Consider the following 61,619-nt stretch of genomic DNA (forward strand, 5'->3'; position numbering starts at 1 on the left):
TAAGAACATAAATTAATATAGAGGAAATTAAAAATTCTTTTTTTGAGGTTTCAATGATTACTTTTTATGTAAAATGTTGGTAGCTGCATTCAAAAGACAGAAAGTCTAAAGAGACAGAGAACTTAGAACTCATCACATATCTATCAGTAAAATGGTGTTGGAATAGGATATATTCAAGCAAGTTTTTCTAAATGTAAACAAAGGAAAATTCTCACATTTCATAAACAATCTTAAGCTCTTAAAAAAAAAAGGCGTCAGATATCTTCTCAATTCATAGTAACTGGCCACAATAGCAGATTCCAAAAACTATTGTCCCATGTATGAATATAAATGTATAGAAAAATATTGTTTATGGAACAAATTCATGGGTCTGTTAGCCATTTGTATGTCTTCTTTGGAGACATGTCTGTTCATGCCTTCTGCCCATTTTTTGACATGTATCTGTTTTTTGAGTGTTGAGTTTGAGGAGTTCTTTATAGATCTTGGATATCAGCCCTTTGTCTGTAGTGTCATTTATGAATATCTTCTCCCATTCCGGGGGTTGCCTCTTGGTTTTGTTGACTGCTTCTTTTGCTGTGCAGAAGCTTTTTATCTTGATGAAGTCCCAACAGTTCATTTTCGCTTTTGTTTCCTTTGCCTTTGGAGACATGTCTTGAAAGAAGTTGCTGTGGCCAATGTCAAAGAGGTTACTGCCTATGTTCTCCTCTAGGATTTTGATAGATTCAGATCAAAAGCTTTTGCACAGCAAAGGAAACAGTTAACAAAACCAAAAGACAACTGACAGAATGGGAGAAGATATTTGCAAATGACATATCAGATAAAGGGCTAGTGTCCAAAATCTATAAAGAACTTATCAAACTCAACACCCAAAGAACAAATAATCCAATCAAGAAATGGGCAGAAGACATGAACAGACATTTCTGCAAAGAAGACATCCAGATGGCCAACAGACACATGAAAAAGTGCTCCACATCACTTGACATCAGGGAAATACAAATCAAAACCACAATGAGGAATCACCTCACACCAGTCAGAAAGGCTAAAATTAACAAGTCAGGAAATGACAGATGCTGGCGAGGATGCAGAGAAAGGGGAACCCTCCTACACTGTTGGTGGGAATGCAAGATTGTGCAACCACTCTGGAAAACAGCATGGAGGTTCCTCAAAAAGTTGAAAATAGAACTACCCTATGACCCAGCGATTGCACTACTGGGTATTTACCCTAAAGATACAAATGTAGTGATCCGAAGGGGCACGTGCACCCGAATGTTTATAGCAGCAATGTCCACAATAGCCAAGTTATGGAAAGAACCTAGATGTCCATCAACAGATGAATGGATAAACAGATGTGGTATATATACACGGTGGAATACTATGCAGCCATCAAAAGAAATGAAATCTTGCCATTTGCAACAACGTGGATGGAACTAGAGGGTATCATGCTTAATGAAATAAGTCAATCAGAGAAAGACAACTATCATATGATCTCCCTGATATGAGGAAATGGAGATGCAACATGGGGGGCTTGGGGGTTAGGAAAAGAATAAATGAAACAAGATGGGATCAGGAGGGAGACAAATCATCAGTGACTCTTAATCTCACAAAACAAACTGAAGGTTGCTGGGGGGAGGGGCAGAAGGAGAGGGTGGTGGGGTTATGGACATTGGGGAGGGTATGTGCTATGGTGAGTGCTGTGAAGTGTATAAACCTGGTGATTCACAGACCTGTACCCCTGGGGATAAAAATACATTATATGTTTATAAAAAAGTAAAAAAAAAACACAAAAAAAGAAATCTATAGTATTGGAACACTATGGTATTGAATCCAGCATCTTTAAAAATTATAATTCAGCATAATAATTTGAGAAGTCCTTTGGGAGTAACCAATACAGCAAACCTTCAGTTTTTTTCTTTTAGCACTTTGAATAGATCATCCCACTCTCTTCCAGCCTGTAATGTTTCCTTGGGAAACTGTATAAAACCTGAACTCACTGTGTTTAAGTTTGAGGCGAACATATGTACTTTTGTACACTATTTATGTTAGTTTTGTGTGTGTGTGTGTGTGTGTGTGTGTGTGTTTTGAGAGAGAGAGAGCATGAGCTGGAGGGGGAGGAGAAGAGGGAGGGAGAAAGAATCTTAGTTCTCAAGAACTGAGCCAGGCTCAGTCCCACAACCTGAGCCAAAATTGAGACTAGGATGCTCAAGAGACTGAGCCACTCAGGTGCCTCTACTTTGTTTTTATATGTATTTCTTGTACACTATTAACTTTGGCTTGACTGCTTACATTTGTTATCCCTTTTAATATTCACAATAAACTTACAAGGGAAATAATATTATTATACCTCCTTTTTACAGAGTGTGAATGTGAGCCTTAGCTTGTTTAACTTTCCCAAACTTGAATAAACAGAGAGTAGAGAAACTGATCTATGCTTCCAGAGGTTAAGCTCTTCAGTGGACTCATGCCTTCTGGAACAATACTAGATGCTTGCATTGGAATGATTTAAAATTACTTTTTAAAAAGATTTCATTTATTTATTTGAGAGATAGAGAGAGAGAAAAAAACATAAGCAGGGGGAAGGGCAGAGGGAGAAGCAGATTCCATGCTGAGCAGGGAGCCCAAGGCTCCATCCCAGGACCCTGAAATCATGACCTGAGTAGAATGCAGATACTTAATCGACTGAGCCACCCAGGCAGCCCTGGAATGATTTAAAAAGATAACTGTAAAGCTTATGAATTTTAGATCATAGAAATGTTAACATCAGGAGAAAGTAAAAAAAAAAGAAAAGAAAAGAAAATGAAAGACAAAAAAACAACATGTGGACTTGTCTCTGTCTTTCTTCAACACTCTTCCTTTTTGTAGTTGGTGTCTGGGTTCTCCCCACTTTCCAGATGCAAACAGAACACCATGTGGGTCTCAGCTTGAGAGATTTCCATGTCCCTGAAAGAAGGGGATGTTGGGAACAAAAGTCCTTTTCATGACACATAAAGAAGCCCTGTGCATATACTTATTTGATAGCAGATTGAGAATATAATTCAGTTGTCAAAAAAAACAATAATAGGCCTTCAGTTCAGATGCTTGGAATTTTATTTATTGTGAGCCTTGATCTCCAAGTTCACTTTAAAATTACAAGTCACATTCTTGTCACAACTGACATTTTTAGAAACTACAATAAAAACGCTTAGCTGGAACTTTTATTCCAACTGAATACTGGAATGAATATATCTATTATATACATAAATAATCATATACATGTGCATACACACACATACAAATGTATATATATTTATATACATATATACATATGCAAATAATTATATATACATATTCATATATATGTATACGTGTGTGTGTATACATACACACAAGGGCGAAAAATATATGACTATATATATATATATATATATATATAGTTCTCTCTTCTGAGAAATTTTCTCTTGTTCTCTTATAAGCATATACTTTTAAGGCTTGGTCTCACTAAAGTAACTAAAACATTATGGAAGAATCAACAAAGATGGATTTGTGGATTTACTTGATGCCAAGAAAGCTGGTTTTCTTTAGGTCCTTGTCTCCTCCTGGGGATGTTTATTTCTGGGCAAGTCACTTTGGTATCTCTGCTGCTGACTTCTTCCAGCCAAACCTGGAGAAAAAAGGAAAGAAATATCTCTTGATTTCACATATATATGTGAGTTAGGCTATTCTGCTTATTAGGACACCTGAAAAAAAAAAATCACCTAGCAGAAACAGGTTCCTACAATTTAGCGTTTATTGGAAGTGTTGTGGGCCATGCCAGCCTCCCAGGCCATCTCAACAGGCCTCAGGCAGACACCCTCATCAAACAGCACTTTTTGCCTGATATGCTTCCTAGAGATTCAGTGTTTGGGGAGTCTGGAGAATTGTAGATTTTAGGTGGTTGACACTGTGAGAGTGCCCCCAGGGGCTCTCTAAATCAGTAGGAAAATGAAGGCAGCTGAGAGTGGGATGACACACATATTCACTTAAGGCCGGCCCCTCTTCCTGTTTCCTGAGAAGTGCTGGCTGGGGGTCTGCTCAGATGAAGTTCTCTGTGGCTTTAGGGGTCTGGACGCTCCTTGCTGCCTTGACTTGGCCTTGCGCTGAGAGTATCTGTGGTAAATGGCCAGCTCTGGAGAACACTTCCTTGGAAGGGTTATGGTCACTTTCCCTGCAGGGACGCTTCTCTCAAAGAGATCGGACCTTACAATTAGATACAAGAGAAATACTTTTGGCAAAGAAGACTGGAGTCTATATACTGAGGCCATCTGCAGTGGAGGGGGCAGAGCAGAGCACTGGGACCATCTGTAGAGGGGGACTCAAGGCATTGGGACCATCTGGGGTTAGGGGGAGCAGGGCATCAGGGCCATCTGGGGTCAGGGTAGGAGGGCTTTGATACCTGGCTGTGATCCATGATCCTGGGGTTCAAGGAAGATTCTGTTTCACCCAATTTGTGTAGCAGCTACCCGTGCTCCTCAGGCTTTCCCTCAAATAATTTCTCAGTCACTTGAGACATGATCTCATGATGTCAGACTGAAATGACCCTAATATAGTATGAAAAAAAAAAAAATGAAGCCGGAGGCCCAGCCTTCCTGTATGTCCATGTCTACTTACCTTTCAAATCCATCTTTAATCAACTGTTGGAACTCTTTTCTTCCTTTGGGAAGGATCTTCCTGATAATCTTATCTAGGTGACGCTAGGATAATATTTCAAACACATGGAGCCATTTGGAGCTTACTATCACTGATGTAGATCACCTGCCTTCTCCAATGCTACTTTTTCCCTCAAAACATCTCCCTGAATTTTCTTACTTTCTTGATGATTTATCTGTAAAGACCAAGAACTTACAGGCTTAAATAATGTTGGAATCTCTTGCTTGTGACATAGGAATGTTTTTTCATGCTGGGAAGATTTAGATCCTAAAAGCATTTAAGAATATCGTGGATGTGTTCCAAGGTCTCCTATTACTCTTTTAGGAGATTTCCTAGTCAAGGTTTGAACCTCTAGCTATTCTTTTCTTTGTGAATTCTGGCTTTTTATTATTAATTTGTAATGGACATGTAAGTGAGCACCAATCCTATAGGAAAGAAGATATTAGACAATTAGTCCCTCTGACACATGAATGGCTTGCTCAGTGTCATGTTAGAAACTGTGGTTAATGTCCATCTGGCATACTTGGTCAGAATCCAGCACAATTTTACTTCCACAGGATACATTAATCCATTAGAAATAGTGATTATTCTTAAAGGACTGATTTTCTCTCTTCGGTGGACTTTCTCTCTTCAGAGTCTTTCCTCTATGGCTCTGATTGTCTCTGGTTCTGGTTTCTCCAGACATGGATCGTACTGTCCCACTCTTTTTCTACTTCCTCTCCAAAAAGCATTCCTGGGAATATGTCTCTTCTATTCAAATGCATTGCATTTTACTTCTGTCCCTATGTTTAGCCCTAGGTAGACCACCCTCTTTGGAATCTAATTTTTTTAAGAGGAGGCAGGGGGCTAGAAGATTGTCATTTTCTTATTCTTATGTGTCGATTTTCTTCCCTGTGAAATAACTGAAGTCTAGTTAGTTGAGGATATAATGATGCAGATATTTTGGAAACTAATGGTGATGTGAAAACTTTTATATGTTGTTCTTTAAGCCTTGATTATGTCAGAGAAAGAAATACCTTTTAGTTAATCACAGAGGGCATAGATGAATATTCTTTGAATTCTTCCCTGAGATAAATACATATCTGACATTTTCTCTTATGATTCTTTCTGCAGTGAAAGTAAGTTGTTCTATGGACTGGTTGATGATCTCGGTTAGCCCATGTGGGTATAGCAGCAATCTGTATATATTTGCTGATGAATTATATCTGGGATCAGGTTGCCCTGTGACTCGGATACAAACATATGCATATGATTTTATATACCCTGTATATGACTGTGGGATCAGGATAAAGGTGAGACTCGTGATTATTTATAAAAATAACTTCTAAATAGTTTTTTTTAGATCTTTATACCTTGCACTAAAATTATTGTCTTTCTTGTTTTAAAGAGCAAATTTTGCTTCTAATTATCATAATTTATGGGTGACAAAACCACAGTTCCTTACTTATCATTCACTGGACACTGGGACATCTGTGTGTGCATAGGACCTGACAACACGCAATTCCAGACTGGTTAGGAAACCGATTTTAAGTTGTCCCTAGGCTATGCTTGTATTTTACTAAAGCTTAGCAGACAATTTTAAATTCCTTTTGATGCTCCTAATGGGAAAGGTCACAGTTCCTGGAAAGGTATATCCTATTCATTGGATCATTTGAGTTGCCTGTGCTTTGAGGATGTGTGTCTATACAGCAAGTAGATTTTCACTGGGATAAAGTCTCTCACGTATTCTTCTAGGCATAAGTCTTCAACTCTATTATTATCCTGGAATATTATCTTTTCATAGATTCCCTTATTCGAACAGGTTATATTCATACTACAGAGATATTTTGTCCAGTGACTAACTGTAATAGTCACCTACAAATAAGGTGTTGGCTCTATTAGAAATGATAGAATGGAATGAAGCTTTAGAAGGCGCTTTTACCATGTTTCCAGGGTGCAAAGCTGGTTAATGGTAGTATAGACACCAAACCAGGATGATTACCCTTCAAAGCTTATACTTTAAACCACTCTGTTATTTGACTTCCAAATCCTCCTTTTTGAGAGAACTGTTGGAAATCTTTCCATTAATGAGTCATAAAGATGGCTCTCATTGGCAGTTTAGGTTTGCTCCTATGTACTATTAAGATTTCCCCCCCCGCCCCAGGCACTTTAAATACGCTCTTACAGATAGTACTCCTCTTCTGTCCTAGTGGGTTGTCAGACCATCGTGACAGTAGCCAACTTTGAGATTGTAAATGTTTTCTACCTCTTACTCAAATGTGTGTATGCCTCCCCTGTTACTAGAAGTACCTTCTATTTAACCTTTGTGCTCCCCTAGGTTGTTTCAGAGGATACTCTCCTTTTCCAAACTGAGATATACTTTAACCCTCGGAATCTACATTGTGACCCTCAGAAGATCCCTTTGGAGTGTTCTGCCTCTAGGTGAGTCCAATAGACCAGCCTCCTTTGAGATGTATCTGCTTCCCATTTAGTTAGGATACTTCTGCAGAAGCATGAACTTTAGACTTGATTCACCCATAACCATACGTCAAAATGTGAAAATAGCCTCCCTAAAAATACTTAATACTTTTATTTTTATATACATTCTAGTATAATGAGGTTATTTTGCAACAACTGAACCACAAAGAAGACTCATTACTCAGTTGCCTTAATAAATGGAAGAATCAAGCCTGATACTATTTTTCAGTGTCTCCTCCATCCTAATACTTTAATACATCTCATGGTTTAATTCCATGTTAATAGAAGGGAACATAAGTTCTTCATTTTAATACTAACTCATGGAATACACGAAAGGAAAGGTTTATCAACCTAATCATTAAAAGCATTTTGCTTGTAGTTCTGTGGAACTGAGACATTGAATTCCAAAGGGACCCCACATGAACTTTGAGACCAAGTAAAATGGTGTGTGGTGAAACACTTTAGTATTTACATTGAATGTCACAAGTTACAAATCTTGTCACTGTAATATTTACATTGAGTGTTATTAGTTATAAATCTTGGAAAAAATTTTATCCTTGTTTAATATGTGAAAATAGTTGACATAAAAAAGAAGGTAGAACTCAGAGCAAATGTGCAGTATTTTTTACAGGGGAGAATTTTTTTAAGTAGGCTCCATGCCCAATGTGGAGCCCAGTGCAGGGCTTGAACTCACAACCCTGAGATCAAGACCTGAGCTAAAATCAAGAGTCGGACGCTCAAAAGACTGAGCCACCCAGGCACCCCTGGTATTTTATTTTTTTATTGTGGTAAAATATATGTAAGCTGAAATTTATCATTTTAACCATTTTCAAATGTACAGCTCAGTGACATTATATACACTCATATTGTTACATCCTCTTGATACTCTTTTAACTTATTTCCATAAGGCACGTGTAAGGCTGAGGAACTTAGTGACACTCTGGGAAGTAGCTGACACTAACATTTGATTCTGTAGAGAAATACACATGCACACACGCGTTTTCATTCCTATATATTAGCCAATGCTTAGAGTAATATGAAATGTTGTGAAATAATGCTCTGGAGCTATTGCTTCTCCATAGGCTACATGATCAGTAATGATAACACCGGCATTTCTGCTTCAACAGTGATTTTTGTGTTGTTTGCAGCTCATCTTCCTTTGGAAGAAATGAAAACTAGGCCAAAAAAGATATACAGTTGGCTTACTGGTGTTATGGCATACTTTTTTACTGCTATACACACACACACACACACATACACACACACACACACACACACACACACACACACACACACACCCTGTGCCACTACTACACTAGTTCAGATTAAACTCTGGTTGCTTTTACTTACTATTCTTAGGATCTACTTGTCTGAATCCATTTTCCTGGGCATTTTGGTACTTGACTAAAGCAAGCAGTTCAAATAAATCACTATACTGAAAATGGCCACAGGAGTAAAAATAACTTAATAACTTGGACCCAAGTATAGACTCAGGGAGACCAGGTGCCAAGTATGCGAACAATATCTGCTCCTGGTTTTGTTTTGTTTTGTTTTGTTTTTCTTTTAGGAAATCAGTGTGGCTTACACCAGTTTCTACAGAAAATGAAATAAAATTGGACCCCAGTCCCTTTATTGCTGACTTGGAGACAACACCAGAAGAGCTAGGCTTACTAAGTCCTTAAGGGGGAATGGAGCATTGGAACTGACGTCATGAATTTTGTTGGAAAAACCTGTCTTTTTGTATTAAAAAAAGTTGGTATAAATCTTTTCTTAGATATCTTCTCCCTAGAAATCCCTGATTCAGGGAAGATATATATATATATATACATATATATATATATATATGCACACACACACACACAAATATATATATATATATTTCATCAGGGATATAGCTTATTAATTTAATGTTAACTATTGGTAATTTATACCACCCATTTAAATTTTATTTTCTATTCTATACAGTAGAACAAAATGTCCCCAATGACAATAATTTGATCCAGTTGATATGAACCTTCGAGAAATATGTTCTAAATGTTTTTTAGTAAAAGTAGAGAATGGAGATAGGTATCTAAATATGCCAGAGACTAACCTGGTGCAGAGTTTAAAATTTAATGTACTAACTCTCAGGACAAAGTGCTTTTGTGTGAAGACACTTTAACTCGTGTGGCTTTCCTAATTAATTGGTAAAATCAATTCCTAAAAATAATTCAATGTATGTCATATTTGATTGTTGCAGAAGGAAATTAGATTCATATTCTAGAATTGAAATAGCCACTTTCTTTTTTTAAAAAGATTTGTATTTATTTATTTGACAGAGAGAGACACAGCAAGAGAAGGAACACAAGCAGGGGGAGTGGGAGAGGGAGAAGCCCTGATGCGGGGCTCTATCCCAGGACCCCCTGGGATTATGCCCTGAGCCAAAGAAAGATGCTTAATGACTGAGCCACCCAGGTGCCCCTAAATAACCACTTTCTTAACTGAAATTTGATGTCAGGTTTTCTGTTCTTTCCCTGATGTGATTTTTCCATACTTGAAATAATCAATGGATTGAGGTGGTCAAGGGTAGTATCTTCCCACCATGCTATCGTCTTCATATAATCATGAATTCATATTCATAATTTATATATAAATGATATATTCATCATGATATATTCATCATGTAGCTGGTGATAAATAGAAAAAAGTGACTTTTTTGTATATTGCATGGGAAGACTCCTTCTTTAGACATCTTTTCCCTAAAAAGGGAGTCTTCCCATGTAATATACAAAAAGGTCACTCTTGACTTTTGGGATATTTCTTATATCAATTAGGAGAATGAAGTTGTGCCATTTGTTATTCAATCGCTTTGTAAATATATACTTTGGTGTCACATGAGCCTGGAGTCTGATTTTTGCCAAGGTATTTTTCATTAATATTTTCATTAAATTTTTTAAAAATTTAAAGTGCTACTATTATATCATTTTCAATAAAATGCTACTTAGAGTTGTTTACTCATCAGAGAATTTAAACATTGTCACAATAGGCATCTACCTTTTACAGTCAATATAAAACTAAGAGGTAACCCTTCTGTAAGGCCTAACATGTGTCAGGTGATATTACCAGCATCTAATGACAACTTACTTGATTCTAATAACCCCAAAGTTATGTGTGAATATTACACCAATTTTACAGAGAAGAAAAAAAATAAGTTAAATCATTTCCCAACTGCTTTTAAAATTGGTGATTTTCTCCTACTCTTAGAGGAAAAGCTTTCAGCTTTTCACCGTCAGGTGTGGTGTTCACTAAGGGCTTGCTTGCTTTATGCAGGCTTTACTATGTGAAGGTGTATTCTATCTCTATGTAATTGATTGACAGTTTATCATGAAAAGATGCTGAATTATTTTGGTGAAGGTGTCCCTTAAATAATCGCCAGTCCTTTTTTGGAAGTCAAAACTAGAAAGAAAATCACAAGAATGTCTCTGTTTTTAGATGTTCCTCTTTTAAGTTGTAGCAGGTAGCCTGCCTTGACTCTGTAGAGCCTTGTAAGTTTTTGTGTGTATGCTCATTTTGTTTCATTCTATGTAAGTGACTGAAGGGTGGACTCATCCAGAACATTTACAAAGACAATATAGTGATAGATACTTCATTTCTCAGTTTTAAGGGAAGCGAAGCAGGACTTGGGTGTAATCACAACTCATCAAAGACAAGGTATTGATCAGTTCACATGCTTAAACGCCACCTGTTTTCTTTTTGAAAATACATTCCTGTTTTCCTTGGGAAGTGCAGAAAGATGCAAGTGATAGTAGGAATCTTTTCCTTGAGAAGTAGTTTTCAGCGACACGATGGAGTTCCAGGTCAGCTGTAGGTGAGAAGAAAAGTTCGACGTGCTAAGAATTAGATGCGCAGCTGTTTTAGCTTGATTTATGGTAGAGTTTACACTTGAATGGATGTTGGCTAAATGTATAGGACTATACACCTGACAAAGGAAACTGATTGTTGTAAATTATATTTCAGAGAGCCTGACGAAAAAAATTATGCTAGCCTGATTACAAGGCATAATAGCTCATCTCATATGAACCTAACGGCATGGAAATACATTTAATAGTACATCAGTTAGACTTTTCAACTAGAATTTATTGTTCTATTAGAAAATGAAAGTTGTCCTATGAAATATATGCTCTTAAAAAGAAAAGTATTGAGAGGCCAATAGCGATTTTGGTGGAGAGATGGAAAGGAGATGGAATCAAGAAGCAGGGGGAGTGTGGAAGGGGGAAGCAGTAAGGATCTAAAGACATTTGGGCTGAGGCACCCAGGCAAGTTCTACTTGAGTAGCTCAACCACAGGCCAATACAGTAGTGAGTAACCCCTCCCCCCCAGTAGCCCATTAAAAGGCCCCCAAACTCCCTGCTAAAAACCTGTAGGCTGACTCTGAAAAGGAGGCAAGAGTGACTTGGTGGCTCCCTCAGGGAATGACTTACCAAGAAGCCACTGGAAATGCTTGAAAGGTTCACTTGGTCAAAGTTGGAGCAGGTCCATCGGGGCAGGATCCCTGTAGATGTACTTCCCCTATGGCTTGCTGCAAGCTCTGTCACTCTTTCCTGATGAGCCCCATGGCCACTTAGAAATCAGAAGTCTAATACCTTGGTGGGCTGAGGGGCGGAGTGGTAGCACAGAGCTGACAACATGTTTGGCAATGGTCAGGAAATGATCCAAGGGAATAGAGTGGACTTTGTGCCCTAAGTAAGGTTGATGAGATTTGGCAGATCAAAATACAAGATGCCCAGTTAAAGTTGGATTTCTCATAGTATTATTTTTGTTGTATTTCATGCAATATTCAGGACTTTATTTAAATAGTCAAATATCATATGTGGCATACTTAAACATTTTTTAAGTTGTTGTTTTCCTGAAATTCAAATTTAACTGGAACTTCTGAATTTTGTCTGGCAACCTTAGTCCCAATCCAGCCAGAGCAAAGCAGTGTTCTAGCAGCAGAGGCTAGAGGGAAGACACAGTCTGGAAGGAAGATGCTCACCAAGCTGTATCTACTCTAGGTCATTCTCACTGTAGAAAAAGAGCAGTGGAGATGAATTTAAGAACTTGTTCAAGGGCCAAAGGATTGGCCTGAACAATGTCCAGGGTAGCCTTACAGAACGTGTGCTGCTGACTGAGGGACCAAAGTAATCCCACTGATTTAGCCCTGGCAGGTGCCCAGTGTGAAGTCGACAGCTTCCCAAGTGTTGTATCCCCATGTGGACACTAGAGGGAGCAGCCTGGTCAGAAGGAGCCCAGACTGCTCTATTTCGGGTTCCAAGAAAGAGTAAAAGTCTAATTTCCATGCCAGTTGAATAGAGAGGGAACCCTAGGAGATACAAATGAAGGGGGCATTGAAGAGAAGATGCTGGTTTATGAGCCTCCTAAGCCAGAGGGAAGAGCTACCTTTGCCCAGACCAGGGGGTTAGCAGAAGACCATGTGAGCAAGAACCCCTAGTCATGTAACATAAGAGAGAGTTTCTCCTGAGAAATACAGTGGGTAAAAGATGAAGTGCTTTATACAGTGGCTTTATCCAAGGAAAGAAGATCTGTTGCAAAAATCCAAGCGAGCTTCAGTCCGTGCACAGAAACCAGGCACACTGGAAACCAGCCCTGTCTTCAAGGGCAGTGGAGACACTGAGATGCGGGTGGGCATGCCGGCTGTGAGCCTTGTCTTGAACAAGAACCTGGGTCTTCAAGGTGGACCTCTTACATGAGCAAAAAGTACCAGAAGGTTCCTATCCAGGCCTGGGTAGGAACCATGAGTGAGAGACTACAGGGCTTTGGTCCACCGTACTGTATCAGCAGACACATGTTCGATCAATGTTCAGGACTAATTGGAATACATATAAGCGCCCACTTCTATTTCTAATCAGGACATAAATTTAGTAAGATGTAGTGCTAGCAAGGGGATCACATGAAAAAAGAACCCATTTTGATTATAGAGCCTGTATTCCTCCTGTTCTTCTAAAATAGGAGCCAAAATATCAAAAGATCACACTGAATGAAACAGAATGACAAACAGTGATATTTATAAGTTTTCCCCATAAACAAGGAGAGACCCTAAACTACCTACAATTAAGAGGATTCTGTACTGTATATTGTTGGGTCCATGGTCAAAGGAGCGAGACTGATACAAAGCAAAGGTCAAGCAAAGCTTTATTTCTCGCCAAGCACCGAGAATCAAACTGACTGGCCAGGGCCGTCTCTTGCAAAGAGGCGACCCCTCCCAGCCTCACAGACTAACTTTTATAGAGTAAAGGCCATGTGGTTGAGCCTGGCCACACACAGGTGGCCAACTGAATTACAATTAACCCTATAGTAGCTATTTGAACTAGCCTATCACTCTGGTCAGAACTGGCACCCAAAAGGCAGGGCCCACATTCTTGGGCGGTTAGGGAGGTGCTTTCCTGATTGGATGTCTCCACCTGGCTTGGCTTATCCTTGTATTCTGGGCTCTTTTATCTCCCCCTGACCTGACACGTCCTGATATATGGGCTCTGTTATCAGGGGCTGGTCAGTCATATTTTTCTGGTTTCCCAGACTTGTTTCTAAGTAAGTTCCTTGTGGTGGGGCAGGGTCAATCTAAGTTTACTGCATAAACAACAAAATGGCTCGTTCTGGCTAAGCAGGCCCTTACATATATAAACATTAGAATTCCCTGGGGTCTACTGCTTTTCTTCTTTGGAGAAGAGTGAAAAGGCATTTTAGGATTGAAAGCTATTTCTGGAGGAAACAGACTCTATGCTATTCTAATCAGATAATTCTCCTGACAGCTCATAGGAAAGAAAGTCCAAAGCTAATAGAGAAATGAGAACCGAAAGAGTAGTGATATATCACTCAGACCTTATGACCGGGTTCAGTTAGGGGAACAGAACCAATATGCATGATATTGATAACATATTTGTCATAAAGAACAATACATTTTGGGGACTGGGGTAGAAGTGCATGGAAGGTTATTGTCCTTGCATCTGGTGGTAAGCCCAGTGCTGCTGAAGGTCAGCAGGGTTTTGAACATACTGGAACTTGCCTCTTTCTCTCATTGTCTCCAACCTTGACCATGTGGATGACCTGCAGAAGCTGGCACCGTCACCATGGAGTTGCACGAACACATGGTCCAGGACTCAAAGAGGCTGGATGAGGAGACCTGGTGTGAGTAGGAGAAGTTGAGCCCCAGTCTGGTCCTGTGCCCAGTGACCCAGCAGATCCATGACAGTGGGGGCGTGCCACAGGGGCACTGGCACTCCACAGCCACTGGAATCAGAGGATATGACACACCTGTGGAGGACATTTCTGTGAGTCTTCTCTCGAGAGCAGTTTCCATAATCATTCTCTCCCTAAATAATTGAAGAGGCTTCCCATTTTTATTCATTTATTTTGAATGCATATAAAGACCTTAGTTGCTAAGATGTCTGGATGCATTCTGTCATTTGCTTTTTACAGGCACTGTTCTCTAAGGTGGGCACTAGCTCTTATATTTACAAATGAGATAAATGAAGTCTTAGAGTTTAAGTAACTTCCTTTCAGAGCTCTTTCCACCCCCCTACAGTTCTACATTTAAAACAAGTACGTTAAAAGGAACTACTTTTTTTTTCATTTACTCATATTTCTTCCTCTCCTTCCCTGAAGACACTTTCTTGACTTCCCTTCTTCTTCCTCCTCCTCCACCTCCTCCTCCTCTTCCTCCTCCTTCTCTTCTTTGTCCTCTTCTTCCTCCTCCTCCCCTTCCCGCCCCTGTCTCCACCTCCTTTTCCTCGTCTACCTCCTCTCCCTCCCTCCCCTCTCCTCTTTCTCTCCCCTTCCTCTACTTCTCCTCCTCCTCCTCTTCCCTCCCCCTTTTCCCTCACTTTTCCTCCTCCTCCCTTTCCCTCCCCTTGTTGCCCCTCCTTTTCCCCTCTCTCTTCTTCCTCTCCTCTTCTTCCTCCTCCCTTCACTCTGCCCTTCTCCTCTTCTCCTAAGCCTCCCCCGCCTCTCCTCACTTCCTCTTCTTTGTCATCATCTTCTTTTTCTTCCTCTCCCCCTCCTCTTCCTCTTCTTCTTCTCCTCCCCTTCCCTACCTCACTCTTTTTCCTCCTCCTCCTCTCTGTTCTCCTCTCTCTTCCTCCTCCCCTTCCCTTCCCCACTCCCCCTCCTATTCCTGTTTCTTCTTCAGTATTCCATTTGCAATGACTCTGGTTAAAGTGAAACAGGAAAAGTATATTTTTGTTGCCATCCTGTTAGCTATTTCCTCATGATTTATGGTTAGAATTTCTCTGTCATCCCCCGCTCCCCAGCATCTGTCCCAGGCTCAGGTGCCAGCCGTGATATCAGAGCTCCTGCATATTGTTACTGGCTGCGGGACCTTTGCTCACTTTATATCCAGTGCCCAAGTTCACAGTCTCCCAGAGCTCTCCTTGGGTCATCATATCCGTCCCTCTTTTTCTCTTTTCTGTGACCAAGTTCCCACTTCTCCTCCAGTTTCTAGAATTAGAGCCTCACCCAATTTGTTAGGAACATTCTCCTCTTCCTCACAGACTTCCCTTTCCAGCCTTTCCTCAACAGCCCTGCCTTGTGACTGTCCTAAAGATGGCAGTGCGAATCTTCATGTTACTTATTTCCTTACTGTCTCTTGGCTCTGATCGTTCCACCACCTACTTAAGGACACTTATCTATTGAGGATGATTATGTCATGTTACCCTTAAAAATGAAACTGCCAGTCATTTTATCAGCAGAAAGGGGTTTATTTGGGAATGGTAGAGAATTACAACTTGAGAAAGGCAAGTTACAACAAACCACAGCCAAGGCAGACCAACAGAGGAAAGACCGCTCTTTTATAGAGGAAGCTGGGGGAAGCTGGGGAGAGCTGCCATAAGCACAAAGTCCAATGGACTAAAGAGGGAGTTCCAAGTATAGGGCCTCCTTATTGGCTGAGTTATGACTGTCTCTCGTTGGCTGGTCCGCTGTTAGGGATGCACCTTTCTTCCTCAAACTGGGTAGTAAAGTAGGTAAAGTAGCTTGAGAAGGTAGGTCTCTTCTTGTGGGGTCTGCAATCCTGAGAAGTGGTAGGGTGTGAGAGCTCCCTGCTTTCACCTCCCAACACCATTTTATTTTAAAGATTTGTTTGTTTGTTCGTTTCTTTATTTGAGGGAGAGAGCATGAGAAAGTGAGCACAAGCAGAGATAAAAAGAAGAGGGACAGGGAGAAGCAGGATTCACACTGAGCAGGGAGCCTGAATTGGGGCTCCATCCCAGGACCCTGAGATCATGACTTGAGCTGAATGCAGGTGCTTGACCAATGGAGCCAGCCAGGTGCCCCTTTCCAAATACCATTTTAAACAAGGTTTCTTTTTATTAATTTTCACAATAATTCATCTTCTAAGCTGGGACACCTCTGAAAATGAAGGGAGGTGTTATTAAAATCGCACTGGGGGTAACAGGCACTGCTGGGCACCTCATGGTACCCAGAGCCTGAAGTTTGCACACAGCCTGGCCAGGTATGGACTGATGTTAGGAAAGCTGGTTAACATTTCCCTGCGATAGTCTTCTTTTCTATGAAATTGGGCTAACAGTTGTTCCTTGGTCTGGAGTTAGCATAGGAGGAGGTGGGTCAATGCATGTGGAACATGTAGAGTGATGACCCCTCCACAGCAATCATTCAATGTATTTAAACTACAGTTTGTATACTTTTTGTACCTATAATGTTGGCAACTTAACTAGCCTTTCAAAGCCTGTAAGACCTGAATGTGAGGCATGGGACCACTCTCCCTCATCTAGACACTGCTTTTACTGACTTTGTTCTTTGTTTTTTGACATAATTCTTCGATGCCCATCCCCAGTGCTTTCCCACCCATCTCCCTGTATGTCCTGCTTGTATTTCTTGTTCCAGCAATGCATTGGGCAATGTCTCAAAGCCAGAAGACAGTTACTCCTGCTGCCAGTTTCCTAATCAACCGTAAGCCTTCAGGAAGCACAGTGAACTCAGAGTGGTCTTACCACGCTCTCCAGCCAACACGTTTCCACTGACTCCTCTACACTGTTGCACAAGGCAAAGGCACGTTAAGTTGGAGTCAGAAGAGGCTGCAGTTTTCCAGAAAAGACATCCTAGCCATCATTATCGAGTGTCTCCTACTTGGCTTCAGAGGCAAGACGTCTTCCAAGGCCTGAAGCCTCCAAGGTAAACCCTATAGATTCCCTTTTCAGAGAAAGCCTCCTTTTTAATTACCTGCTTGGGGTGCCCCCCAGTGGGCCATAAGGATGTCTGCAGAGTTTTCTGTATGGTTGCTATGTAGAGATTTGGAATTTCAGCGAAGAGCATGGCTTCCCTTTAGAATTTGATTGTTCTCTGGTGCCAAAATGTTAGATATAATTATATAGTTATTTCTTTGGGAAGACACGGTCATGGACATGCATAGCCTTGTGCACGCACACACACAGGCATGCACACACACACCCCTGAGATGTATTAAATCCAAGGGGCTGCCTCCAAGTTTGGCTGCCAGCTCTGGGAATGGGATGGTCTGGACACACTTGAAGCCTGGGATTTAGTGAGTGGGTTTCTGCATAAGCTCAAAGGGATCATAATGACACCCTAGAGCCGGGTGACCAGGTTCTGATTCCTCTCTCCTCAGTTGTTGGCTGTGTGTTTTTTGGGAAGTGACATAACTCTTTCCTGCCTGTAAAATGGAAAGGATCACAAGAGTAGTACTTATTTATGTGGATATGTGAGGGATAAATGGGTTGAATAAGTAAAACACCTAGAACAATGCCTGACACAGAGTAAAAGCCAGATGGGTGAACTTAACTGGGGTTCTCAGAAAATCTACACTTCTCTCACTAAAAACAAACAAACAAAACCTAAATTGAGCAAATTATTGAATATAATTTATTTTGCCTAAAGGCTGAAAATTCTCCCTGGTAATTATAATTATTCAAAAAAATCAAATTAAATGATGTGGTTAGACTTGATTTCCCCCCTCTAGAAGTACTCAGGAGTTTCTCCGTAGGAGAGGCTCCAATCCTTGAAAACAGATTTTCAGTACAGCATGGCTCCACTGAGCTGGACCAAAAATTTATTTATTTGTTAAGCATGTATTCCCTGAGTGTCCAGCGTGTGACAGACACGGACATAGGCACCAACTTCTTACGTTGGGAAGACAGCAGATACAGCTGAGCTTGCAGTCACTGGAGGCTTAGAAGGGTAAGTGGTATAAAAAGGGAAGCAGAAGACATTCTTAATAACAGGGAGCTTCCTCCAGACTTGGGCAGGACTGAAGAGGGCTTCCTGCATGAAAAGTGTGGATGTGGGCAAAGGGTCAGTCTGGAAAAAGACCAGATATTATCTAGGTGGAGCCTGAGGGACAACGTGTTCAAGAAGGGAGGAATAATACTGAGAAAGAGGGTTTGAGACTTTTGAGAGCTTGATGCTTGGGGAATTAAAAGAAAGAAACCATGGCTGGATGGAGCTATGAGATAGGAGGAGGCATGAAGCTGGAGTAACAGGCAAGCAGCTTCTGATCATGAAGGAGCGCTGCTCCCCACATTACATACATTTTAAAGCAGTAGATATCTTATCTAAAATATATGCATATTTCCCAGGGTGGCTGGTTGGCTGTCAGTGGAGCATGTGACTCTTGATCTTTGGGTTGTGAGTTCGAGCCCTACATTGGGTGTAGAGATCACTTAAAAAAATAAAATCTTTAAATATGTACACACACACACTTTTCCCAATGGAGAAATTTTATTTTATTTTATTTTATTATTTTTAAAGATTTTATTTGTTTTTTGAAAAAGAAAGACAGCACAAGCAGGGAGAGCGGCAGGCAGAGGGGAGCGGGAGAAACAGACTCCTCTCTGAGCAGAGAGCCCGATGCAGGGCTTGATCCCAGGACTCTGGGATCATGACCTAAGCTGAAGGCAGAAGCTTTAACCCACTGAGCCACCCAGGCGCCCCATCAGTTTTTATACTATGAAGTTATACTGTCCAAGATTGAAATACTGTGTATATTTTAGTGATAATGTATTTTTTAGTTGCAATGACTGTGGTGGTTGTTAGGTGATCTTTATATATGATACTTTAAGTCCTTTTGACACAAGGTAGAGTGTAAGTTAAAGTCAACATTTAGCAACTGTTTGTTAGGTTAGGGACTTCATACCTTATCAAAGTTGCCCCTTGTAAAGTTAATATGAAATTAAAATTATTTCCATTTACATATGTGAACACTGAGGTTCCCATTCCTAGATCACTCAACTAGTAAATGGCCAAATTCAGACTCTGACTTGGCTCTTCCGTGGTGAGTAAACTATCCACAGCTATATGGCTGCCCAGAAGGCTATCTTCCCCTATAGTACTATGCAACATAATGATTTAAAAAAAAATGCTGGACCTTAAAGTAGAATGTCTCTAGTAGAGTTGAATTCATTTATGAAAGGTGTAAGTTTGGGTATGTGGTTTAACCTCTCTATGCTTCCATTTTCTCATCATTAAAGTGGGAATAATATTCCAACATAGACTGTCAGGAGCATTAAATATGTTCACTCGTTTGCAGGAACTAGACCACGTTTGGGTAGCAGTAAGTACTCAATAAATTATACCTATTGTTATTATAGGAATATGACCAAAGGCATATTCCTCACCTAAGAGTTCACTGCTCAGTGAAGCCATCTGTCTGGTTGTCTAGGACAGATTTGCAGAGAGAGGGGCCTATGCAATAATGTATACCTGTATATAAAAAAGAGAAGGGAATCACTCTTCACTGTTTCAAGGTTAAATGAGACACCCAGACTTACTACAATAGTCTAATGATTACTACTCCAAGACAAAATGAAACTCAACAATGTAAATTGTTGCGCCATTTTGAAGTCATTTTGAATCAAACATTTCTGTTGTGCTCAAAAATTTTTAGCTAACAGTAAAGGGGGAAATGTCAATCCTTTGGACTTCTTTTTTTGTGACAGCCATCAATAACCCCAGATGGCCTCCCAAGGAGTTGGTAATGAAGAAACTGGGATAGCCTCAGCAGGTGGTCCCCCAGCAAGCCAGGCGGAACCAGAGGTGATAAATAACTCTGTCTACCAGCCCATTGATGAATTGCAAAATCACCTGAAGGGGAAACTACAAGCCTTTGGGGTATGTCAACCTAAGTTTAAAAAAAAAGGTTTAAGATAGAAGAAAATACCTATCATATGGAAAACCTTGTTTATTCCCATCGGGGGAATCTAAGTTATTCAACACTGAGTCAATAATATACTTTTTAAAGAAAAGACCAGGATCTACTTTAGACTTGGAGAGTAGGAAACATCCTATCAACATTGGAGAATGGACTCCAGTCTGAGCAGCACATCAGGAGGCCGAGTTCTTATGAACTCATACTCCGTATCTTAAATTTAAAAATTGTGTTGAGGAAAGTCTTAATGAACTGTTGTTTAATGTCTGGGTACCTTCCCCATCATATTATGGCCCTAAAGTATGCCAGGAAGATGATTGACCTTATCTATGAGGTCAGCCATTTTGCCTCTACTCTTCTGCCACTTTGTGGAAGGGGTTTGTGAGAATAAACAGGAGCAGGGGGAGAGGTGGAGATGAAGGGCTGCCCCTGGGATCCATGGCGATAGCATGGGATGAAAACCTCCAAATGTAAACCCTAGCCCAGTTAAATTAGTTGACTTTATAATCATTTCAAGCAATGATACCTGCTTTCTGAAGGAAATGAAAATGGTCTCTTCTCCATGTACATTAGTATATGACCATTATGCCTTTCCCCCCTTGCTTCTTACAGGCCGTCCAGATCCTGAGTGGAGCAATTATTATGGTTCTAGGTGTTTTTCTAGGTTCCTTAAGAAACATATTCCATTTCTTCAGTGTGTTTTTCTTTATCTTCTACACAGCCTATCCACTGTGGGGCCCTATATTTGTGAGTATTCGTATTCCCCTGACCAGAGATCACTGCATAGATACCACTGCTAGAAATGTGTTGGATTATTATAGTGTCGTTCTTAGGTGATTTGAAGATTGCCTGCTATGGGTTTGATTTGTAATCTTTACACATGTTTTAAAAACAAAGTGCCTTTCTGACTAAGAGAAATCACATTTTCTGACTACAACTTAAGTCCCAAACATAAAGTTAATGTATTCATGTATTAAACCCAGGTGTTATGGATACTAAGAAAATCAAATGAAAACTGAGTATTGGTGAATTGTCTTGTGTAGCCAAGAGAATCCTGGTTTGAGACATAAGAGATTTGCCTGCTGATCACAGTCTGGAAATCAGAAGATTGATTTCCCCTATCTAGGTCAAAATGTAATCAATAAAATAGGCTTTGGTCCTAGGTGATCTTAAAATTTATTTATTTAGCTTTGTTATTTGACCATCACCTACCTGATGGTTTATTTTTTTTAAAGGTGATTAGTAGGAAGTATTTGTTAATTAGGTAGGGCTTGTTTTGTTTGTAGATTCTGGTATTAGAACTTCGAGAATTTATATGTGTTTGGTCTCAAACAAAGGTGCTACCATGACATATCAAAGATGGGAAGGGTTAGCTGAAAATGGTAAATGGAACGTGTAATTGGCAAATGAAGAAGAAAAAATTTATAGCAAATTTTGGGCTCTGATTTATTCATACTTTTTTTTTTTCCCCAAAATCATTGACCTTCAGATGTCCTGTAAAACAAAATTGCTCATCATCTGGTCAAAATTTCTTGACCCAAATCAGATCTCATGTTCTGACAAAAGATTATATTCAGTTTCTGGATATAGTCTAACACATGTAATTTGGATTTAACATTTCTGAAATGTTTAAGTAGTTAATATGATCATTTAGATGACCTAGCTAGAATCTGGATTTTTTTTTTCCAGAAAATCAGGAGTACACATTTTCTCTGCATCATGAATCCTATCTAAATGGGAAATTTCCATATTGTAGAAAAGAGAATAATAAAGAGTCTCAATTATTCAACTGGAAAGGAATATTCTTTTCTCAGAAAGCTGAGGTCAGTTTGTTGAAAAAAAGTGGTCAGGGAACTAGAGCTCACTCTTTTAAGGCATCCTCAAGACTAAGATTCAAATCCGACTGTTGGATTCCCATTGGTAGAAGCTTTTCTCTGACTCTGTATCACCAGCGGAGCAAAGTCTAAGATCCATGACATGGAACAAAGCGTTTCTTATCTGGCCTTACTATATCCTTGTCTCCCTCCCCTTTCTTCTGTATACAGACCCTGCTATCTACACACACTGATGTGTGATTCCTTCTATTTACCGATCTTCCTCTTACTAATCCTTATTAAACCATGTGCCTTTGGAAAAGATATTTCAGCTCTTGCCCTCCAGTTTCCTAGGATAGTAGAAATAATACAAGGACATTCTCATTGGGTCACTAGGAAATTAAGTGGAAAAATATATATAAAAACCTTAGCTGTTTTTAATAGGTGCTTTATGTATGCTGGGCTCATATCTAGTACCTTGCCATGTGTTATTTCATTTTATCCCCATATAACTATAAGATCAGTGACATGGCGCTATGAACATCTCTATCTTACAGAAAAAGAAATGCAGGCAAAGAGGGGTGTGACAGTTTGCCTCAGGATACAGAATGAATACAAGTTAAGATGGCATCAAGACACAGAGCATATGCTCTTGACTATGAGGCTCTAATGAGCCTGGAGTTTCTTGTGATAACCACTTTGTTATCTGAAGTAGAATTTAAAACCCATTCCTTCATGTTCAGTCAGAATTTAAGAATTGAATTTATGTAGCAAGCTTTAGCTCTCCATGATTTTGACGTTTGCCTTCAAACCCTAGGAGTGGTTTGATAAAGGGTTGTAAGATACATGAGACATAAAACAGAATGAAGTTTTAAGAAAACCATGAACTTGTAGAGAATTCAATTGATCAAATCAGAGTCATGAAAACAATAGCTTATCAAAAATAATCATTAAAAAAATTAGTGGGCATTTCAATATAGACAGATTTGCAGAAGTTCTTTAAGAAAATCTAATCCAAGGGCACATGGGTGGCTCAGTGGTTTAAGGCCTCTGTCTTTGGCTCAAGTCTCATGACCTCATGATCCCAGGGTTCTGGGATCAACCCCTGCATTGGGCTCTCTGCTCAGCGGGGAGCCTGCTTCCTCTTCTCTCTGCCTGCCTCTCTGCTTACTTGTGATCTCTTTCTCTGTCAAATAAATAAATAAAATCTTAAAAAAAAAAAGAACATCTAATCCAATGAATCAAACCCTTATCTGAAGCCTGGGTAAGAACATGAGAATAATGTTACATATGAATGTGCATATAAATAAATGTTATCTACATTTACTATAAATATAAATTATGTTACATTAAATATATGTATTTATTATATTTTTAAAGTATGCACACTCATGTAACCTATAAAAAGCCAGACATAAAACATAATGGTAATATATATTTGCTCAAAATTTTAATGAATTTAAAATTTCATTGCTATAAAATGATGAACGACATCAAGTATAATTCCATGTGGTAGAATGTTAATTTAAAAAAGAATCTTTGTACAACCATTGCTAAATAGCTACTAATCCAAAGAGTACTAAGAAAAAATAGTTGAGACTTAGTATTCTCTAATCTGCTTTGTTTCCTGTGTTCAAGCAGTTCATTGTTTCAGGATCCTTATCTGTTGCAGCTGGGAGAAAACCCACAAGAGCACTGGTAAGTGGCAGTTCTTCTTGTCTTCCTATGATCATAGGACTTGAAATAAATTATCTATTAATAGCAGGAGAGTAGAGGTTGGTGAATCCAACTGAGACACCAAGTCTCATGTAATGCACAAGAAAATTAATTCTCTTTTCTTAAGGCACTCAGATGGTAAATTATCAGAAAGTCATAGAGATTCGAGTGATTATTGGGATGGTTACCTTTAATAGTTGATGAATCTGAAGCTCAGAAAAAGGCTTCTTGATTTTTGTGTGTTGTGAAACTTGATGAATTCTAATTACTTAGAGCGTACACTTTCTACCACTGATTCCACAACTGAAAGCAAAAAGTTCTATTCCTTCAGTGATTCATTAAACACTTACTATGCCCCTATTATGTGTTCTCTCTAAATCATCTGTGCAGCTACACAGCTTCTCTAGCTCATTCTCTGCCCCTTCCCTGGACGGCCACCTCGAACACCAATCCCTTTTCTCTCATCGTTATTCTCTGTTGATGACCTTGCTTCCTATTCTGAGAAACACAAGCCACTGGAGAAGAACGTTCAGACCCCCACTCTAATATCCACTTTGTGGACCAGATCTGTACCATTTCTCTTTTCATTCTAACCTCTTACAGCAGGTGACCTCTCTACTGTTTTCTTCAAAGCAGGTATCCCTCCTTGAATACTAGATTCGGTTCTTTTTTTTTTTTTTTTCCATCCAAGTGCACCACTCCAAATGTCTTTCTGCTAGATCTTTTTAATCAGCCTATAAACATCCGGTTACTGCTCTAAATAGAAAAAATATATACAGTTTCAATTAAACTCATTCCAAAAGGCTTTATTTTCTTCTCTATCCCATCTCCATAACTATTCTCCTTAAGATTACTGAAGACTTCTGAGCACCCGGGTGGCTTAGTTGGTTAAGCAACTGCCTTTGGCTTGGGTCATGATCCTGGAGTTCCAGTATCCCATCCTGTATCGGGCTTCTCACTGCATCTTCCTGGGCCGCATTCCTATTAACACTACCACTTCCGCTTCTCTCTGGATGTCCAGGTCCTCCTCTCTCCACTCCATTAGCCATAATACTTATTCCCCTTCAAAAATACTACGTAGTTTACCAATTTGTATGCTTAATTGTTTTCTTTGTCTTTGCTGCTAGAATGTAAGCTCCATGAGGGTATGGATCTTTGTTCTGTGATGTGTGCCCAGCATCTAAGATGATTCTGGGTGTGTAAAGAACCTTAAATCGATATTTATTTAAATGAACCACCACCAAAGGAAGGAAGGATGTGCTTCCTATATTAAATGAAAATTCCTATTCTTTTTTTAGGTGCAAAACACTTTTGGAATGAATATTGCCAGCGCTACTGTGGCTCTAGTTGGGTTTGTTTTTCTCTCAGTAAATTTAGCAGTTAATAAGCAGTCTTTCAAGAACTGTGAATCTTCACAGTCATAGGACTTATGCATTTACGTGGGCATCTTTTCAAACGTATGTTTTCCAAAATTATGTTTAATTATAAAATATTTCAAACAACCCAAAATGTACAGAAGAATAATGTATCAGGTATCATGTAACCTTGATTTGAATCTGGGCTTGGCCATGTATTAGCTCTGTAATGAAGGTCAAATTAGACAATCTTTCTGTGCTTCAATTTGCTTATCTTTCAAAAGAGGATGATAATAGTTTCATTCTTACAGAGTTGGTGTAAGAATTAAACAAGTTAATATTTGATGAACTGTTGAGACCATGCACATTGTGTTATACTATTAATATTGATTACTACTACTATTACACTCTCCATAGCAGTTAAATTGAAAAAAAAATTATTTCACATCTTCCTTAATAAAACTGACTTGGGAGAAATGCAGTGTTCTCTGTAGTTTGGGATTTTCAAATCAAGACTGACTTCTGAATTTTGGCGGTTGTCTTCCTTTTAGAGGGAAGTTCCTTAAGAACCTTTTCAAATGACTTTATTGTTTGTGTTAGAAATTCTTCTCCTGATGTCCAATTAGAATTAAGATTTTCCTTCAAATTTACCTATTTTCTCCATGATGACCTTTTTTATGATCTATTTTTACTGACTAACTCCTGTGTGCTGGCATAGAACTTTGTGCATCATTTTTTCCCAAGTTGTATTTTTTTTTAATTTTTGTATTTGTTTTTTTTTTAATTTTTTTTTTAAATTTTCAGCATAACAGTATTCCTTGTTTTTGCACCACACCCAGTGCTCCATGCAATCCGTGCCCTCTCTAATACACACCACCTGGTTCCCCCAACCTCCCACCCCCCCGCCACTTCAAACCCCTCAGATTGTTTTTCAGAGTCCATAGTCTCTCATGGTTCACCTCCCCTTCCAATTTCCCCCAACTCCCTTCTCCTCTCTAACTCCCCTTGTCCTCCATGCTATTTGTTATACTCCACAAATAAGTGAAACCATATGATAATTGACTCTCTCTGCCTGACTTACTTCACTCAGCATAATCTCTTCCAGTCCCGTCCATGTTGCTACAAAAGTTGGGTATTCATCCTTTCTGATGGAGGCATACTAAGTTGTATTTTTAATTATATAAGTTTATATTTATATTGGTCTGATTTTTTATTCCTGTGGATTTCATAGTATTTTCCTTCTGGAGCAATTTTATATTTGCTTCTTCAAGGTGCCTAAGAGATAACAGAGGAATTGCTAGTCTAGTGATTTTGTGTTTAATATTTCCATTTAGTGTTTGGTTGCTAGCGATGGTGTAAATGCATAAAACCGCTAATGAAATTCCATTAATGAAATGGTGGAGGGTCATTTTTGTCTATTTTCCTTAACTGCCTACTTGTCTGCCTAGTTTGCTATGATTTAAATTAGTAGATGTTAATGAGAGTATCAGCATTTCGCCTCTACATTTTCTTTACCCATGACTACCTCACGTGCGTTGATAAATGCAAAGTATCTCTCTCTAGGGAAAGTATTTCCATGTTTTTAGGTTGGCAAATTGTCTCTTGTAGAGTGTTTGTGTATGTCTATGTCTTAAACCTAATCTGTGGTTCACTTTGTTCTAAGGGCAGGAGACGTTATATTTGGTTTCCTGATGACACTTTTTTCTCTCTGAATGTTTGTGCTGGGTTTGATATGAGACATCATATCCCCTAGGGCCTGATGTCCCTAATGCTGATCCTTACCTTGCTGGAATTGTGCATAAGCATCTCTGTCTCAGCCATGTGGTGCGTAGAAAGCTCACGTAATTCGACTGAGGTGGGTTTGTTTCCATAACTAATAATTCACATGGACTGCTAGGGTTTGAGGTTCTCACTGAGTCCCAGAATTGGAAAGACACAATTAATGCAGTAATGATTTGTGGGGTTCCTGGAGTTAGAGATGGTGTGAATATGTGGGATGGAATCAAGGCTGGAAAAATGAGGAAACAGTGTATTTAATATAATATTCAATACATGTATAAAATCATAGTATCATGTTATAGTAATATAATTAGTATAATAATCAATAAATTAAAATATCAATAATAATACAATTAGTACAAAATAATAAATATTATAATAACATTTAGTACATTTTTATTCAGATATAATTAGGTTCAATTATTTACTCATAACTTATCAGTTTTTAGTTGTATAGCCAGGAAAAAATTATGAATTCTTTCCAGATTTTAAGTAACTCAAGTATAAGATGAAAACATTTTCATGCTCCTCTAATGTTTGCTGTGAGGATCATGTACATAAAACTTTAGCACAGTAATGATCAGCAATCACATGTTACTGGTGATGATCATGATGATTGAGGAAGGGTTGTAAGGAGAGGGAGGTGATGATCCTATTCTTGGACATTGATATTTTATTTTCCAGGTGATTTCCACTCCTTCTAATTCTGTACAAGCAGGAATGCCTCCTGATGAAAATAAGTCTGAGAGCAAGGAAATTCAAGCTTAAATCTCCAGTGAATCAGAGCTTCATCCAAGAACTTGGGAGGATGGGAGCCTGCAAAACACAATCCTGCTCTCTTAGGGCACCAATCATGAGAAACTTGAATATTTGACTCAATTTTCTTCTGTTCCAATTATAAACCCCATTAGTATGTTTGGATATGGAAGGAAAAATATACTTCTTTAGACATTCTTGGTTTTGTAACGTCTGTGATCACCGCTCCAAAGTTGTTCGCAAAATCAGTGTCTTTCTTCTTACCTACCTATTCCACTGCCTAATAAGGTTTAAAGAAGGCAAATAGAAAAATTCCCATTTTATGTGTTTTCTCTAAACCCAACTCCTAATCACCCACTGAAAAAGAAAATGAGTCATATATTTTTTTCATTGCAGAAAAACACTTCCTGACTTTAGCTGGCATCAGCATTGTAAAAACTCAAATAAAAATCCATCATTATCTTCAAGATATGTTTTTACTACATTTGAGGTGGGGAGGGTCAAGCCTCAGAGATTTTGCTTCAGTCAGCTGCTGAGATTCCAATATGCCCTGATACATAAAGGATGGTGTAGACCGGGGACTTTGAGAGCAGTATCAACATTTGTTCTTCAAAGGATGGTGAGAAACTGCAAAACAGAGAAGTAAAAAATAAGGCTTTGGAATCTCACAGATCTGGCTTTAAATTTTGATAACTGTCACTTATTACCTGTGTGAATTTGAGCAAGTTACTTAATCTCCCTGATCTGTTTCTCGTCATCTATAAAAGACATGTGATAATATCAGTGACCTTCAGGTACCTGGGTGGCTCACTCGGTTAAGAAACCTACTCTTGATTTCAGCTCAGGTCAAGATCTCAGGGTCCTGGGACTGAATCCCACATTGAGCTCCATGCTCAGCTCAGAGTCTGCTTGAGGTTCTCTCACTCCCTTTCCCTTTGCCCCTCCCACTGCTTGCGCTCTCTCTCTAAATAAATACATAAATAAAATAAAATAAAATCTTAAAAAATATCAATGACCTTATCAGTTGTTATGAGGCAAAATAGACCTACAAGTACTAAATAATGCTGGTGTTGTTATTGGTGCTGCTGCTGCTGCTAAGGCTGAGGTGGGGTGGTGGTGAGATGTGCAGGGAAGATGGCAGAAACCCTCACTTCTGTGTGGCTCCTCCTATCCCATAGGGATATTAATGGTTATCTTTTCAAGGTGGCATTTTGATGTTAAACCTCCTTCTGATATATGTGATTCCTGATTTATCTACTGCTAAAGTGCTTATGTTTCACATTTATAAACGAATTCCCTTCTCTTGATACTAAACTGTGTCATTCATAATGTCCATAATTTCATACCCATAGGCTACTCTTAGCTCCTTGTTTACCATGTATGCAAAAATTCTTTCACACTCTTCTCTACTAGTTGTTGCCTTGCCAGAGCATGCACACACATACACACTCATTTTATATATATATATATATATATATACACACATATATGTGTGTATGTGTATATATATGTATTCTAATATGCTTTTTAATCCATTCAACAATATCTGGAGAATGTCAACTATGTGCATGTGCTGTGGTAGAAGTTTAATGTATGATAGAGAATGACGGATAGTTTTTGCTCTCAAGTTGCTCATAGTAAGAGCTATAGACCTATGGAAATATGTGATTACAACATGGAGTGATAAAGGCTATGATAGGAAAAGTATAGGATTCTGGGAAGATGTAGGAAGAGTTTCTAACTCAGGCAAGAGGGGATAACATTTTTTTCTTAGAAGACTTCTAAACCGAACTCTTAAAGATGACTAGAGTTGGCATGATGAAGGGGGATGCATGCAAAAGTCTTTAAGCTTGGGAGAATTGGGGATATTCAGGGAAGTAACAAAAGAGTTTAGTGTATCTATGATGTGTGAGGGGCAGATGGCAAGATAAAACTTTAGAGAGAGAGGGAAAGTATATACATCACAGAAGATCATAAGACAGACAACTCTATGAGTCTTCAGAAGCAATTGAAAATTGTATGTAGTGGTGTTGAGCTGGGTTATATAGACTTGTGAGAGCTGATTTTAAATTTTCAGGGTGGCTTGAAATTGGCTGTGGTGGTAGTATTTATACCTCAGAGACTGGTAAGCCACAAGTCACGGTCCCACTCCCACCCTCCAACTCTGGAAAGCCAGTTGTTAAAATTTACAGCACACCACTGGGAAAATATGGACAGGGCATACATTTGCTTGAAATTTATAGATATCCTTTTGGTTGCAATGTAGAGTGTATTGCAAGGAGTTTGTGAAGAAGAGGTTGATTAAGGAGTCTGATACAGTACACAAAGCAAATGGTAGGTGCCTATAGACATCTCCAGAAAAAAAGTGATTTATAGTAACATTTATATTATCATTTTTCATTATTTCTACTTTTCTCCTCTAATATGTTATAATTAAACAAATCTTTTTTTTTTATTTTTCCAAAGATATCTGCTAACAAATTTTGATCAAAACATATTGACATCCTATAGTGGACATTGGGATTGCCTATCTGGCAGCCATTCTAGATATCCCTGGCTTGATGGCAACCTTGAGATTTTGGTGGAGACTGCAGGGCTCACCACAGTAAATCTGAACCCATAAGAACACTTCCATTCCTGATTGTATCAGCCCATGAAATGTCCCTTAACCAGTGCTTGATTCATGTGTGGAACCATCAACATTAAGTTAGAGGCTCTTTTATGAATGTAAAATATGACCTTCCCTTTCATCATATTTGTGAACTAAGCTACAGCTAGAATTAGTAGCTATAGTGGCCATGGCGAAAACCAACCTCAGTACTAAGCTGAAGGCAATGTAAGAGAATTTCAGAAAACAGAAATCAAACCCTAACCTACTCACATCTGAAATTTAACCCATATCTGGAATTAGAAGTTTCATGAACACATACATTCTGTTTTTATTGTTAAACATTTGTTGCAAATATCTTCTCCCATTCTGATTTTGTTTTGTTTTATTTTGGTGTTTCTGTTACCTCTTGTGTTGCTTCCACCCTGAATTGTTGTAGTTTTATTTACTCACTTTTCATCATGATTTATGCTTTTTGTGTTTTGGACAAGAAACCCTTCTTTACCTCAAGTCCTTGGAGATTTTCTTTTTATATTAAGATTTTTAATATATCCATAATTTACTTTTTCTATAGTGACATCATCATCATCATCACCATCATTATCATCATTCTCCTTTTGGAAAGCTAATAATTCTAGAATATTTTGGTTGAATATCTCCTTATTTGCCATACTGAAGTTCACATACATTCATGCACATACCCGGAGCCTCCTATTTCAGAGACTTTGTTGTTGTTACAAAAATAACACATTGTTTTAGTTGCATAACACAATTATTTTTGGGTAGTATGGACATTTAACAGTATCACTTCTTCTAATCCATGAACATGGAATATATTTGTATTTATTTGTGTCATCTTCAATTTCTTTCACTGATGTTTTATGGTTTTTAGTTGTTTTCTTTAACTATAGGATTTTTCCTTTCAAGATCTTGCTTATCTTTTATTATATTTACATCTACAAATGGGGGTAAATTTCTTTCTTTTTTAAAGATCAATATATATCTCTAGTCTTTTCTCATCTGAGACACTTTCTCAGACTATCCTTGTTTTTCATGACTTTGACATTTTTGAAAAGCAGTGTTCTGGTATTTTGTGGAATGTCTTCTCGGTGTGATAATATTATGCCATGATTCAAATAGATTTATGGTTTTGGAGGAAGACTTTCATACAGTTGAAATACCTTTCTCATCACATCATGTAAGGACACCCAGTATACTCATGATATCAACATGGCGTCATTGGTGTAGTAAACCATGATTACTTGGTTAAAGTCTCCCCAAGATGTGCCTCTTTAGTTTGTAGACTGTTTTGAGCTGAAGGCAATCAAGACTCTGTGGGCTCAAGAGAAACTTTTCCCTCCCTTAACTACCTAGGGGGATCTAAATTGGAGATCTTTCCCAGAATAAGAGTTATTGCCAGAGACAAAATTTTTTAAAAAGATTTATCTATTTATTTGAAAAAGAGAGAGAGAGCATGCACAAGCAGGGGGAGGGACAGAAAGAGATGGAAAGAGAGAATCTCAAGCAGACTCCCCACTGAGTGTGGAGCCTGACATGGGGCTCCATCTTATGACTCTGAGATCATGACCAGAGCTGAAATCAAGAGTCACATGTTCAACCAACTGAGCTAACCAGGTACTCCACCAAAGATAAATTTTATATGAGTGACCCATCTGTGTGGCAGGACAAACATCCAGTTACCAAACATGTACCTTTCTTCTTATTGCCCCGTGATTTTCCCTCCCCCTCTTTGAAGGCCCAGATCCCTTCCCATTCCTTAACTCAGGATGGCTTATAGACTTCATTTTACCTTTTTTGTCTTTGTGCCTCTTGTATATGTGGAACTCTCATACATATGAAATTAAATTTTATTTTCTCCGGTTAATCTGTCTCATGTCAATTTAATTCTTGGACCAGCTGAAGGAACCTTTGAAGGGAAGAATAAAAATTTTCCTCCCCAACATCTTTTAGATGTCTTCACTGAAAAGTTGCTATTTTTTCTCTTCCATCCTCCATTCATTAGAAGTGAATTAATGTCTAGTTTACATTCAAGGGGAAGAGAAATGAGCCCCACCTCCCGGAGAAAGGACTATCAAAACAAAGGCAGGCATTCATTAAAACCACCACTGTAACAAATGTTTTAGAAAAGACATTTTGAGGCTATGTAAATATCCTATTTCTCCTTAAAGTTTCACTCACTAATTTTATCATTCACATAGAGAATTTTCTTGCAGCAATCACTTCTGTGTCATTCAAAAGGTGATTTTCTATATTCCTCATTTCTTCATTTATTATTTAAATTCTGCAAAGGAGATTTGTCCTTTTTCTCTCATTTCTTTCTTCATTAAATCATTTATTTATATCCATACATATTTATATTACTCTTTGGGTTATGACACATATTTTTTTAATTGGTCCAGTTGTTCCAGTTTTTGCTGTTGAGAGCTGAGCTGACTTCTGTGTAGTTTTGACATGCTCCCAATGTTCCCTTTCTTTTTTAGCACTTTGCTGTTTTCTAGAACCAGAAGATACTCCAGGTTCATTTCCCTGTTGCAGACAGAATTTCCACTTCTATAGGGAGACCTGGTTTCTTTTTAGAGGGAAATTATATTTTAAAAAACCTAATATGGGGTTAGGTATGCTTATTGATATGAAAGTCACTGTTTTAGACCCCCTCAGTGGACAAGTTGAAGAAATATACATAAAACACTAACCCGTGTGCACACATGTTTATATTTATTGCTGTACCTGTTATCTGCACATATGTTAAAGGATACACGAGTTCATACTCATCTCTTCTACTCAAATCCAGCCCCACAGGGCTCATTCTAGCAGGAGCCCTGCCCTGCTTGTTAATAACCTGTTTATATATAAACCTTGTTTATAACATGTAGGAAATCTGGCAATGATTATCCAACATTTGTTTGTGTGTTTGTTTAACCTTAGCATACTTATAAAGTTGTTTCAGAATCGCTCACTGGTATTATGTAATACTAAATTTACCAATACAAGTACAGCACTGATGTACAGCTCCCTTTATATTTTGTCTGTGGTCTGCAGTCAGAGAAGCTGTTTGTCAGCTACTTAGGTCAGCTTCATTTAACTCCCTCCTCTTCCAGTGAGGTTTCCATGTGTTTCTAATAAGGTTTAATTCATTTTTCACAGTCCGCATTACATCCTGAGTTCCATAGTTATCCTTGTTGACTTTTTTCTTTTTTCCTCTTCCTTCCCTTCCCTCTTTCCTTTCCTTTCCTCTTTCCTTTCCTTTCCCTCCTTCTTTTTAACTTTGAGGGAAAATAAAGGGTATGGGGGAATTATTCTCTTGCAGGAAGTCGCATTCCATCTTTGACTTGCTGTAAGATCATTTATATGGTCCTTAGTTTAGACTCTGCCTGACTCAGGCTTTCCTCCTATCTCCCCACAGAAGCCCTCTGACCTGGAGAAAGTAGCACAGCTTTGCAATAATAAAACCTCAGCTCAGGAAAATATTTTATTTATTTGAGAGAGAGAGAGAGACAGACAGACAGAGACAGAGAGCATGAGCAGGGGTGAGTGGGAGAAGCAGGCTCCCATCATGGGGGTTGATCCCAGGGTCCTGGGATCATGACCTGGGCCAAGGGCAGATACTTAACCAGGCACCCCAAAACTCAAAAATTTTAAATGATTTCTCTATAGGTTGTAAAGTACTTCTGTTAATCTTTTCTCCACTGTGTCTTGCGAAATTCCTTCAGTTAAGCCTGGGTTTTATTTTGGGTAGGCTGGGGTCAGGGCAGTGGTTCACTGTTGGGTTTAGAATAGTGGGAATTATAGGGGTCCAGAGGGTGTTGAGCCATGATGTGCCATTTTGGCATGCAGACGTTTTGAGCTGAAAAAAAACAAGGCCCAAAAGACCCAAAAGAAACTTTGACCTTTCTGCTAACTGCCTAAAAGAATTTCAATAGAGAACATCCTCCGGAAGGAGAGCTACCATCATAAAGAACTACAGTATGATGTGAACCAGGTGCAGGAGGCTCGGAGAGACCTAGCAAAGTCCGTTAAAACTCCTATTCTCCATTGTCTCTGCATGTCCCAACAAACACTTGCTTACCAAACATTTTCTATCATCTTCCTGTGAATTGCTTCTGGTCCCTTTGAAATCCCAGACACTTACCCCTTCTCCTTAGTTTAGGTTGACATACATGCCCAGTTTTATTTGCCTTTGGAATTTCATGTGTTTGTGTGGATTCCACATAGTAGATAACAAAACTAATTTTTCTCCCATAATTCACTTTAATTATTGGACCAGCCCAAAGAACTAAGAGTAAAGGGGGAAATGTTCCCCTCCCTCCTTAATGAATGATTCATCCATTCATTCATTCACTCCTTCAAATTGAGTTTCTACCACATGCTTTGTCCTTCTGTTAAAAATTCAGAGATAAAAGTGCAACTTGTGGAATCATTTTGTCCCTATTTTCATGGAACAATAATAAATGAAATGAAATATGTAAAATAAAACCCCAACCAGACAAAGGGTTACATAAATATTCACGATTTTGATCAATGGTTAAAGACGAATTTGAGTCATCTATACAAGCATTCCCCTCTGGATGAATTGTCTCACCCATATCTGATGCAGGTGATACTTAGATGAAACTCAGGACTTAGACTTTGGGCTGATGCTGGAATGAATTAGGGGCATTGGGCTGGAATGAGTGTATTGCATATGTGAGAAGGACATGAAAATAGAGACAAATTTTGGATGTCTGCCATCTCCCTAGTAAGAGGTCCTAGTAAGTTTTTTTTAATATGAGGAAGTTATCATAAAGAATACATGGACAATTTTTTAGAACATAGTACACGGGTGGGTCTCTAGTTTGAAAATGCTACTGACTATCCAGTAGAATTAATGCATAAAATTTACATTAAATCTAAACATCATGTATTTTTACCTTTATGGATTAAGAGAAATTATAAAGACGTCTCGAGAGAAAATACATGACACATACAAATATTTGTAATTTTGTAAATAATTGTAAAATTACAGTGGAATTGCCAAAATGAACTCTAGATGCTAGAAGAAAAGAGAGTGAATGATTCTGAGTAAAAGAATATTTTCCAGTTTAAATGCCATACTTCTCTAGAATGCAATCAAATACAGGTGGTGTAAAAAGAAAATGTTCAGGCCAGCAAAACCACAAAAACTCTATCTCCCAGATACCCTTTCTCAGCATGTAACTGGAGAGTGTGTTCTACCCCTCTCACGAGTAAATCGAAATGGAACTAGGGAGCCCTACAGGGGGCGCTTTTGCACACATACCATTCCCCGCAGCGGGCATTGCCGCAGGAAGAAGGAAGATGATGAACTTAGCAAGGGAGGTATTTTCGATCAAGAGCAGAGATCAATGAGGTAGAAACCAGAGATACAGTAGAACGTATCAATGAAACTAGAAGCTGGTTTTTTGAAAGAATCAATAAGATTGATAAACCATTGGCCACACTAATCCAAAAGAAAAGAGAGAAAGCCCAAATTAATAAAATTATGAATGAAAAGGGAGAGATCACAACTAACACCAAGGAAGTAGAAGCAATCATCAAAAGTTATTATCAACAGTTATATGCCAATAAGCTAGGCAACCTAGATGAAATGGATGCATTCCCGGAAAACTATAAACTCCCAAAACTGAACCAGGAAGAAATTGACAACCTGAATAGACCAATATCTAGTAACAAGATTGAAGCAGTTATCAAAACTTCCCAAAAAACAAGAGCCCAGGACCTGATGGATTCCCTGGGTAATTCTACCAAACTTTCAAAGAAGAAATAACACCTATTCTCCTGAAGCTGTTTCAAAAAATTGAAGCAGAAGGAAAACTTCCAGGCTCTTTCTATGAAGCCAGCATTACCCTGATCCCCAAACCAGGCAAAGACCCTACCAAAAAGGAGAATTTCAAACCAATATCACTGATCAATATGGATGCTAAGATTCTCAACAAGATCCTAGCAAACAGGATCCAACAGCACATTAAAAAGATTATCCACCATGACCAGGTGGGATTCATCCCTGGGTTACAAGGATGGTTCAACATTCGCAAATCAATCAATGTGATAGAACAAATTAATAAAAGAAGAGAGAAGAACCACATGGTCCTCTCAATTGATGCAGAAAAAGCATTTGACAAAATCCAGCATCCGTTCCTGATTAAAATGCTTCAGATTATAGGGATAGAGGGAACATTCCTGAACCTCATAAAATCTATCAATGAAAGACCCACAGCAAATATCATCCTCAATGGGAAAAAGCTCTCAGCCTTCCCGCTGAGATCAGGAACACGACAAGGATGTCCACTCTCACCACTCTTGTTCAACATAGTATTAGAAGTCCTAGCAACAGCAGACAACAAAGATAAATAAAAGGTATCCAAATTGGCAATGAAGAAGTCAAACTCTCTCTCTTCGCAGATGACATGATTCTTTATATGGAAAACCCAAAAGACTCCACCCGCAAACTATTAGAACTCATACAGCAATTCAGTAACGTGGCAGGATACAAAGTCAATGTACAGAAATCAGTGGCTTTCTTATACACTAACAATGAAAATACAGAAAGGGAAATTAGAGAATCTTAAAAAAAATTCTTGGAATTGATTCTCTAATCAATTCCAAGAATTTTTTTTTTTAAGATTTTATTTATTTATTTGACAGAGAGAGAGAGATCACAAGTAGGCAGAGAGAGAGGCAGAGAGGGGGAAGGGAAACAGGCTCCCTCCCTAGCGGAGAGCCCATCACCCAAGAATTTTTATCTCCTGCTTTTAAGAAAAGGACTAAAGATTTCTCCCAGTTCCTGCAACCAGGCGCTAACCACTGCTTGAAGCCAGTGAGAAATTGCCACAACCTCACACTAAGCAGAAGTTTTTGGTCACAAGAGAACAAATATATTATACGCATAATTTTCCCTGTGTAATTGCCATTTTGGGAGCTAGAAGGGGTGGGAGCAGATAGAGAGCAGACACGTGCAGGACCTCTGAGGTTGAGTGGTCCAGAAGCTGCAATGGCAGGCAGATCGGCTCCAATTTCAGGAAAGGTTTGAAGAGTTTTAAGCACCTGGGTTGTCTGTGTAAATCTATCTCTTTGCATTTCTAAAGTCATGTAAATGAAGAGACAAAGGCTTTTGCTTTTAGATCCACCAGTTCTGTGTTCTGAACAATGTTTTCTTATTTCCTTCCTTTTTATAACCCAACTTCCCATGGAACCTTGGTGTTTGGTGTCCATTTTGGCCTTTCTGGGCCTCTTAAAGAGAGAGACAAAAGGACACAGAGAGAGAGAGAGACAGAGAGAACAAAGCTGTAATGATTCCTTTGGGAGTATCAGAAAATATGAGGAATATCATCTTCCCATTTGTAAAATGAAAATTGGTGCATATTTATTTTAAGTAACTTGAGCATTCAGTTGGAGAATACAATTGTTGAGGTGGGATCTGAAAGGACATCTCTTCTGAGTGTGGAAGAGTAAGTCCAGTGTGTACTGAGAAAAAAAAATGCTCGTGGAAAGCATGTGCAAATGTTCTGCTGGGATGTTACACGTACCCTGCAGTGCAGGAAATGATCTCTCTATTATCTCTTTCTTTCAGACAGAGGCATAATTAAACCTCATCTTGATAATCTTGCCTCCACCAAAAAAAAAAAGTCATATTGGCATATGTTTCAATGTTCACAGTCTCAAAAGACAACACTGCATATTCTAAGGACTCAGATGTGGGGACAGGATTGGGTAAGCATCTCCAGAGGGGTAGAAGAACGTGCTGGTGAAACCAGGGTATGAAGCAAGTGGGGGGCCAGAAGATAGGTCTCAGTTTCTGGTTTGCATTTTGCAAGTCTCTATTGAAAATTCTCACAAAGCAGTATCATTATGCCTCCATCAGAAAGGATGAATACCCAACTTTTGTATCAACATGGACGGGACTGGAAGAGATTATGCTGAGTGAAATAAGTCAAGCAGAGAGAGTCAATGATCATATGGTTTCAGTTATTTGTGGAGCATAAAGAATAACATAGAGGACATGAGGAGATGGAGAGGAGAAGGGAGTTGGAGGAAACTGTACAGGGAGACAAAACATGAGAGACTGTGGACTTTAAAAAACAATCTGAGGGTTTTGGAAGGGTGGGGGGTGGGAGGTTGGGTGAGCCTAGTGGTGGATATTATGGAGGGCACGTATTGCATGGAGCATTGGGTATGGTGCATAAACAATGAATTGTGGAACACTGAAAAGAAATTAAAAAAACAAATTTAAAAAACAAAACAAAACAAAACAAAAAAACCAGTATCATGTCCAAATACCAAAGACTGTCCACAATTTGTTTCCTGTCTAAACCTTAAGCCTGACTTCTAATTATTTGCTGCACACATAATGCACTCTTACGTGCTCCCAGAAAACACCACCAGCAGGCATTTCTTTAGGACTTTTGCCAGCAGATGTGGTCTCATTCTGCAGATGAAAACTCCTGAGGGCATGATTTTTAAGTCCTGGCTCCCACGGTATTTTCTTAGGGAAAGGTTTTCCTTGAATTCTGCACACCCCTTGGCAGGTAGAATTGTTTCATCCTCCTGTGTGTTCCAGCAACATCTGGCATACTAGTAACATGAACTCATTTATCTGTGACCTACTCTTACAGCCTGTGAGAGCACTCAGGACAAGGGCTGATACCATGGTATCCACTTCTGTGTGGTGGTGACATAGTGACATCAGTGACAGAGCAATGCCTGACCTAGAGCCCAAACTCCTTTTTTGGATGAATGTGTACATAAAGAAGTTTTATTCCTTAATTTCAGTAACACATTGGTTCAGTCCACAAGTTCCCAAAGACACCGTGGGAAGATGGTGCATGGCTTCATCTATTTTTGTCATGAAAGGTATGTTCATATATCTTTTAATGTCCTCTATTCACACGCATACCTTAGTTTCCTGGAGAATGAGAAGAAGTTTCATCACATCCCAGAGACACAATACAGGTGACTAGAGGGGCAATCTGGAGTATCTTACAGTTTAAAGAAGAGCCACTTAGGGTTATGTCAATAATTAATCTGAAATAAAAGAATCCCACATCTGTGATTCATTTTACCACGTATTTATTTGTTTAGCTAGTTAGCTATTAAGATGAACACATCAGTTAAGCTCTGACCCTAATTTAGATACATTGCTCCGTCCAATGTTGCTTAGATCTACTTGTGGAATATTTATCAAGTTCATGCTCCTCAGGGCTTCATGGCTGCATCCTTGCCTTCAAAAAAATCAAAATAGCAGAGAGTCAGTCTAATGTTTAGCAGCCCAGACAGTCTTTTGGGTGAACACTTAGCTCCCACACCCTATCAGGAGTGGCCCAGAGCATTCTTCCTGTCCAGTCTCAGAGCCCATCTGCTGCACAGAGCTATATGAGTCATGCCCAAAAGACAGGAAGAGAGAGAAAGACAACAAATACCGGATTCAGAGGCAAATCCAGAGATTCAGAGGCTAAGACACACTCGTGAGCATGCGTCAGCCTTAGATTATGTGTGAAGCCGCCTATGCCTTAAACAGGGAAGACAGGCTTTTCAGAGATACCTTGAGGAAAGTTCTGGCACAGAAATGGCCAAGTAGAGAAAGCTCCAGAAGGGAAGAACATCTCTTTCTGTTTTGCAATTCTCTCTCACCTTCTCAGTCTCCACTAAACTCTTTCCTTGGTTGGTTCTGTAAATGGTGCTGGTCTCAGGCAGATTCATTCTCCAGGACTCTCAAATGTCCTCGTTTCACACTACTTTCTGTTCAGCCCCTTAATTTTGTTCTTCATTCTAACAAACAAATGAAAAACCCTATTGCTGTTAATCAGCTGGGAAACTTATCTGACAAATGTCTTAAGTATAAAGATAGTCATCAGTGTCATGAGCCAACCCATGCTAACTGTCCATCTGGAGTACACTGTAGGAGGAAGGCCCCTGAGGCTCATTGTAACCACGTTCTTCACCAGTGGACAGCTCAGCTGATGAAAAATGGACCCAGAAAATAGTGGCAGGGCAGGTCTTGCTCTCCCAAACCCACAAGGGCCCTCCAGGTAAGTACAAGCTACTCTTTTTTCCTATTCCCAGTGGGCCAGAGACAGTCACAGTGCTGGGGAGATGCCAGTTCATGGATGTAGACACAGACCCAGCTGGTTGAATTAACATATGGAGTATAAGGAAACACGTTGCTATACTTTGCCAGTAGTTCTCTTGGGGTGATAAGGAAATTTAAACTTAGCTTGTGAACTGGAAATAAGTTTTCTTACAGCAGGGGCTCATTTTCTGGGATTGAGGTAGGAGAGTTCGTACTATCAGTTGAGATTTCTTGCCTCAGCAACTGATGTATGTTAAGGGAAACTTTTCAACATGACCTGGGACTCCTTACTGGTTACCATTTGTGAACCACAGGCTAAGGGGATCCTGCCCCACTGTTCAGAGGGAAGCATTCATGAGTGAGTCTGGTAGAGGAGCATGATTCCATTTTCCTTTGCATACTGAAGATGAACATGTTATTAAGACTTTCCTTTTAAAGTTTTTAGGAGAGGCTGATGACAGAGCTTTGAGAATCAATATTGGATTGACTATCACTGCAAAATATTAAGTATATTCCAAAGTTTTAGAAGGGACAGTATTTGCAATTAGCCTCATCTGAGGATGAAAGAGGGAACAGAGATTGAACTAACCCGTCAGAGCCGTTCCTGTGCACAGGAAGTTGAGTGTGAATGTGCCTTTGACGAAATATATTCAGGTACATTTCTGTGTTAAAAAGACTAAGAGACACATGGGTAAACGTGCCTGTTTTTATTTTTACTCATTAGCATAGATCACTGGGAAAGAACTTGGTGTAGTAACCCTGGATTAGGACTTGATTCATTTTCTGTTCCATTTTGTTCATCTCGTCACTGACTAGACAGTGATCTTGGCCACCAACTTGGACCCCCTGAGCCTCAGCTTCTTACACATTTCAATGAAGATTTTAATTACAAGATTGTTTTTGAAAAAAATATACAATCAAAATCCTCCTTTTCTGTCAGTTGATAACTTTTCACAGAGAGAGAGAATTTTCTCATGGCTGAATTTCTGTTTAAACTTCACAGTGTACCTGAAATTGAACTTTCGGAAGTATCTCTCCATGAAAACCCCTTACTGAAGAAGGCTGCCTCATCCCCACCATGCCACACATGGCTCATATTTTTGAAGAGGGAACTGGAGTTTCTGGGGGTGAGTGAGCATCTTCCAACCTTAACCAGAGTAGGACTGGCTCTAGGAAAGAGTAGTTGCGTGCATGAACATGGTTTCCCTACTTGGATTCATGAGGCATGAGAAACCTGGTAGATGAAGAGGTGACACTGGGCCCAGTTGAGTAGAGAGAAGCATTTCTTCATGAAGACTAGGATAAGAATGGCAAATAGGATCTGCCAATTCTGGTCAGTTGCTGGTAGATTAATATTATTAATATCCAATTAATAATTTTTGTCTACACTTCAATGGAATGAACAATTATTGATGTCCACCATGACTATGTAAATAAAGGTACATGAGAAATGATTGGCCATGTCTGCATTAGGTCATGCCTGAATCCACTCTTAGAGCAACCTGATGGTACTGGAAAATATTGCATTTGAATTCTGTCTCAGGATTGCCTGAAACACCAAAGCAATTTCTCATGTTTGGGCTTCAGTCATAAGGAATGTGAATGTGTTAAGGAAGTCTTGGAGAAATCCTTCTTAGTCTACAAAACATATGCATTTTTTACAGGTAACACAAATTCTGGTTGGCTTGATATGTCTTTGTTTCGGAACAATTGTCTGCTCCGTGATCAATATTTCAGAACTTAAGGAAGATGTTTTTTCATCATTTAAAGCAGGCTACCCATTCTGGGGAGCAGTGTTTGTGAGTAAATATCTACATTTGCTTCTGAAATAACACTGCACATAGCTTTTCTCTTGTCTAGGTCAGATCCAACCAATGACTTATTCCAGTATTTAAAGTGTATAAACATATAGTAGTTTGCAAAATGCTTGGGTTAAACATGTTAGCACACTTTTGTCAGATGAGAAACCTGAGATTGATAAAAGTTAAATGAATTACCCAAGGGACATTTAGCTAATAAAAAATGAATCTAAACTTTCAGGATCCAATTCCAGAAAAATATCCCTAACTCTACTTATCCATCAAGTTATCTTCATGAAGGCAGGGGGAAGAGACTGAGAGGTGGGGAGAACAAGGTCAAACAAGGTCAAAGACATCTGATGAACTGCTCCTACGTCCTAGCAACTCATTTAGGTGCTTTCTCGTTGTATCTCCTTTAATCATTGTACTGTTTCTAAACTAGATGATTCAATGAGATCACAAAAATATACAGCTTTATTGATGTATAAATGACATGCAATCAATTGCACATATTTAAAGTCTACAGTTGGATACATTTGGATACCTGTGTACACATGTGATAATATTACCACATCAATATAATGAACATATCCATCACCTCCAAAAGCTTCCTCACACCCCTTAGTAATCCCTCCATTTCTTGACTTTCCATCCTTAAGCAAACACTGATCTGCTTTCTGTCACTTTAGATTAGTTTGGATTTTCTAGAATTTTATATAAAGAGAATTACATAGCGTATTCTCTCTACACTCTGGCTTCCTTCACTCAGCATTATTATTTTTAATTAGTCCATGCTGGTTTTTGTATCGACATCTCATTCACAAGGACATACTTTAACTTTAAGAAATATTGCATTCGCTTGGCACTCTGCTAAATACTTAGGAATTATCAGGTCACCTACCTGTTCACAACTCTCCTTGAACTTCTGCCGTATTTTATTTTTTTTTTTACTTTTTATTTTTTTTAAAGATCTTATTTATTTATTTGACACAGAGAAAGAGAGATCATAAGTAGGAATAGAGGCAGGCAGAGGGAGGGGGGGAGTAGACTCCCTGCTGAGCAGAGAGCCCGATGTGGGGTCAATCCCAGGACCCCGAGATCATGACCTGAGCTGAAGGCAGAAACTTAACCCACTGAGCCACCCAGGCACCCCTGCCATATTTTATTTAACCCTTCTCTCTACTGTCCTTCATTCTGTATGCTTAGCTTATTAGGTGTCTCTCAACCCATCGTACATGAAATTTTGAAATTTAAGCTTTGAAATTGTTTTGAATTTGTGCTGTTGATTTACATTTTCAATGAATCTTCTCCCATGTACATTTTGTAATTACTATATGTCTATATGACATATGTCAGACTTGAGATCTACATGCCACAAACACACATTTCTTGCCCAAAGGAGCTGACACTCTAACACACAAGATGCTCAGACAAACAAATAATTACAACAAATTAGAGTCATTCTGTAATAGTCATGTACCAGGTCTGCAGGACCTTGCTACTCTGAAAGTAACGATGGATTGTCAGGGTCAGCATCACCTGGGAGGCTGGTAGAAATGAAGAAACTCAAGAAACCTCCAGGACCAATTAAGTAAAAGTCTGCCTTTTGAAAAAGACCCATAAATACAGAGAACAAGGTGGTGGTTGCCAACAGGGAAGAGATTGGGGGGATGGGTAAAATGGGTGAGAGGAGTGGGAGGTACAGGCTTTCCATCATACAATAAGTAAGTTACAATGATAAAAGGCACAGTCCAGGGAATATAGTCAGTCGTGTTCTAAGAGTGTTACATGGTGACAGTTGGTAGCTACACTTGTGGTGAACATGGCATAATGGATGGAGCTGTGGAATCACTATGTGATACACCTGAAATTAATGTAACATTGTGTGTCAACTGCACTTCAATTAAAAAAACAGAATCTGTATTTTAACAAGGCCATCCCATGATTCATGTGCAGATTTAATATTGAGAAGCACTATATAGGAAAGAAGAGTAAGATATAATGAGCTTCTGGGGAATATTAATACATAGCTTTATACCCACATGGGGCGCCTGGGTGGCTCAGTTGGTTAAGCAGCTGCCTTTGGCTCAGGTCATGATTCCAGGGTCCTGGGATTGAGCCCTGCATCGGGCTCTCTGCTCAGTGGAGAGCCTGCTTCTCTCTCTCCCTCTGCCTGCTGCTCTGCTTACTTGTGCTCTCTCTCTATTTCTCTGTCAAATAAATAAATAAAATCTTTTAAAAAAAGTTATTATAGAGTACCCACAACTTTATGTCATATTTGGAGGATGGGGCTGTAGGGGAAATAAATGTCTAAGACTCACTGGGCTTTCCCCCTTTTCCTTTTGTACAGTTTGCTATTTCTGGATTTTTGCCAATTATGTCTGAAAAAAAACACACTACCTGTCTGGTGAGTTGCCATTCTGTCTTTATCCATCCTTGAGAAGACAAGAAAGATGGAGTTTTAGGAGTCTTGAGGGAGACGTGTCATCATCTCCTATATTATGAGTGAACGTGGATATGTGGGCTTTTTTCCCCCCGATCTTTGTGTTGGATATAATCACTAAAAATATAATCATTAAAATATCAGTTGTCTTTTTTAGAAGACAATAGAGTATAATTATCTTCGCACTTGATTAGAAAATATCCTTCCACTGGGCCTTGTCCTTGTAAGTACAATCATCTGATCAGATATGTCACTTGTTTCTGATTAAGAAGATTGTTTGAGGAGAGATGATGTGTGTCCATGTGGTCTTTTCTAAACACAGTCTTGGGAATAAGGTTACAGATCCTTATTAAACAATGAGTATATTTCCAAGATTTTCTTTTTTAATTTACATTTTGATCCAACGCAAGGTTTTAATTGTGGGCAACACAGCTCTAAAAATGCAGACAGGCCTACTGAACGCACGGGCAGGTGGAGGCTCGGGTCTGAGTGCTGTCCTTCACCATCAGGTGTGGGGAACCCTGTGGTCCAACACTGTCAGCAGCATAGCTGCCGGAATAGGAATCTTCATCCTGACGGTCAACCTGAAGAAGAGCTCTGCTTTTATCTACAACTGCCAGGAAGTTTACGGAGAGGACTTCTGCTTTATGGCTTGTTTTTCCACTGTATGTATTACTTGTTGGGGAGCTAAGATCTGGGTCCCACTCTAAGTGAGATCCCTCCTTCCCTTTTCTGTGAACAATGTCCTTTGCTATAACCTCTCTCCCACAATGTGCTATTCTGGATGTTCATGCACAGAGATGCTGACTGCCACCCCCTCTCCTGCTGAATCCTGTGACATTGGAGTCACCTGCATTGAACCATTTTGTGGCTTTCCCATGTGTGTGTCACTTCACTGGGACTGATCACGACGGGGAGTGGTGGTTTGTGATGAAATGGTGATGAAATCAGGGGCTGCTATAAAGGAGTCCACTTTCAGGGTACCTATCTTGTGACTCGACTTGTCTTGGCTATTGTTCAACAGGAAATTGTGGCAATGATCCTGTTTCTCACCATTCTGGGATTTTGTAGTGCCGTGTCCCTCATAATCTATGGGGTTGGAGAAGTAGTCCAAGGGAACAAGGTAGGTAGAGGCCTAATTACTCAATCCTGAATGACAAGCTGAAGAATTTAAGCTTCATCACTTAAAAATATGGCTTGGATTTCCTACATTTCTTCTAGAAAATTTTTTGTCCATGTTTCAGTATTTTGATTTCCAGATCTCTTATTTTAAATCAATTTTCCACTCTTAAGAGCATAAATCTCATGGTATAGCCCCGTGACTGAGGATTAGGAAAGTGGAATCTTCATAATTTTAGAAATTGCAGATATGCTTCTAAGTATGTTGAGCGTGAGAGACAAATATGCGGTAGCATATGATGGAAACATTCAGGTATCTGGGCTTATTTTCTCTTCCAGAATAGCTCTCTTATATTTGTTCTTGCTCTCTCCTTTTTCTTGGCTTTCATCTTCCTACATGCTCTGAAGCCTCAATTTTCTTTCCTTCCTTATTCACAGTTATCAGCTGCATTTTCACTTGCCTTACCCATCCACTATACCTTTGATATATGAAAAAGAATCACCAATGCTTGACGTGCATACACTTACTCAAATCTTCAGATGATACACACTCTCTCCATCTGTCCACCTGCCTGAAGCATTCAAGTCTGGTGGCCTTTTTTGATTGCTTTCCTCCAAAGATAAATAAGACAGCAGGTATACCCAAGTTCAGACACGTAATAGCCTTGCCAACTTGTTTTTGACAGATGTTAATTTCTTCTGGGCCCACTTGGCCAGTCAGTCTGGCTTGATTTGTTGGAGATGGAGGGAATAATTATGGTGTAATGAGGGAGAGTATGAGACTCAGAAAGGCAAGAAGAGATGAGTTAGGTTGCACAAATTTTTCGTCTAGTGTTGGAAAATTCCTGGTGACTGATATTAAATAATTTTTCCCTCATCAGATTGCAGAAGATCGTCTTTATGAAGAATTAAATATATATTCACCGATTTACAGTGAGTTGGAAGACAAAGTGGAGGCCTCTTCTCCCGCTGATTCATAAGAATTGTGTCTTCAGACCATCCTGACTCACGGCAAAGGTCTAGAATAAGCCAAAATCTTTGTTTAAGGGGCTACCGGCAAAATTTCAGTTCTGTCTATGGTTTATCAGGTTTACATTAAGACTTATTCTCCAGATGGTAATATTCTGTCTGATGTTTCTGTTCACCTGAACTTCCTCCTACCCCATCCATTTGTGGATATGTGATAGACTTCTACTTTTCTTGTTTCCTATTGCTGTCTCGTACAGGAACTTTTGTGGGAAGTCAACATGTAACCAGCAAGTGTTTGCTATGTGCCTGTAACATCCACTAAACAAGTGGAAGGCTGGTTGAGAGCTGAGTCAAACTTTGTCAGTTTTGGAACATCTGGGTGACTCAGTTAAGTGTCAGACTCTTGATTTTGGTTCAGGTCATGATCTCATGGGGTTGCGAGATCGAGTCCCATGTCAGGCTCCTCGCTCAGTGGGGAGTCTTCTTGTGATTCTGTCTCTCCCTCTTCCCCTGTCCCTTCTCCCACTCCTTCTCTTTCGATCTAATAAATAAATAAATCAAATCTTTAAAAGAAAGAGTTTGACAGTTTGATCATATTTAGCTCTTAGCCCTTTTCAGAGTTCACAAGAGCTACACATGTGGTTGATAAATGTCCCCCTACTATGAATTTGGAGGTGAGAAGGAGAGCAGCTTAGCAGATAATTAATTAGCATTAGGAGGATAGTCAGATGGAGATTTGAATAGAATCCTGTATGCTTGTATTAATAATTTTGACGAATATTTATCATATCAGCTTAACAATGGATGCCTCCTGCTTATTTATGTGTGATCTTCTATGGAGAAACCAACATGGAATGCTGAAGGACCATCCATCTTATAAAATGCTTTGGAATCCCAGGACTATAGCTTATTAGAGTGTGCTATGGCAAGTTATTTAATTTTTTTGCTTGTTCTGGCTTTTCTCATCTGTAAGATTAAGACATTAGGAGTAATTTACCTGCCAGGATATTGGAAATAATTTACCTGCCAGGATCTGTTGTGGGAACACACACACACACACACACACACACACACACACACCTTACCATATATGTAACTTTTCACATGCAAGTATTTTGACATCCCCATAATGATATCATATTTTTTCACAGACACAAAGTCTCATAAAAATCTGTATTATTTCCTGAATCACCAGCACATTCACTGACATAATTTGTTCAATAATGTTTGCAGATTGATGAGTGGGCAGTGGGGAGTTTCACTAAGTTACTCAATATCTGGTGAGGTGGGTGGCTGAAAGCAGGAAAATCATAAATGGAAAGATCATTTAATGAAGAATGTGAAAAGAAAATAAATTAATGAAGACCTGAGCTGAAATGGAGTCAGTGGGAGTGGAGAGAAATGGTCATACCTAAAACACAGAGTGAAAGAGAAATTGGTAGATCTTGTTAACAAGTTGAATTAAAGGATAAAGTTAGACAAGCAACCAGTTGGTGAACACATTCTGTCATTGGGTCTCAGGTCAAAGGAGGCCACCTGCCAAAGTTGAAAGAACTGATAGGAAGTCAGAAATATGAACTGACGAGGGAGGAACACAGATAGACCTAAATTAAGCTCAGTCTCAGACTTTCATTTTTAGGAGACCAAAGAGAAATGCCATGGAGGGAGCCTGATTTTCCAATACAGAGTTTGGGGAAAGATGAAATTTGGTGTCATTATGAGAGAGATCATCGTTAAATGAAGCCGTTTAACACTCTGAGAAAATTATTTTGAGATAAAAGTGAAGCCAAGTTAACCTTCGAATATGGATAATCACAGGGAAAAGAAGAAGGAAAAACAAATCTAGGCTAGAAGTTACAAGAATTAGTCAGAAAAGTGCACTGTGAAACAGCAGGCAGCAGGCAGCTCAAAGTAAAGAGAGGCCCAGTAAAGAGAGAATAACTCACCATCAGAGACAGTACCTGCTGGTTTGGGCAAGAGAGACGTCTATAGGAGAAATCTTGCCCCCCCCCCCCCCCCCGGCATGGTTGAGAGAGAAGTCTGCCTCCAGGTGAGGCACAAAGATAGGGTAGAGCCGATAGCAATGGTGAATGAATGCCAGAGTCACGGAGAAATTCAAACCATGGCATGGTAAGTAAGTGAATAAAACTTTTGCAGAGGCATTTATAAAGGGCGTATGTGATATGAGAAGTAAGAAAATGAGCAGCAAGACATGGAGAAAAGTAAGCCAAATATTTATGTTGCTGCTGCTGTCTTTGTTATTAAGAGGAGGAAAAAGGAGTTCACAGCTTAGGCTAAGCAGATGAGTCCTGAAAAATCATTTTGTGGTAATATTCATAAGTCATTAATAAAATAATTATGTTTTATGTACTTAGAGTGCCAAAATTAGAAAGTGACAGGAAGATATTAGCTTCCCCAGACTAAAGAAGTGATCGCGTGACCACACACTTGGTTTGCTTACCCAATCCAGTCCCTCAGGTTTTCTACTTTCATTTATCTTTTCCTTCCTTCCTTTCCTTTTTTTTTTAAAAAGATTTTTTAAAATTTATTTATTTGATAGGGACAGAGAGGGAGAAGAGAGAGCACATGTAGGGGGAGTGGCAGACAGAGGGAGAGGGAGAAACAGGCTCCCTGCTTAGCAGAAAACTTAACACCCAGGACCCTGGGATCATGATCTGAGCCGAAGGCAGATGCTTAACTGACTGAGCCACCTTGGAGCCTCTCTACTTTTATTTTTCTGAAATAAAGTTAAGTTTCTCAAAATTTGATAGCAGCGTAAAAACACACCCTTTCACTGTGCTGCTTGCTAAGTGGTATTCCCACTCTGGACCACGTCACTCCTTGTGACATGTACATGCCCATCCAAATTCATACGGCTGGTCTATCAGGACCTCTAGAAATGCATCCAGTTTATCTTTACAACAGTACCATACAGTAGCACTCTTTCCCCCACTCAACTCCTATTTTAACCAAATTGTTGACTATATCTTTCCTGGGTACACAACACAATCTTTGTCTTACTCGGAGAGCCTCTTGTCACGAGCCCACTTCAGGCAGACAAGGAGCACACAGCTGGCCTGTTCTTCATACATGCGCTGCTTCAAATTATCTTTAAAAGTTTCCACGTAAAGGTCATTTTCTCCATGAAGGCAATGGTACCACACCTGTTCATCCAGCCTCCATTTCTTGCTCCCTAACCACTCTACCCCATGACGCAGTATATGATCATTTATTGTTAGTGTACTTGTGATCTTCCTGGTACGTTCTCAGTTACTAGTATTTGTGCAATAAACTGGAATACTTTAAGTTGATTTTTTGTCTGTGTTTGTATTTGTGTATGAGGATAAGGGTCTGACCAACAGTAACAGAATCAAAGCATCTGTTCAGTGATGCCTGGGACCAAGGAACATTTATGCAGTCCTCCTTTTTGACCAGCGTTTTATCCAATGGAGCAATAACCCTCTAGACAGAAAACAACTGTATGAGCACTTGTCTGCCAAGAAATGGTGGGATAAAGTGTAAAAGAAACTGTGATCATGAATCTCATTTTACAAGTAAGTTTTGACTCTAATTTATTTGCTGTTTTACATGAACTTGGAACAATCTTCTCTCTTTGTGGACCTCGGGTTCTGTGTCTGAAAATGAGCAGAAAGTTTTTGAAAATGCAATGGAAGATTTCCAACAGATGTTTCTGTTTTCATATTCTGTGCTTTTGGTAATCACACTGATTAAATTTGTGGCTGGGGTAGCAACAGCGATCCGAATTATTTGATACAAGTTGATGTATGGCCTAACAAGGCACCTGGGATGATAATATTTGTTCTAAACTCCTCTTACAAAAGCTAACCAAGGGTTTCTTTCTGAAAATTGTCTTAGAGATAAAATTTCCCAAATAATTCCTATTCTATGAAGTTTGGGTCCACTTACAAAAAACAGTGATAAAATAGGGTACTGCATTCATCATTTCAGCTTGATGTAGAGTGTTGAAGTGAATTTATATATGTAAGATTGTGTAAATCCATTGGTAGTTGCTGTGTTTCATGAGTATTTTCCTCTCCTGGAAAACCTCTACTCGCTGTGCTGTTAGTGGGCTCAATTAATGTCTCCCAAACAGCTTCTCCCTGGGATGCCTGCATAGGGTTTTGATGAATGACACTGAAGAAAAGGGATTGTTTTGAATGTGAACTTGGGAATATAATATACTCAGAAGCAAATTGTAGTAGCTATATTAAATGCCAGCTCTCTCATCTTGGGCAATTTTATCTTCATTAATTTTTATGATTTCTTGAATGGATGTACTAAACACAACTATTTTGAATTCATTGTGTATTTTCAAAGATCCTAGTGCCAAGTGCATGGAATGGTGCATGGGACCTATATTTGCATTCATGAATATTGATGCATAATCAAGGAAATTAGGAAAAGAGACACTGTCCCAACTTCTCAGAAGCCTTTCACAAAATTCACCTATACCTTGTCATTTCTAGTTGGAGAGAGTGGGTGTGGGACCCTGGAATGGATGAGGGAAGATAATTATTAGCAGCCTTCACATAGAATAGTTCTAGGTAAATTGAAATGCATGAAATACACATTAGAGGATGGCACTGTCTTTGCCCTAAACAGGTAGAGAAGTAGACGGGGAGAGGCCCTAGAGGAACAAGCTACCAGATGAGATTTGGGAAACGTCTAAAAACATTTGGGTGATGAGAAATTCTTAACACATACTATCAGCCTATTTAGAGCAAACTGCTAGGAAAATACAGTGCAAGACCCTCAGTGTGAAACAAACACAAGGAACAGAGGAATGGATAATCAAGGGAGATTCTGGGCTCTAACGTTAGGCTGTGCCACAGAGGTAACTGGATGGAATAGCTCATTTTCTGTTCTTGTTCTCTGGTGGCCCCAGATAACATTTTTGGGTTGGATTCTGACCTGTGCTTCTGTGAGGACTTGGTCCCTGGGATAGTTTTAGGGCAGGCAGAAGGAGGGCTGGCCATTAGTCTGTGCGAGAAAGTTTGGAATGGCTTTCTACATAGTGTAACAGTTTTCAGTACTTTCTTCTCCAGAGACAAGTATCCTAGGATAGACAACGGTCACTTCCAGCCTCTAGCCACATTTTTGCCACTTGTAAATGAACTGATATTTCATCTCACAGGATTCTATGCATATGGCAGTGGAACAGAATAAGGGATGATCCCCTGTGGGATACCAGACATTTCACTCCTTCACAGAACAGAAGATGGGAAATGTGTTGTGAATCCTGCCTTTCAGAAGTTCATATTCAAATAGGAGGAGAGAAAAAGAAAGAAAGATTCACTTGGGTGAACAGAAGATGCTGTTAGAACACAGAGGAACAGTATCGCTCACAAGGAGGGTAATACAGGAAACTGACCGTTAAATTTTAAAAAGCTGAGCTGGAATTCAAACTCTTGCGGGAGAATAAGAAAGAGAATAAAGTTCAAGTTAGTTGAATTCCCACTAGGTCTCTAGTGGAAGGTCTTCTGCTGGAAGCCTACCTTGTCTTAGTTCATTTTAATCCATAAAACAAACTTTGAGATAAGGAATATCTCTCTTTAAAATCTGTTTCTTTATACAACAAGAATAAAAACAATTCACCCAAGGTCACTTAGCCAGTAGATGCCAGAGCTGGAATTTAAACCAACTCCAGCTGCATTTAATATTTATGTTGTTTCCATTTGGCTCTACTACCTCTTTTGGTTATGAGGGGTGTGGAATTAGTGAGTCCTGTCATCTTCCAAGTGACTGGTCATTTGTTCCTCATGTGGAAAACTTGGAGCATTGGAGTGACATCGGTATGATCAAGCATAAGACATCACCCCTCTTTGTCCCATTTACATATATATGTATATATGCATGTATGTAAGCTCCATGCCCAGCATGGAACCCAGTGTGGGGCCCAAACTTACAACCGTGAGATCAAGACCTGAGCTGAGATCAAGAGTTGGAGGCTTAACCCACTGAGCTACCCAGGTCCCCTGATCCCCCCATTTCCCCCTTTTAAGCAAATAATCCTGCATTTGTCCCTGAGCACAAGTATGTCTGCAGGAGCTGTGGGGTTCAGACCGTACACCAAGGGACCCAGGAGGAGTCTTGCTGACCTGTGCATCTGGTGTCAGGCAGACAGATCTGGGTAGGGGCTGCTTGCTAGCTGACCACAATGTCCCTTGGCCTCAGTAGGGGGAAAACCAAGAGAGGGCTCATCTGGGCGTTCATAGGCAAGAGACACTCAATAGAAGTCCAGCCTCACTGAGGAGAGATACTAGCACTCTGTTTGTGCAAAACCAAACCAAGATAAATGCCAAGTTTTAATACACTGGAGAGGTAAAGAGGAGCTTCCAGTGACGCCCCTTCCTTGAGAAGACAGAGCATGGGGCTGAAGTAGTTGGTGGCCTTCTCTCTCTGTCTCTTGGAAAAGCAAGAACAATGAGTGAGTTCCAAGCTACCACAGCTGTGCGGGTCACTGCTAGAGAAAACTGTTTCTTTCCTGTACCACCCTAAGTACGAAGGAGATCAAGAAAGAGACAGATAAGAGTATCAAAGGGCGTGAAAGGGACTTAGTTCCTGCTGACTGCTCTTAGGACTCCAGCAGGAAGCCCACACTACAAAAAAAACACTGTTAGACTAATAACGGATTCCTCAGCAGAAACCCTACAGACCAAGAGAGAGTGGAATGACATATTCAAAGTTTTGAAAGGAGGAGGGGGTGCAAGATGGCGGAGAAGTAGGAGACTCTGTTTCAACTGGTCCCCTGAACTGGAAGAAAAAACTTGCGTGCCAAGAATACTGTATGCGGCAAAGTCATCTTTCAGATACGCAGATACGAAGTTGAAACACAGATTATTTTCCAGAAAAACAAAAGCTGAGGGAGTTCATCACCACTAGGTCTGCCTGGCAAGAATTGCTGAAAGCAGCATCCAGGCTGGAATAAGAAGTTAGTTAAGGACATGAAAGTATACAACACACGTTGATGAGGGTCATTATACCATCAGTTTTGGAATCTCTCGATTTTATAGAATAGTATGTTAACAACTAACAATAGCATAAAGGTTAAGGAAAATGATATTAAAAATAACTATAGCCACTATAATTTGTTAACAAATAAACCATCTAAAGGAGGGAAATTATGGCATCAAAAATATAAAGGGGAGAAAGTGGATGGAGCTTTTGTTATTGAAGTTAAGTTGCTGTCAGCTTTAAATGACCCGTTTTACCTATAGGATGTTTAAGGTAAACTTCATTGTTAACCTCAAAGCAAAAACCTATAGTAGATTATGATCAGAGACAAACCATGAGAGACTCTTGACTCCAGGAAAAAAACTAAGGGTTGCTGGAGGGGAGGTGGGAGAGGAGATGGTGTACCTGGGTGATGGGCATTAAGGAGGGCATGTGATGTGATAAGCACTGGGTGTTATATGCAACTAATGAATCATTGAACATTATATCAAAAACTAATGATGTACTATATGTTGGATAATTGAATTTACATTAAAAAAAAGGACGGCCACTTCCAAAAAAAAAAAAAAACCCAAAAATAAATAGTAAGTGTTGGTAATGATGTGGAACAAAGGTCACCCTTTTACATTGTTGGTGGGACTGTAAACTGGTGCAGCCACTATGGAAAACAGTATGGACATTACTCAAAAAAAAAAAAAAAGTAGAACTACCGTTTGAACCAGCAATTCCACTCCTAGGTATATACTGAAAGCAGGATCTGGAAGAAATATTTGCAAGCCCATACTTGTTGCAGCATTATTCACAAGAGCCAAGAGGAGGAAACAATCCAAATGTTCATCAATAGACAAATGAATAAATAAAATATGATATATATATAAATAAAATAAATAAAATATGATATATATGACATATATATCATATCTATATAATGGAAAATTATTAAGCCTTAAAAAAGAAAGAAATCCTGTCAAATGTACAACATGGATGAACCTTGGGGACATTATGTTAAGTAACATAAACCAAGGACAAGTGCTGTATGATTCCACACTAATGAGGTTCTAAAGAAGTTGAATTAGTAGAAACAGAAAGTAGAATGTTAGCTGCCAGGGGCTAGGGGTAGGAAATGAAGAGTTGTTCAGTGGGAATAGAATTTCAGTTTTGCAACAAGAAATAGTTCTAAGTGCTGTTGCACATCCATGTGAATATATGTAACTGTGCCAAAACTATACTTACAAATGGTTAAAGTAGTAAATTTTATGTTATATTTTTTTGTACTATGATTAAAATTAAAAAATAATTTTTGGACCCTGTGGGGAACCAGATTCAGGAAGCACTGCCATTGCCTATCAGTCACAGCTGTTTTCAGTAAATCAAGATGTGATTGCTGCTGCTCATGATAGGAAGTTGCAGAAACCCTCACTGGAGGCCACACAACTCCTTTCAAACACTGAGACAAGTGACCAGTGGGAAAAGTAATGTTGCCATTAACCCTCATGCTTGCTGAAGCACGTGTCTATGTCTCCTCCTGTCAATGTAGAAAAGCGTATATAACTTATTTATATGTCTCTTTCCTCCACTAGGTCTTCTAGCACATATCATTGGCAGAGTATAAATTGCTTCTAGAACATTAGCTAAGGGATCTGGAAAGTATTGGTCCCAGTCTTCTAGCTCCTTTCACACAAAGTGGGATATGGAATGAGAAGGACCCCTCTGGTTTCCATTAAAAAATCCAACATGCATATTGAAGATAATTTTACGAAGTTCTTGGTGTTGACCTCTATGTATATTGCATTTCCTCTATGGATGAATTTATATTCTTTTCTACCAGGAGCAGGGAAGTTTAGGATGGAACAGAATGTCAGGATGGAAGCAGATGTCTGTTGCCACTGATGACCCTCTATTACTAACTTTGAAACTTTGAGGGTTTTCACATGTATAGAAGTGGGAACTGTAGGCTATAGGTTCAAGATAGTCTTTCTTGAAATGTTCAACTGTGTTTGTGGATCTACAGTACTATGCGTACTGTGTGGCACAAACTTTGCCTCTTGGAGAGTAGATTCATTCACTAACTGTAAAATCTTTCCTTGTGGTTTTGTTACACATTGGTTCTAAATGTTCCCGGTGATGGTGTTGAAGATAATTCTGTTTCCTGTGTGGGAAAAGGTGACCTAGTAGATTATTCCAGAAAGAGGAACCTTTCTGCAAAACAACATTATCTTTCTCGCCTCTCTTCCTTTCAGATTAAGATGCTAATCTCTTTTGACAACTATGTGTTCTTTTTTTTTCCTTTTTTTTTTTTCATTTTATTTTTTATAAACATATATTTTTATCCCCAGGGGTACAGGTCTGTGAATCGCCAGGTTTACACACTTCACAGCACTCACCATAGCATATACCCTCCCCAATGTCCATAACCCCACCCCCCCTACCCCCTTCCCCCCATCAACCCTCAGTTTGTTTTGTGAGATTAAGAGTCACTTATGGTTTGTCTCCCTCCCAATCCCATCTTGTTTCATTTACTCTTCTCCTACCCTCTTAACCCCCCATGTTGCATCTCCTCTCCCTCATATCAGGGAGATCATATGATAGTGACTTATTTCACTAAGCAAGATACCCTCTAGTTCCATCCACATCGTCGCAAATGGCAAGATTTCATTTCTTTTGATGGCTGCATAGTATTCCATTGTGTATATATACCACATCTTCTTTATCCATTCATCTGTTGATGGACATCTAGGTTCTTTCCATAGTTTGGCTATTGTAGACATTGCTGCTATAAACATTCGGGTGCATGTACCCCTTTGGGTCACTATGTTTGTATCTTTAGGGTAAATACCCAGTAGTGCAATTGTTGGGTCATAGGGTAGCTCTATTTTCAACTTTTTGAGGAACCTCCATGCTGTTTTCCAGAGTGGTTGCACCAGCTTGCATTCCCACCAACAGTGTAGGAGGGTTCCCCTTTCTCCACATCCTAGCCAGCATCTGTCATTTCCTGACTTGTTAATTTTAGTCTTTCTGACTGGTGTGAGGTGATATCTCATTGTGGTTTTGATTTGTATTTCCCTGATGCCTAGTGATATGGAGCACTTTTTCATGTGTCTGTTGGCCATCTGGATGTCTTCTTTGCAGAAATGTCTGTTCATGTCTTCTTCCCATTTCCTGATTGGATTATTTGTTCTTTGGGTGTTGAGTTTGATAAGTTCTTTATAGATTTTGGACACTAGCCCTTTATCTGATATGTCATTTGCAAATATCTTCTCCCATTCTGTCAGTTGTCTTTTGGTTTTGTTAACTGTTTCCTTTGCTGTGCAAAAGCTTTTGATCTTGATAAAATCCCAATAGTTCATTTTTGCCCTTGCTTCCCTTGCCTTTGGCGATGTTCCTAGGAAGATGTTGCTGCAGCTGAGGTCGAAGAGGTTGCTGCCTGTGTTCTCCTCAAGGATTTTGATGGATTCCTTTCTCACATTGAGGTCTTTCATCCATTTTGAGTCTATTTTCGTGTGTGGTGTAAGGAAATGATCCAATTTCATTTTTCTGCATGTGGCTATCCAATTTTCCCAACACGACTTATTGAAGAGGCTGTCTTTTTTCCATTGGACATTCTTTCCTGCTTTGTTGAAGATTACTTTACCATAGAGTTGAGGGTCTATTTCTGGGCTCTCTATTCTGTTCCATTGATCTATGTGTCTGTTTTTGTGCCAGTACCATGCTGTCTTGATGATGATAGCTTTGTAGTAGAGCTTGAAGTCTGGAATTGTGATGCCACCAACTTTGGCTTTCTTTTTCAACATTCCTTTGGCTATTCGAGGTCTTTTCTGGTTCCATATAAATTTTAGGATTATTTGTTCCATTTCTTTGAAAAAAATGGATGGTACTTTGATAGGAATTGAATTAAATGTGTAGATTGCTTTAGGTAGCATAGACATTTTCACAATATTTATTCTTCCAATCCAGGAGCATGGAACATTTTTCCATTTCTTTGTGTCTTCCTCAATTTCTTTCATGAGTACTTTATAGTTTTCTGTGTATAGATTCTTAGTCTCTTTGGTTAGGTTTATTCCTAGGTATCTTATAGTTTGGGGTGCAATTGTAAATGGGATTGACTCCTTAATTTCTCTTTCTTCTGTCTTGTTGTTGGTGTAGAGAAATGCAACTGATTTCTGTGCATTGATTTTATATCCTGACACTTTACTGAATTCCTGTCCAAGTTCTAGCAGTTTTGGAGTGGAGTCTTTTGGGTTTTCCACATATAGTATCATATCATCTGCGAAGAGTGATAGTTTGACTTCTTCTTTGCCGATTTGGATGCCTTTAATTTCCTTTTCTTGTCTGATTGCTGAGGCTAGGACTTCTAGTACTATGTTGAATAGCAGTGGTGATAACGGACATCCCTGCCGTGTTCCTGACCTTAGAGGAAAAGCTTTCAGTTTTTCTTCATTGAGAATGATATTTGTGATGGGTTTTTCATAGATGGCTTTGATAATATTGAGGTATGTGCCCTCTATCCCTACACTTTGAAGAGTTTTGATCAGGAAGGGATGCTGTACTTTGTCAAATGCTTTCTCAGCATCTATTAATGTGTTGTATCACATTGATTGATTTGCGGATGTTGAACCAACCTTGCAGCCCTGGAATAAATCCCACTTGGTCTTCGTGAATAATCCTTTTAATGTACTGTTGAATCATATTGGTTAGTATTTTGTTGAGAATTTTTGCATCTGTGTTCATCAAGGATATTGGTCTGTAGTTCTCTTTTTTGATGGGATCCTTGTCTGGTTTTGGGATCAAGGTGATGCTGGCCTCATAAAATGAGTTTGGAAGTTTTCCTTCTATTTCTATTTTTTGGAACAGTTTCAGGAGAATAGGAATTAGTTCTTCTTTAAATGTTTGGTAGAATTCCCCCAGGAAGCCATCTGGCCCTGGGCTTTTGTTTGTTTGGAGATTTTTGATGACTGTTTCAATCTCCTTACTGGTTATGGGTCTGTTCAGGCTTTCTATTTCTTCCTGGTTCAGTTGTGGTAGTTTATATGTCTCTAGGAATGCATCCATTTCTTCCAGATTGTCAAATTTGTTGGCATAGAGTTGCTCATAGTATGTTCTTATAATTGTCTGTACTTCTTTGGTGTTAGTTGTGATCTCTCCTGTTTCATTCATGATTTTATTGATTTGGGTCCTTTCTCTTTTCTTTTTGATAAGTCTGGCCAGGGGTTTATCAATCTTATTAATTCTTTCAAAGAACCAGCTCCTAGTTTCGTTGATTTGTTCTATTGTTTTTTTGGTTTCTATTTCATTGATTTCTGCTCTGATCTTTATGATTTCTCTTCTCCTGCTGGGTTTAGGGTTTCTTTCTTGTTCTTTCTCCAGCTCCTTTAGGTGTAGGGTTAGGTTGTGTACCTGAGACCTTTCTTGTTTCTTGAGAAAGGCTTGTACCGCTATATATTTTCCTCTCAGGACTGCCTTTGTTGTGTCCCACACATTTTGAACCGTTGTGTTTTCATTATTATTTGTTTCCATGAATTTTTTCAATTCTTTAATTTCCTGGTTGACCCATTCATTCTTTAGAAGGATGCTGTTTAGTCTCCATGTATTTGTGTTCTTTCCAAATTTCCTCTTGTGATTGAGTTCTAGCTTCAGAGCATTGTGGTCTGAAAATATGCAGGGAATGATCCCAATCTTTTGATACCAGTTGAGACCTGATTTAGGACCAAGGATGTGATCTATTCTGGAGAATGTTCCATGTGCACTAGAGAAGAATGTGTATTCTGTTGCTTCAGGATGAAATGTTCTGAATATATCTGTGATGTCCATCTGATCCAGTGTGTCATTTAAGGCCTTTATTTCCTTGTTGATCTTTTGCTTGGATTATCTGTCCATTTCAGTGAGGGGAGTGTTAAAGTCCCCTACTATTATTGTATTATTGTTGATGTGTTTCTTTGATTTTGTTATTAATTGGTTTATATAGTTGGCTGCTCCCACGTTAGGGGCATAGATATTTACAATTGTTAGATCTTCTTGTTGGACAGATCCTTTGAGTATGATATAGTGTCCTTCCTCATCTCTTATTATAGTTTTTGGCTTAAAATCTAATTGATCTGATATAAGGATTGCCACTCCTGCTTTCTTCTGATGTCCATTAGCATGGTAAATTCTTTTCCACCCCCTCACTTTAAATCTGGAGGTGTCTTTGGGTTTAAAATGAGTTTCTTGTAGGCAACATATAGATGGGTTTTTTTTTTTATCCATTCTGATACCCTGTGTCTTTTGATTGGGGCATTTATCCCATTAACATTCAGGGTAACTACTGAGAGATATGCATTTAGTGCCATTGTATTGCCTGTAAGATGACTGTTATTGTATTTTGTCTCTGTTCCTTTCTGATCTACTACTTTTAGGCTCTCTCTTTGCTTAGAGGACCCTTTTCAATATTTCCTGTAGAACTGGTTTGGTGTTTGCAAATTATTTCAGTTTTTGTTTGTCCTGGAAGCTTTTAATCTCTCCTTCTATTTTCAATGATAGCCTAGCTGGATATAGTATTCTTGGCTGCATGTTTTTTTCGTTTAGTACTCTGAATATATCATGCCAGCTCTTTCTGGCCTGCCAGGTCTCTGTGGATAAGTCTGCTGCCAATCTAATATTTTTACCATTGTATGTTACAGACTTCTTTTCCCGGGCTGCTTTCAGGATTTTCTCTTTGTCACTAAGACTTGTAAATTTTACTATTAGGTGACGGGGTGTGGACCTATTCTTATTGATTTTGAGGGGGGTTCTCTGCACCTCCTGGATTTTGATGCTTGTTCCCTTTGCCATATTGGGGAAATTCTCTCCAATAATTCTCTCCAATATACCTTCTGCTCCCCTCTCTCTTTCTTCTTCTTCTGGAATCCCAATTATTCTAATGTTGTTTCGTCTTATGGTGTCACTTATCTCTCGAATTCTGCCCTCGTGGTCCAGTAGCTGTTTGTCCCTCTTTTGCTCAGCTTCTTTATTCTCTGTCATTTGGTCTTCTATATCGCTAATTCTTTCTTCTGCCTCATTTATCCTAGCAGTGAGAGCTTCCATTTTTGATTGCACCTCATTAATAGCTTTTTTTATTTCAACTTGATTAAATTTTAGTTCTTTTATTTCTCCAGAAAGGGCTTTTATATCTCCCGAGAGGGTTTCTCTAATATCTTCCATGCCTTTTTCGAGCCCGGCTAGAACCTTGAGAATTGTCATTCTGAACTCTAGATCTGACATATTACCAATGTCTGTATTGATTAGGTCCCTAGCCTTTGGTACTGCCTCTTGTTCTTTTTTTTGTGGTGAATTTTTCTGCCTTGTCATTTTGTCCAGATAAGAGTATATGAAGGAACAAGTAAAATACTAAAAGGGTGGCAACAACCCCAGGAAAATATGCTTTAACCAAATCAGAAGAGATCCCAAATCATGAGGGGGGAGAAAGGGGATAAAAAGAGGTTCAGAAAGAAAAAAAAAAGGGACCAATTAAAAAAAGAAAACGAATAAAGAAAAAATATAAAAAGGAAAAAAAATATATATATATTAGATAAACTTTCAGAAAGTGGTTGATTTTTGTTTCTAGAATTGCTGTTCTTCTTCTCTTCAATCTCCCGTTGGATTTGTAGGTGTTTGCAATCTTCAGATAAGCTATCTAGCTGATCTCCCACTACCCCAAGTAGTCTCAGCCTGCTACTTCTCTGCCATCTTGACTCCTCCTCCAACTATGTGCTCTTTTTGTTGGGCTTCTTTCACTTAGAAAACTTATATTGAAGGTCATCCATGTTTTTGCATGTATCAAATACTATCACAATGTATGGATTTACTATAATGTTTTTATCAATTTGCCTACTGATGGGCATTTGGACTGTATCCAGGTTTGGTCTTTGACAAATTAAGCTACTATGAACTTCATGTT

The 61,619-nt window shown here is 39.1% G+C and overlaps 3 protein-coding genes across 3 annotated transcripts; all 3 read left to right on the forward strand.

Moving 5' to 3' along the window:
* The first annotated feature begins 5,345 nt into the window (after nt 1-5,345).
* OOSP2 (oocyte secreted protein 2) lies at nt 5,346-8,801 on the forward strand. The gene is made up of 4 exons (XM_032879899.1): nt 5,346-5,352; nt 5,776-5,954; nt 6,980-7,083; nt 8,687-8,801. Exons 1-4 carry the CDS (start codon nt 5,346-5,348, stop codon nt 8,799-8,801), a joined length of 405 nt encoding a protein of 134 aa, XP_032735790.1.
* An 11,278-nt stretch (nt 8,802-20,079) lies between these two features.
* On the forward strand, nt 20,080-27,985 carry LOC116880184 (membrane-spanning 4-domains subfamily A member 3-like). The gene is given in 6 exon segments (XM_032879040.1): nt 20,080-20,235; nt 20,885-21,019; nt 23,728-23,784; nt 25,101-25,259; nt 26,911-27,012; nt 27,621-27,985. Coding segments are annotated over 6 exon segments (693 nt in total). The 3' UTR covers nt 27,705-27,985.
* Nucleotides 27,986-40,283: 12,298 nt separating this feature from the next.
* LOC116880185 (high affinity immunoglobulin epsilon receptor subunit beta-like) lies at nt 40,284-46,968 on the forward strand. The gene is made up of 7 exons (XM_032879042.1): nt 40,284-40,361; nt 41,406-41,529; nt 42,067-42,201; nt 44,552-44,608; nt 45,154-45,309; nt 45,669-45,767; nt 46,645-46,968. The coding sequence occupies exons 1-7, from the start codon at nt 40,300-40,302 to the stop codon at nt 46,741-46,743; spliced, it is 732 nt and encodes a 243-aa protein (XP_032734933.1). The 5' UTR covers nt 40,284-40,299; the 3' UTR covers nt 46,744-46,968.
* The last annotated feature ends 14,651 nt before the right edge of the window (nt 46,969-61,619 follow it).

This window comes from Lontra canadensis, unplaced genomic scaffold (genome assembly GCF_010015895.1).
Source record: "Lontra canadensis isolate GAN:19392208 unplaced genomic scaffold, GSC_riverotter_1.0 scaffold66, whole genome shotgun sequence".
NCBI classification, from domain to species: domain Eukaryota; kingdom Metazoa; phylum Chordata; class Mammalia; order Carnivora; family Mustelidae; genus Lontra; species Lontra canadensis.

What these genes read in the sequence shown, in the direction of transcription:
- LOC116880185 (XM_032879042.1), top strand. Translation starts at nt 40,300, where the DNA reads ATGGACCCAGAAAATAGTGGCAGGGCAGGTCTTGCTCTCCCAAACCCA. An exon ending in TTATGGCTTGTTTTTCCACT is followed by an intron (nt 45,310 to 45,668) that starts GTATGTATTACT and finishes ATTGTTCAACAG; the next exon opens with GAAATTGTGGCAATGATCCT. An exon ending in AAGTAGTCCAAGGGAACAAG is followed by an intron (nt 45,768 to 46,644) that starts GTAGGTAGAGGC and finishes TTCCCTCATCAG; the next exon opens with ATTGCAGAAGATCGTCTTTA.
- OOSP2 (XM_032879899.1), top strand. An exon ending in ACTGTGGGATCAGGATAAAG is followed by an intron (nt 5,955 to 6,979) that starts GTGAGACTCGTG and finishes GTGCTCCCCTAG; the next exon opens with GTTGTTTCAGAGGATACTCT. An exon ending in TTGGAGTGTTCTGCCTCTAG is followed by an intron (nt 7,084 to 8,686) that starts GTGAGTCCAATA and finishes TTTTTCTTTTAG; the next exon opens with GAAATCAGTGTGGCTTACAC.